This window comes from Ovis canadensis, chromosome 2 (assembly GCF_042477335.2).
Source record: "Ovis canadensis isolate MfBH-ARS-UI-01 breed Bighorn chromosome 2, ARS-UI_OviCan_v2, whole genome shotgun sequence".
In the NCBI taxonomy this organism is placed as follows: domain Eukaryota; kingdom Metazoa; phylum Chordata; class Mammalia; order Artiodactyla; family Bovidae; genus Ovis; species Ovis canadensis.
This window is the reverse complement of record NC_091246.1, coordinates 42,840,739-42,897,181: the sequence shown is the minus strand read 5'-3', so window position 1 is coordinate 42,897,181 and position 56,443 is coordinate 42,840,739. Positions and strand designations below refer to the sequence as shown.

The 56,443-nt window shown below is 49.5% G+C and overlaps 1 protein-coding gene across 1 annotated transcript; it reads right to left on the bottom strand.

Moving 5' to 3' along the window:
* Positions 1-9,695: 9,695 nt before the first annotated feature.
* Positions 9,696-40,932, bottom strand: LOC138432337 (liprin-alpha-1-like). Its single transcript, XM_069573702.1, is given in 17 exon segments — positions 9,696-9,798; positions 10,885-11,077; positions 13,556-13,622; positions 13,708-13,910; positions 16,152-16,263; positions 17,472-17,534; positions 17,624-17,722; positions 23,589-23,856; positions 24,703-24,851; positions 27,497-27,526; positions 29,580-29,811; positions 31,612-31,835; positions 34,932-35,063; positions 38,003-38,079; positions 38,648-38,654; positions 39,282-39,398; positions 40,789-40,932. Coding segments are annotated over 17 exon segments (2,220 nt in total).
* Positions 40,933-56,443: the final 15,511 nt, after the last annotated feature.

Here is a 56,443-nt window from a genome sequence, read left to right as displayed (position 1 = left end):
CGCCTACATAGTCCACCCCCAACAACAGAGGGAACACCCCCTAGAGCAGCGGTCCCTAACCTCCAGGATCTAATGCCTGATGATCTGAGGTGGAGCTGATGTAATAATAGCCAAAATAAAATGCATAGAATTGCCAATATGATATTGAATAGAAGTAGTAAAACAAGGCATCCTGGTCTTATTCTTGATTTTACAGGAAAAGCTTTTTGTCTCACTACTGGATAAACTCTTTGAAAAAGCCTTTTGATTTTTTTTTGTGTGTGTGTGTGTGATGATTATGTTGTCCTTCTAAAACCCAGGAACAATATGAAGCAAAATGAAGAGGCCAAGACTCAGAGAAACGTGGCTCAGTATTTTAAGAAGTGTGAAGCACCAGTCAGAATGGCTGCGATCCAAAAATCTGCAAGCAATAAATGCTGGAGAGGGTGTGGAGAAAAGGGAACCCTCCTACACTGTTGGTGGGAATGCAAACTAGTACAGCCACTATGGAGAACAGTGTGGAGATTCCTTAAAAAATTGCAAATAGAACTACCTTATGACCCAGCAATCCCACTTCTGGGCATACACACCGAGGAAACCAGAATTGAAAGAGACACATGTACCCCAATGTTCATCGCAGCACTGTTTATAATAGCCAGGACATGGAAACAACCTAGATGTCCATCAGCAGATGAATGGATAAGAAAGCTGTGGTACATATACACAATGGAGTATTACTCAGCCGTTAAAAAGAATTCATTTGAATCAGTTCTGATGAGATGGATGAAACTGGAGCCGATTATACAGAGTGAAATAAGCCAGAAAGAAAAACACCAATACAGTATACTAACACATATATATGGAATTTAGGAAGATGGCAATGATGACCCTGTATGCAAGACAGGGAAAGAGACACAGATGTGTATAATGGACTTTTGGACTCAGAGGGAGAGGGAGAGGGTGGGATGATTTGGGAGAATGACATTCTAACATGTATACTATCATGTGAATTGAATCGCCAGTCTATGTCTGACGCAGGATGCAGCATGCTTGGGGCTGGTGCATGGGGATGACCCAGAAAGATGTTCTGGGGAGGGAGGTGGGAGGGGGGTTCATGTTTGGGAATGCATGTAAGAATTAAAGATTTTAAAATTTAAAAAATAAAAAACTAAAAATTAAAAAAAAAAAAAAAAGAAGTGTGAAGATATATTTGGTCCCTCAGAGGATTTACAGAACAAAGAATTTTGACCACAGCTTAGTTTGCCGCTTCAAGCAGAGTTGTATTGGAGAAGCCTAGAAGTTTTAAAAGCAGATAAGTTTTCTGGACTCTTGGAATATCTTGCCAAAACTTTGAGATCAGCTTCGAGAAGTCCTATAATAAGTAGGGATGACTTGTCAATATTACAACACTTGTCTCCTAGCTTTCCTTTTATTCTGGTGAGAAAACCAATAGCCAGGTCAAGAGTCTAAAGTAATGGAAAAGTATAGTTAGTCACCGGAAACTTCTTTCAGGGGCAATATAAGCTTATGTATCATACAAAGCAACCAATTGTCTACTTCTTTCTTGGGAAAGGTAATAATATGCACAGACTTGTTCACAAAGGAAAAATTGATCAACGTTTTTAAAAGACAGCTGATAGTAATTCCTTGGGGCAGAGTGGAGATGCACAGGAGGGAAAAGCCCAAGAATTTTGCTTTGGTTAAAGAGACGAGTTGAAAATACTTGTTAGTGCAAGGATATAGATCATGAAAAAAATTACAATACACATCATACCTGCTATTTTGGATCAACATAGAAGTGGTAGAAGTATAGAAAAAATAATCTTTTTATAATACCTGGGGTTTTCCATTGGAGACCCACAGGCTTTTGACAGGTTATGTGAAAGTCTAATCTTCTCCCTCCAGTTATGTGGACACAATAGCACTTACTGTTTTTTAGACACAAGATCCAGACTTTAATTTGACAGATTTATAGATACAGCCTCTGACTTCTTGGCCCGGTATGTGCAATATTTGTATTTCTTCTCAAGCATGCTGTGAGTCCCATATGAAGTGTGGTGAAAAAGGAAGGAATGAGAGATGTGGAAGGTATCAAATATCTTCCTTGGTTTGGACAACATCACTGAAGGCAAACTAAGGGGGAGTTACGGATGGAATTGAGCTTCCCTGGTGGTTCAGATGGTAAAGAATTGGCCTGCAGGGCAGGGGACCTGGGTTTGATCTCTGGGTCAGGAAGATCCCCTGGAGGAGGAAATGGCAACCCATTCCAGTGTTCATGACTGGGAAATCCCATGGACAGAGGAGCCTGGTGGGCTATAGTCCATGGGGTCACAAAGAGTTGGACATGAATTAGTGACTAAAACAACAAGCTCTTCATATCCAGACACCATGACAAGTCCACATTGTACATGAAAAGGAAAGGCACAAGAACCTTTCCTGTGATGTGAATGGAAATTAAAACCACAATACTGTGGTGCCCCATTTTTACTTCTTAGACTAGCAAAGAATTTCAGTTCAATGTGGCGAGGGTTAGGGAAACAAGGAAACTTGTTTACTCTTCAGTTCAGTTCACTTGCTTACTCGTGTCCAACTCTTTGCGACCCCATGAACTGCAGCACCCCAGGCTTCTCTGTCCATCACCAACTCCCAGAGTTCACTCAGACTCATGTCCATTGAGTCAGTGATGCCATCCAACCATCTCATCCTCTGTCATCCCTTCTCCTCCTGCCCTCAATCTTTCCCAGCATCAGGGTCTTTTCCAATGAGTCAGCTCTTCGCATCAGGTGGCCGAAGTATTGGAGTTTCAGCTTCAGCATCAGTCCTTCCAATGAACACTCAGGACTGATCTCCTTTAGGATGGACTGGTTGGATCTCCTTGCAGTCCAAGGGACTCTCAAGAGTCTTCACCAAGAGCACAGTTTAAAAGCATCAATTCTTCAGTGCTCAGCTTTCTTTATAGTCCAACTCTCACATCCATACATGACTACTGGAAAAACCATAGCCTTAACTAGATAGACCTTTGTGGACAAAGTAATGTCTCTGCTTTTTAATATGCTGTCTAGTTTGGTCATAACTTTCCTTCCAAAGAGTAAGCATCTTTTAATTTTCATGGCTGCAGTTATCATCTGCACTGATTTTGGAGTCCAAAAAAATAAAATCTTTCACTGTTTCCCCATCTATTTGCCGTGAAGTGATGGGACAGGATGCCATGATATTAGTTTTCCGAATGTTTACTCTTAGCATGAGTTAAAATGGTCCAGCCTTTTTTTCTGAGGGCTCTGTCAATATCTGAGCAAAAGTATAAAATTCTCTAACCCACTAACACAACAATTTCACTTCTAAGGATTTACCCAATAGACAATACACATACATGTATGACTCATACAAGTATGCTACCCACTCCAGTATTCTTGCCTAGGAAATCTCATGGGCAGAGGAGCTTGGTGGGCTACAGTCCATCGGGTCACAAAGAGTTCGACACGACTGAGCAACTAACACACACACATACGAACACACACAACATACACACACACAACCGCTATTCTCTCCCCTGCTCACTTGACAAAAGCATGTATTGTTGTTGCTGTTGTTCAGTTGCTCAGCTGTGGGCAACTCTGTGACCCCATGTCCTGCAGCACACCAGGCTTCTCTGTCCTTCACTATCTCCTGGAGTTTCCTCAGACTCATGCCCATTGGGTTGATGATGTCATCCAACCGTGCATTACCTTCTATTTTATTTTTGTTTTGTAGACTGCTTGTATTCTGACCAGACAATCCTGTTAATATAATAGCTTTCTTATTCTCCCTTCCCATTTTTTACTTCAGAAGTCTTTTTCTTTTCCATACTGTGTCTTACATATGTTGTCTAACACAGAGTTTGTTCAGTGGTCATAGATCTTGATTTTATGGAGACATTTTTCATTTCCTGCGTCTATTTAAGCTTCCCATATGGCTACTATTGGGCTTCCCGGGCTGAGGCAGCTGGGGGCTGTGTCTGCCCTGCAGAGAGGACAGTAAACCGGAGCAGGTGCGCTGCGTCTGCAGGGAAGCGGGTGTGCATTTCCCAGGCTGGGTAACTTGAGAGGTCTGCCTTTACTCTTTTGAGGTATCAGCTGGGGTTGGGTTCCTCTGTAAATCCACCCCGTCCCCCTTGTGCCCAGATCGGCCTCAGCCCAGAATGACAGGGCTTGTCACACTCGTAGGCCAGCACCTGCTTGAGAGAGGGGCGCCCCCACGACCAGAGTGTCATCACTGCTTCCTGCAGTGCTCTGCCTGGTGCTGACTGTCTAATAACAAATAGAGTCTCATCAGTGTAGGACCAAGGCCAGTCTAGGGGAGAAAGCTGTTTTGATCAGAAAGTTGGGAGAATCGCTAAGCTTTCACTCTGGCCATATTTTTGGAACAGTTCTCTCTGACTGAGTGGTGAAGAGTCACGCTGGGGGATCCTTTGGGCATGCTGCTGCCTCCGTGTTCCCTTGTTGATGTTTTCTGGGTGAGACCCCTGAATCTGCAGATGGGTGGTCTCTGCCTCAGGTTTTTGGAGGCCACGGTGCTCTGGGTCAGCTGTTAGTTAACTGTGAGCATCGGATCCAGCCTGGGAGGGAGAGAAAGGAACAGCTCCAGACTGGAAGGTAAAACCTGCTTTGCTCTCCGGCTATGGAAGAACGCGCGCCCTGAGCTGCCTGCAGGGTTGTCAGAGGTGGTGGTGACCCGGTGGGGGTTGGACCCTAAGCTGCCCCTGAAGTTCCAGATAAACAAGTGGGAGAGGAGTTGGTAGTGCGCCGGCAGGCCCCTCACTTTATTGTAGGAGGGAGCCAAGGTGGGGGTGAGTCCCTGAGTAGGAACTAAGCTTTGGACGAGCCGCCTCCTTGCCCGGCATTGGGTCATGCGTCAGTCATCTGTCCTGTGTCAGTCATCTGTCCTGTGTCCTCAGTGTCCACAAAGAGGACCAGGACCACTCTCCATTCTGCCGAGGGAACCTGGTGCCTTCCTCTAAGGGTCGGGCCTGGGCGACTAGAGCAGCATGGGGCCGCTCAGAATTCGGGGTGTAAATCTTTTTAGCTTCCTGGCCACCACAGGGTCTCGAGCAGCTTCTGAACTAGCTGTATTGTCTTGACACAAAGTTAGGCATAGATTTTCTGTAAATGAACAGATGTTCTGAAACATCTGTATGTTCCAGAAAGCTTTATTTACAAAGAACCTCGGTACTGGATGTGGGCCATGGGCCATGGCTTGCTGACCACACAGCGGAAAGCTCGGGGTGGACTGCTCGGACAGCGTGTGGCCTTGAGAGGTCACCAGACCCACTTCCCTGACTGGGGGGTGATGAGGCGGTGGCAGGCCCCACCGCACACCTGGGTGGGCTGGATGTGTGGCCGGTGTTGACACTGATGGTGCCGTGTGCCTGAAGCCTGCCATCTGTGTTCCAGTGTGTGCCCTGATTCCTGGGTCGCGTGCTTTGACAGTGTCCCACCTGAAGAGGGTGATCACTGCCAGCAGTCTTCCTGGAAGTGGGCTTAGGAGTCGTTGGCAGGCTGCTGGCTCTGTGGTTCTGGTTGGGGGCTGGCCTCCTGTTTCTTCAAGCCCAGGCACCTCAGAAGGCCCCCTATGGCTGGGGTTCTTGAGAGACTTCCAGGGAGCCTGGTGTGGAGAGGGTTCAGGAACACCCGACTGGGGGAGCCTGGTGTTGTGATGCCCCCTGGAGTTACTTCCCTCTGGGCCAGCTTCCACATTGAGTGATCTTGTTTGCATCACCCACACTGAGCAGAAGTGCAGGCTGCCTCAGGGTCAGGGCGCGGGGTGGCGGGGCGTCCAATGTGGCAGTGCTGGTGGGTGTCTGATGCTTCCCTTTTGCCCCTGTTCCATCAGCTGTCGGCCGCGAGTATCAGTCAAAGCTCTCCAAGCACTGTTTGCTGGTTGACTCTGTCTGGGGGTTCGGAGGCAAGTTTGGTGTCCAGGGGGACAGAGTGGTCCAGGGGAGTGAAGTGTTGTGAGCAGACAAGAATTGGGGTAGTGGTTTCCCCTTGGGGGTCAGGAAGGGGGCTCCTGGGTGCTGGCCACATGCAAGTGCTTCATTACCAAAAAGGTGTCACGTGTGCCTGTCTCTGGCATGTGTGTGAAGCTCCCACGAGATGGTTTTAAGACATCAGGAGAGGGCAGTACTGGAACCCACCCCTGCTTCAAGCTACCTCAGCATTCTCGCCAACCACATAATCCCACCATGGAATTATCCATGACATGGCTTCTGTCTACATGGGGTATCCTGTGTGGAGCTTGCCACCAAACCCTATAGGATGGATGTCAGGCAGCTTCTGGGGTCTTCTCCGGCAGAGGTCCGTAAAAGAGCCTTGGTCAGAGACCTGCTTCTCAGGAACAACACCAGTCTCAGAAACCCAAACTCACTCTTTATCAAGCAAAGAGTTGGCATACATTTTAAGTAGGGTATCCAGTAAACTGAGAGGTCTGTTCAGATGCTTATATCTTTCCTTTTCTCCTTTGCTTTTTGCTTCTCTTCTTTTCACAGCTATTTGTAAGGCCTCCCCAGACAGCCGTTTTGCTTTTTTGCATTTTTTTTCCATGGCGATGGTCTTGATCCCTGTCTCCTATACAATGTCACAAACCTCATTCCATAGTTCATCAGGCACTCTATCTATCAGATCTAGGCCCTTCAATCTATTTCTCACTTCCACTGTATCATCATAAGGGATTTGATTTAGGTCATACCTGAATGGTCTAGCGGTTTTCCCTACTTTCTTCCATTTACGTCTGAATTTGGTAATAAGGAGTTCATGATCTGAGCCACAGTCAGCTCCAGGTCTTGTTTTTGTTGACTCTATAGAGCTTCTCCATCTTTGAATGCAAAGAATATAATCAATCTGATTCGGTGTTGACCATCTGGTGATGTCCATGCAGAGAGTCTTCTCTTCTGTTGTTGGAAGAGGGTGTTTGCTATGACCAGTGCCTTTTCTTGGCAAAACTCTATTAGTCTTTGCCCTGCTTCATTCCACATTCCAAGGCCAAATTGGCCTGTTACTCCAGGTGTTTCTTGACTTCCTACTTTTGGATTCCAGTCCCCTATAATGAAAAGGACATCTTTTGTGGGTGTTAGTTCTAAAAGGTCTTGTAGGTCTTCGTAGAACCATTCAACTTCAGCTTCTTCAGCATTACTGGTTGGGGCATAGACTTGGATAACTGTGATATTGAATGGTTTGCCTTGGAGATGAACAGAGATCATTCTGTCGTTTTTGAGATTGCATCCAAGTACTGCATTTCGGACTCTTTTGTTGACCATGATGGCTACTCCATTTCTTCTGAGGGATTCCTGCCCGCAGTAGTAGATATAATGGTCATCTGAATTAAATTCACCCATTCCAGTCCATTTTAGTTCGCTGATTCCTAGAATGTCAACGTTCACCCTTGCCATCTCTTGTTTGACCACTTCCAATTTGCCTTGATTCATGGACCTGACATTCCAGGTTCCTATGCAATATTGCTCTTTACAGCATCGGATCTTGCTTCTATCACCAGTCACATCCGCAGCTGGGTATTGTTTTTGCTTTCTCTCTGGAGTTATTTCTCCACTGATCTCCAGTAGCATATTGGGCACCTAATGACCTGGGGAGTTCCTCTTTTGGTATCCTATCAGTTTGCCTTTTCCTACTGTTCATGGGGTTCTCAAGGCAAGGATACTGAAGTGGCTTGCCATTCCCTTCTCCAGTGGACCACATTCTGTCAGGCCTCTCCACCATGACCCGCCTGTCTTGGGTTGCCCCGCAGGCATGGCGTGGTTTCATTGATACCAAGGGAACATTTCATGTAAAGATGGGCTTGATAAAGGACAGAAATGGTATGGACCTAACAGAAGCAGAAGATATTAAGAAGAAGTGGCACGAATACACAGAAGAACTGTAGGAAAAAAGATCTTCACGACCCAGATAATCATGATGATGTGATCACTAATCTAGAGCCAGACATCTTGGAATGTGAGGTCAAGTGGGCCTTAGAAAGCATCACTATGAACAAAGCTAGTGGAGGTGATGGAATTCCAGTGGAGCTGTTTCAAATCCTGAAAGATGATGCTGTGAAAGTGTTGCACTCAATATGCCAGCAAATTTGGAAATCTCAGCAGTGGCCACAGGACTGGAAAAGGTCAGTTTTCATTCCAATTCCAAAGAAAGGCAATGCCAAAGAATGCTCAAACTACCGCACAATTGCACTCATCTCACATGCTAGTAAAGTAATGCTCAAAGTTCTCCAAGCCAGGCTTCAGCAATACGTGAACCGTGAACTCCCTGATGTTCAAGCTGGTTTTAGAAAAGGCAGAGGAACCAGAGATCAAATTGCCAACATCCGCTGGATCATGGGAAAAGGCAAGAGAGTTCCAGAAAAACATCTATTTCTGCTTTATTGACTATGCCAAAGCCTTTGACTGTGTGGATAACAATAAACTGGAAAATTCTGAAAGAGATGGGAATACCAGACCACCTCATCTGCCTCTTGAGAAATCTGTATGCAGGTCAGGAAGCAACAGTTAGAACTGGACATGGAACAACAGACTGGTTCCAAATAGGAAAAGGAGTACGTCAAGGCTGTGTATTGTCACCCTCCTTATTTAACTTCTATGCAGAGTACATCATGAGAAACGTTGGACTGGAAGAAACACAAGCTGGAATCAAGATTGCCAGGAGAACTATCAATCACCTCAGATATGCAGATGACACCACCCTTATGGCAGAAAGTGAAGAGGAGCTAAAAAGCCTCTTGATGAAAGTGAAAGAGGAGAGCGAAAAAGTTGGCTTAAAGCTCAACATTCAGAAAACAAAGATCATGGCATCCAGTCCCATCACTTCATGGGAAATAGAAGGGGAAACAGTAGAAACAGTGTCAGACTTTATTTTTTGGGCTCCAAAATCACTGCAGATGGTGACTGCAGCCATGAAATTAAAAGACGCTTACACCTTGGAAGAAAAGTTATGACCAACCTGGATAGTATATTCAAAAGCAGAGACCTTACTTTGCCGACTAAGGTCCATCTAGTCAAGGCTATGGTTTTTCCAATGGTCATGTATGGATGTGAGAGTTGGACTTTGAATAAGGCTGAGCGCCGAAGAATTGATGCTTTTGAACTGTGGTGTTGGAGAAGACTCTTGAGAGTCCCTTGGACTGCAAGGAGATCCAACCAGTCCATTCTGAAGGAGATCAGCCCTGGGATTTCTTTGGAAGGAATGATACTAAAGCTGAAGCTCCAGTACATTGGCCACCTCATGCCAAGAGTTGACTCATTGGAAAAGACTCTGATGCTGGGAGGAATTGGGGGCAGGAGGAGAAGGGGACGACGGAGGATGAGATGGCTGGATGGCATCACCGACTCGATGGCCGTGAGTCTGAGTGAACTCCGGGAGATGGTGATGGACAGAGAGGCCTGGAGTGCTGCGATTCATGGGGTCGCAAAGAGTCGGACATGACTGAGCGACTGAACTGAACCGATCTGAAGAGGTCTATGCTAGAGTGTCTTAGAGTGGAGAAAACCGTGCCAGAACCTTGAGTCCATGAAAGAGAACAAGTTGACATGGATGAACTCACCACCCAGAGCCACCATAAGAAGTATATTAGTTAGCTTGCGCTGTGTAACAAACAACCTCAGAGCCTAGTGGCTTAAAATGATGTGTATTTATTATTTCAGGTTCTTTTGGTGGGGTCAGAAATTCAGAAATGGCTTAGCTGTGTGATTCTGGCTTGGGAGTCCGATATGAGGTTATCGTCAAGATGTCATGTAGGGCTGCAGGGATCTGAAGGTTGTTCTGGGGCTGGAAGGCCAGCCTGCCAGACGGCACACTCACAGGGCTGTTGGTGGAGCCTCAGCTCCTCACCACATGGACCTCTCCTCAGGCTGCCTGAGCGTCCTCACAACATGGCGACTGGCTTCACCCATGGCAGGAAGTCCAGGAGAGAGTGAGGAAGAGTCTGAAATGCCTCTGACGGCCCTCTTTTCAGTAGTTCCATGCTGTCATTTCTACCTATGCTATTCATTAGAAGCGAGTCACTAAGCTCGGTCCATACTTAAGGGGAGGCAGATTGGGTTCCCTTCTGAGCAGAGGAATACCCCCAAACTTGAGGACATAATTTAAAACCACCACAGCAAAACCCCAGGGACAGCAGTATTCTGGGAGCTTCTTTCAGCTTAGACTTTGAGACCAACTATGGGATGGTACCAACTGTCGCTAGCCCCCCTCCCACCTCCCCAGTCAGAAAGTGGCCTCAGCTGGTTGTGTCTATGGGGCCTAAGACCTCTGGGTGTCGGCCACCGTGTCCTCACTCTGGAGATCACACTCATTCTTCTCTAAGCATCACACACCTGGAACCCAGCATCCTGGGCAACCCAAGGACCACACCCCATCCTCTCCCACAAGTTGACTCCAGCACCAGTTTTTAAATACTTATTTATTTGGCCATGCTGGGTCTGAGCTGCATCGTGCTGGATCTTCTAGTCACAGCATGTGGGATCTTTAGTCGTGGCAAGTGGGATCTAATTCCCTGAGCAGGGGTCAAAGCCAGGCCCTCTGCATTGGGTGCATGGGGTCTTAGCCACTGGAGCATCAGGGAAATCCCAGTAGCAGCATTTTTTGAAGCAATAAGACAAAATGAGCCTTCGATTTTATAAAGTCGCAGCCAATTCTGATCAAGAGTGCCTGGTCACATTTGCTGAGTTTTTGGCAACTCGGTAGCATGTCCAAAAATTGGGCCCAATCACACATACAGGCTCATTGTATGTTTTCCAGGACACAACAGAAACATCAGTTCATGTTCAACAGGCCAAAAGAGAGCAGCCATTGTGTGATTATCTACTGTTGCACAGTGAACCACCCAGAACTTAGTGGCTACAAATAGCCACCCATTATCTCTCACCAGGCTGTGGGGTCGGGGAGCTGACTGGGGCCAGATGTGTGGCCGATCTCCAGTGGGCACACTCCTGCATGTACAGTCAGCTGGTGGGTCAGCTGAGCTTGGCTGCTCAAGGGTAGGCACGGTTCATGATGGACAAGCTGGCTGTTGGCAGGGGTGACGATGGGAGTCTTGTCCTCCAGCAGGCTGGCCTGGGCTTGTTCACAGGGAAGTGGCCAGAGAGCAATGCTCTCAAGGCCCTGTGAAGCTTGTCACTTTGCCTCTTTCTGTTGGCCTAGCCAAGTCACAAGGCCAGCCCAGAAGCTGCAGAAATACGCTGTGCCTCGTAACGGGAAACGTTGCAAAGTAGTGTGGCAAAGGGGGCAGTTACAGGCCAGGGCAGGAGAGTCAGGGCCTCCCACAGTCTACTCCCTGTGTGGTCTTCCTGACTTGATGCTCAAGAAGAGATTCCATAGACCTCAGCACCTTCCCGCTGTTGTTACTGTTGTTCTGTTGCTAAGTCTTGTCTTACTCTTTGCAACCCCATGAACTGCAGCACCCCAGGCTTCCCTGTCCTTCACCATCTCCTGGAGTTTGCTCAAACTCATGTCCACTGAGTCTGTGATGCCAGCTGACCATCTCATCCTCTGTCGCCCACTTCAATGGATAGAACTGAACATCTTCCCACTAAAAACTCTTTAAAAACATCTATAGAAACATCTATTTCAAGCCAAGGGCCAAAATCACACTGAATTGTGATGTGTTCCAAGTGGTCTCATTAAAGTCAGGGACAAGTCAAGGATGCTGTGATCACCTCCATTAATTATCAATGCTCTGAAAGTTCTAGCACGTGTTATCAGACAAGAAAATTCCATAATAATTGTGGTTGCTGAAAGAGGGAAATAAAATAGCCACTGATTAAGGATGATACGATGGCCTACCTGAACCACCCAAGAGTGTCAGCTGAAACAGGGTGATAATAGAACAGCTCTGCCAGGGGGTCAGATACTGTCACTCTCCAGAGTCACTGTTGGCAAGAGAATCACATAACTGCTGGAAAGTGCACTGGAGAAAGGCTGCAATCCCAAAGAGCAAGGTGGTAGGGGAACAGAGATACCCTATGATTAAACTTAAGAGGAATAAAATACCAATCTGCACAAAAACGTAACGTTCTACTGAGGAACGGAGGATGGAAGGAAGGGACTGGGGGAGGGAGGAAGGAATTTGTATAGATGGATGGATGGATGGATAAATGAGTGGATGGGTGGGTGGATGAGTGGGTGGATGGATGCATAGGTAGTTGGATAGATGCATGGACAGATGGGTGGTTGGATAGATGGAAGATGGATGGATAGGTGGATGAATGGATTAGTGAGTAGATAGATGGATGGACAGATGACTGGCTGACTGCATGGACAGGTGGATGGATGGATGGATGGGTGGATGGATGGATGAATTAGTGAGTGGATGGGTGGGTGGATGGATGAATTAGTGAGTGGTCGGATGCATGAACAGATGGCTGGCTGGCTGGGTGGGTGGATGAACAGAGGATGGAATGAATAAAGCAGATGTTTCCACTCCAATTCTAGAAACATATTCTACAAAATTGAGTAGGAGCTGGGCAATGATTGTGTTCTCCAGAACAGTGGCAAGTGTTTGGAAACGGCCTAAGTGCCCATCTGTGAGGGGTGAGGTACAATCTGTGGACACCCCACAAGGAACAGCCCTCCCCATCTTTCCTGCCACCTTCCCCATCCCCAGGAGCTCATCAGGGGTTCTGCCCATGCCCCTCCCCCAACACCATCCTCTCAGCAAGGGCCGGAGGGGGGATGCTGCTTGAGTTCACCACCCGTTAAACTCAATTCATAAAACGCTCCCTTTACCGAGATACTTTAAGAAAACCTCCGGGGAACCCTCAGCACTTCCATTTCTAAAAAGGTGGCTCTAGTGAACCGTCTGGGGCACAGAGAGCAGAGCAGATAATGCTGAGAACAAGTGCATCAGTAAGGGGTGAGCTGACCACCCTCACGCTCACACTTAGAAACAAGGAAGACAAACGGACGAGAAAGCCTTCACGCTTTTTCTGTAAAATAACCATGAGCCTGAGTCAGGCTCCACCTGCTCCTCAGGGCAGGTACATCGGGGAGGTCACGTCTCCTCCCCAGGGTTCCTCTCCAGAGTGGACACACCAAGCTTAGGGACTGAGCTGTGTCCTGAGTCTGCACTCGAGAAATGAGGAGCTGGCCGGCCCTGATCTCCTGGCAACAATCCACATTTCCACCAGATGCGTTTTAATTTTTCCACCAGGGAGGACCCTCTTACAGGACTTTCAAGGTCTTCCCACGTGGAGGAAACTTGGATGAGCACGATACGACTTGGTGTGACCTGGCAGAGGTATGGACTCTTAAAACCCTGAGAGCCCAGGGTCTACAGCTCCCGAAAAGGAAACTGCCGAAGAGGACAGGCCTGACAAGGCAAATAAGGGAAAAGCAATGCAGCCTGGGGGCTAAGCCTTTTCTCTTTCACTTTCTTGACATTTGTATTTACATTTCTTATAATACATTTTCAAAAACTTCCTTTTTTATATAATTTTCAAAAGTCCCTTTTTATGTTTTCAAAAACTCCCATTTCTCTATTAACAATGCCACTGCAGCCCAGCTGTTACAAAAATAACCTGTCTGGAGTATTCACTCACCTATCTCGTAACAACACCACTGCCGCAAATGAAAAGCTGTCACGGCTTTGAATGCTAGAACTTTAAGCTGGAACAGTGGATGTCTGTATAGAGAACCCCGGAAGCGACACAACCCGGGGGCCAACTCTCCCTAGGGAAGGAGGGAGGCGTACCCTTCTGGACGGGGCGGAGCACCCTGTCAGGGACATGCTCTCCTGGATTGCCAGCCGCAGCTTCAGCTGGTGCAGTGGGTTGCTGATGCCAGTCTCACGCTGGATCTCCGTGTCCAACAGGGTGACAGGGTGGACATGATGGCGCTGCTCTTTACGTTGGCTCGGCAAGCAGCCACCTACCAGGCCGACATCCTGACCCAGAGCTGGGGACAGGAGACAGGAGGTCGGAGGTTATGTGTGGCTGTGGAGGGACTGACACACCCAGCCCAGGACTGGGGTGTGGGTAGGGGTGGGGGTGGGGGTGGGGCGCATACACACCTCCAGCCAGACCACAACAGTTGGCCCATCCCACTGTGCCAAGGCACGCCTTGGCTCCCGGCTTCCTCCAGCAACTCATGCCTGCAAGTAACGAAACATTCAAAATTCAAGAATCACTACTACACACGGGTATAAAACAAGTTAACCTTAGTATTTATTCTCTTTATAAATTTGAAAAGTGAAATAGTATGTATCTCACCATTTTCCTTAAATCTTCTAAACCATCTGCTTAATGAGAGTTCAGACATATTGCAAAGAACACCTGAGTTATGAAATGCTGAATGAGTCCCTGCAATTCCTTATAGAATCACTTCCTTCCCGATGAAAGAGTTATGCCCAACCTTAAAGGATTCAGAAGTCTGCACATCCAAGAGAGGAGTGTAGTCAAGGAAAACCATCCACTCTTCCCTTTCTAAACAGTGAGGACAGATACGTAGAAGAGGAAACCACACTGAGATCTGAGCAGAGGACTCTGTCCCTGAGAGAGCTTCAGGAATGCACACCATTTCACAGCAGACACACAAAGAGCAACACAGACTTTCAACACAGAACACTACAACACAGCAAGCAAGGAGAAGGCTGGATGGGGGCTGTTTCTATCCTACACTGCTGCTCAGCTAACTAGGTATGTGCTAAATTAAGGTACTGGTTATTCTTTTTTGACTAGGCCACTCTGTGGCTTGCAGGACCCTCGTTCTCCAACCAGGAATCAAACCCTTGGCCTCCTGCAGTGGAAGTGCAGAGTTCTAGCTACTGGACTGCTAGGGAATTCCCTAAAGATACACAGTGGCTTTTCAATACACTCAAATAGCATCACACTTTACTTAAGACTGTGAAGTCTATGTATGGTTAAAGCTCGAAATGCTTCACATCAAATTTCAAGTAACTGTTCCTTTAAGTCAACCTTAGGTTTCCTACAATAGGAAATATTCTATTTTCTAGGAATAATTATACCAGAAAACACAACATGTATCTTAATAGCTCAAAAAGTGAAAGTGAAAGTGAAAGTGAATTTGCTCAGTCATGTCCAACTTTTTGCGACCCCATGGACTGTAGCCTAGTAGGCTCCTCTGTCCATGGAAGTTACCAGGCAAGAGTACTAGAGCGGGTTACCATTTCTATCTCCAGGGGATCTTGGATCTTCCAGGGATCAAACCCAGATTTCCCACGTTGCAGGCAGATGCTTTGCCATCTGAGCTACAGGGAAGCCCCTTAATAGATCAAGGAGAGTTTTTAAAAAGGCAAACTTTTAAAATTCCTGTATCCCAGGGGAAAGAGGCATCTATCACGTGCCTGGAGTTTGCATCCTAACCACAGCCACCATCCAGAAGCAAATGGAAGACTCACCTGGCTTCTGCTGGGGTTTATTTCCTTCCTCGGCTATAAGACATCGCATCACTCTGCTGTCAACGGCTCACTCTCCGCTGAAACCTCTCTTTACAGAGACAGCTTCAGAGACGAGCCTGGGGGGCTGCCTGCTCTGCTGCGACGACCCTGCTGAGCCCCGCCCTGTGGGGCTACTTAGCTAGGACCGTCTCTGCTCCCTCGAGGATCAAATTTGAGTCCCCAAGTGCAATTCATTAAAACACTTGCTTAGCAGTAAACTGACGTGGCATGCTTCCTCGCCTTCAAATTAGAGTCACAGGAGAAAGACATTTGGAAATACAGTGAATTCTATGGGGAACAGACACGCCCAAGAGAAAGCCACACCATCTGTGGATGACCACGGGCACTTTGAAGCAGGACATGAGCACCACGGTCAAGCTGTCTTTCCTAACAAGATGGCTGTGTGAGCTTCTTCCCATCAAATGCTACACATGTGGCACCACCCAGACGACAGGTGTGGCCTTGTTTTCTGAGACTGACCGTCCGCACAGCCCAGCACCTCCTACGAGGGTTCACTGGGCTCCCCTTCACCAACACCATGCCCTACTCCTGCAGCGCTGCTCAGCTCAGAGCCTGGAGCTGGGGACAAGCCCCACGGGGAGGCTTCAGGACACACACAGCTCAGCAAACCTGCTGACTCAGCTTTCCCTGCAAGCTGGCACATGACAGTGTCCACCAAGGGGAAGAGGAAAGACAGCATTTAGAGCAGGAGGTACATGATGCCTGAGGGGAGTCCCCACATGCCCAGGACACTGCGATGACCAACAGGGACGTGGATGGTCCCGGCGGCCTCGGCCTCCACTCCTCATGAAGCACGTCCAGCACCTGCGGGGTGAGCCCGCAGTGCTCTCCCTGGGAGTTTCCACAGAACGTGAAAATCTGAGATTCACCAATCCTCAAAAATTCTCTGAAAGTTGGTGCATTGGCTGCGTAAATTTAGCAATTAAAAGAATACCTTTGAGACAAATTGGGGCTTAATAGAAAGAAAATAGTTTTGAGAAACAAGCTGATTCTCTCATCTATAATACCATAAATGTTAAACTATATTCAACTGAAATTTTTTCTGGAATGCTAAAATATTTTTTCACGTTTGATAGATAAGGCATTTTCCCTGTAGTCAATGTTGTTTCTGGTTGACTGACAGAACTGTGATTACCCACTGCAGTCAGAAAATCCTCGAACTTTGAATTGTTCTCTAGGAAGCCACCAGAACATCCTAGAATTTGCCACGCGTAGCAACAGAGCAAAGAAACACCCACTTGTGCACGCACGCACACGAACACACACACACAGAGTTAGATGTCCACCTTAACACCAGATCCAGAGAAACCTGCCTACCAGAAAACACACACACACACACACACACACACACACACACGCACACACACACATCCGAAAACACAGGTACCAAATCTACTGAGATTCCTTTAAAATTATCCTCTCATCACTTTCAAGACCAGAGGCACAGGGCTCCTGAAACTGATGACGATGTGCGCAGGCTCCTTACTTGCGGGCGTCCCTTTCCTCGTGGCTGGCCATGCACAGCACCCCGTCTGCAGCTGGTCCAGCCGAAGGGATCGCAGGAGGTGGGGGTCAAGGTTTCACATTTGATGGTGGTCTTGTCATCTCGTACCTCTTCTCATAAAGCTGGCAGCTGAGGGAATGAGGTAAGTGTAAAACTGGGTAACAACAGACTGTGTCGAATATGTGAATCTGGAGCTCTGTGAAGAGCTGAGTAGCTGTGGAGTCGCTGTCCCCATGTCGGCATTTCTGTCATCGAATGTGCCATTGATGCTCTAGTGTGACTGTCCCACTCCCCCCCAAACCCGGGTGGCAGGGACCCCCACGTGGCAGCCCCCAGGCTCACTCTCTCCAGCTCATCCACCCTCTGGAAGTTTCCCCAGACCCTCAGTAGGAGTGGGGGCTGCAGGTGTGTGTGTGTCCTCGTGTCCCATGTGACGTTGCACGACTAACGTGTTTCCACACTTCCTCCCGTGCTCGTGGGACCAGGCAGCATGGTGGGAATGCAGAGGCTGGATTCTGCTACAGTCAGGACTTACTCCTGCTGAGCTTAGGGGTGAGTACAGGCCGGCCTGGTCCCGCGGGGGCACGGAGGCCACTCCCTAGGAGTGAAGGGTCAGCAGGTTTCCGAAGGTCGCGCCAGGGAGAGCCCTCAGCAGCAGAGAACGTGACCTTGGCGCCCGGCTGCCGCCTGAGTGGTCAGAGCACGGCCCGAGTCTCCCTCGCGTCCGTGCACACAGGTGTCTCTCCCACAGCAGCAGTGCTGCTGGCCATGCCCTGTGTGCACGTTCTAGGAGGGAACAGGGCCCAGATCATCAGGGTTCACAAGGCTGCCCTGCCCTGGCCTCTCCATCCGGAGGCCAGTGTTTAACACAGAAGTGCACCGGTATCTGGGGGTCGGCTGCCGCTGAGGGGCCACCCTCCCTTGCAGGTGCTGCTCTTGGGGGTCCTCTGGTGGGTCCCAAGCCGGAGCCCAGCCCTGCTTGTGCCACTCTGAGAGCAGGAGGCTATCTGCTCTGTCCTGTTCATGTCTCAGCTAGAAAGCTGGATTGGGTTTTAAGTCTTTTTACCAGCAACTTTTAGCTATATGTCAGAATGAAGTCAGCCACAGAGTTCTCTCCTTGATCTACTTGGTCCTTCACGTTTCTCTGAATTCTCAAAGCAGCTGAAGCCCAGAATGGGGTGGGGGTAGGATTTCTGGAGGGGAGGGGCTCGGGCACCAGCCGCCGTCCCAGGACTGACTCGTCTGTGTGTTTGTTTCCAGTTTACCCGCACTACTTCTGCAGGTGATTATATAGCGTCCAGGATACGATAAAGACTACATTTTGAACTTAATGCAATCTTTAATCTGTTAATGCTTTTTATATGGACCTAAGATATTTTATTACAGAGTTTTTAATTAGTGAAAAATTCATGAATACCTAGAGAAAATATTTTAAAATTTAATGTTTCTTATATTTATGTAAACTTATGACTTCATTTTGGAGAAGGAAATGGCAACCCACTCCAGTGTTCTTGCCTGGAGAATCCCAGGGACGGGGGAGCCTGGTGGGCTGCCATCTATGGGGTCGCACAGGGTCGGACATGACTGAAGTGACTAGAAGTAGCAGCAGCATGACTTCATTTATACACTTACTTTTTCCTGTATATCCAGGCTATGAATAGCCTTTCAGATCAGTTCATCTTCTGATACCTGATTTTAGTCTTCAAATGATTGTACTGTAATATTTGTCTGTATAAATCCTATGAACAAATATAGGGCTTTTGCAAATGATGCATTTATTGTAATTATTCTTGTGTAATTTTTAAATGTTAAACCATGAGAGAAGGGGTTTTACTGCGATTGTAAAATCATCATGACACGGTGTGCATTATCCTTCCAGAATGTAACCAAGCTCTCCAACAATCACTCTGAAATGAGCGAACTAATTTCAACCAGTTGTTGTAATTTAACGACTGACCTAAACTGTACTTTTTTTCTAGGAGGAAATGCTTTTTGTCTAAAGCATGAAGCGATTTAATAGTACTGGGTGTTAAGTGTGAGTTTCTGATGAAGTTTGGGCTGAAAGGAGGACTAGAAGACGACTATGAAAATCTCTCCTGTAACCTAGTCTCTGGACCCAGATCCCTCCTCTCTGGTGAGACTCTTCGAGGACCAATCGCGAAGCCCTGTACCTGCTGCGGAGCCATTGAGTTGGACAGTGAGCACGCCACATCCCCGACAGACAGACAGACTAGTGCAGCTCTGACAAAGGCCTTATTTTTCTGATGTAAATCATCCTTTTACATCTGTTTGTAAACATGTTTAAAGAATGGACCTAGGCATACATTTTTAGATTTTGATGACATAGCCATTTTGCATAGTATAAGTAGCAAATGTAACTTTTACTTTTTCAGTAGCACATTAAAAAAGCCAGCAAGAGATGCGTTCAAATCTGGTGCCTTATTGTGCAGCTAATATCTTGGTAGACAGAGAGGGCATGTCTCTCTACATGTGCCTTCTGCCTTTAATTTCCTTGTACAATTCATTGTTACCATTCTACGTTTCTATTAATCTTTTGTGAACTTCCCAAATATGTGACAAAGTATGTACAGTCTACTTTTGAACTATTTTTATCACAGTATTATTTACTGCTTTCTTTCAAAACAGTACTGAAGCCAAATTTCCCACTGCCAATAAAGAGTGCCGAGGGTAAGCTGTACTCTCAATGAGAACAGACCAGAGCTGGTCATGGGAGCCCGTGTTATCACACGGTCATTCTGTTAGGAGAAACGGATGGATAGAATGGAAAGGCTAGAAGGTGGAGGTATAGGGGTCCCCAAAGGACGACCGACCTGCCTTGGCTCCGGAGAGGACAGGGCCCCTCTGCTGCTGAGGCGTGGGCAGCAGGCCGAGGGTGGGAACAAAGTGCAGGTGTCGAGGCTCACAGTGGATCCCAGGGCGGGGTGGCCGAGGGCAACCCTGACGCGGACCCGAATGATGTACTACGGAGTGTGCGTGTGCACGCTTGTGTGTGGGAGCTTTTTATATTACTTTAGTCAACAGTCTTTATTATTCATATATCCATCAAAACAAGAATGTAGCAGGGGGAGGCGGGAGGGAGATTCAAGAGGGAGGGGACACGCGTACACCTATGGCTAATCCATGCTGATGTATGGCGGAAATCAAACCAATATTGCACAGCAATAATACTTCAGAAAAAAGGAACATAGCAAGGTGGTCAGGAAAGTATGAAAAAAAGATTTCTCATATTTATAATCACAACTCTGTGTACATCTGGGAGCAGGCTGCCCACCATCATCAGACCTCCCTGCCAGCATCAGACGTTTAACTCCCAGCATCAGGCCCTAGTCAAGCATCAGGACCTCCCCCAGCATCAGACCCTAGTCCAGCATCAGATGTTCCCGCCCCAGCATCAGGGCCCTCCTCCAGCATCAGACCCTCCCCCAGCATCAGGCCCTCCTCCAGCATCAGACCTTCCCCCAGCATTAGGACCTCCTCCAGCATCACATCCTCCCCAGCATCAGGCCTTAGTCCAGCATCAGGCCCTCCCCCAGCACCAAGGCCTCTCCCAGCATCAGGCCCCAGTCTAGCATCAGGCCCTCCTCCAGCATCAGGCCCTAGCCCAGCATCATACATTCCTGCACCAGGATCAGGGCCCTCCTCCAGCATCAGGCCCTCCTCCAGCATCAGGTCTTAGTCCAGCATCAGGCCCTCTTCCAGCATCAGGCTCTCCTCTAGCATCAGGCCCTAGGCCAGCATCAGACATTCCCACCCCAGCATCAGGGCCCTCCTGCAGCATCAGGCCCTCCCCCAGCATCAGGCCCTAGTCCAGCATCAGACCTTCCACCAGCATCAGGCCCTAGTCCAGCATCAGGCCCTTATCCAGCATCAGGCCCTCGTCCAGCATCAGACATTCCTGCCCGAGCATCAGGGCCCTCCCCCAGCATCAGGCCCTCCTCCAGCATCAGACCCTCCCGCAGCAAAGGGCCTTAGTCCAGAACCAGACCTTCCCCAACCATCAGACCCTAGTTCGCCATCAGGCCCTCCTCGGGCATCAGGCCCTCCGCCAGCATCAGGCCCTCCGCCAGCATCAGGCCCTCCCCCAGCATCAGGCCCTCCCCCAGCATCAGGCCCTAGTCCAGCATCAGGCCAACCTCCAGCATCAGACTCTCCCCCAGCAAAGGGCCTTAGTCCAGAACCAGACCTTCCCCAACCATCAGACCCTAGTTCGCCATCAGGTCCTCCTCCAGCATCAGGCCCTCCCCCAACATCAGGCCCTAGTCCAGCATCAGACATTCCCCCATCATCAGACCCTAGTCCAGCATTAGGCCCTCCTCCAGCATCAGGCTCTCCTGCAGCATTAGGCCCTCGTCCAGCATCAGACCCTCGTCCAGCATCAGACATTCCCGCCCCAGCATCACGGCCCTCCCCGAGCATCAGGCCGTCCTCCAGCATCAGACCCTCCCCCAGCAAAGGGCCTTAGTCCAGAACCAGACCTTCCACCCCATCAGACCCTAGTTCACCATCAGGCCCTAGCCCAGCATCAGGCCCTACCCCAGCATCAGGCATGGCAGCCCCTCTTGTCGGAGGCTCCTGAGCACACTTAGGCAGCCTCAGAGCAGCAGGACAATAGCTCTTGCAGGATGTGCATCTTTAGGAATCACCTGCGGATCACCAGCAGCTGGGGTCTATTTCAGGCCAAGGAGAGGCAAAGAATAGGCTCTTGTGCCAGAGGCAGCGCTGGGTGTGGGCACGTTCCCCAGCTCTGCTTCCTCCCCGAGGGGGCTTTGCTCTCCTGCTCTTCTCACATGGTCAGTCGAGGACCCCAGGGCTGTGTCCTCCCAGATTCACGGTCTCCTTGATATCTCAAGCCCAAGTCCGGAGTTGCGTCCCAGTCTGGCGTGGCAGAGGGCTGGGAACACCCAAGCTCAAGGGCTGAAAGGATCCCAGGGGGACAGCTGGGCTCCAGCAGGTGGCAGAGCAGGGGATGAGGGTGGCCGCCCACAGAGGGCCCCGCAGCAGCACTGGAAGGACAGCAGGGATGCCTTAGCTCACTCGGGGACGATGCCCGGCCTCGGCACTCAGATGTCACCCCCAGCAGCTCTGGGGACGCAGGAAGCTGGTGAGTAACACCCCGCCACTCGGGCCGTGTGGGTGGGCATTGCTGACCATGGCCTCGGTTTTCATTCCGGTTCCAACTGTCCCTCCGAGGGCTGACGGGCTCCTCTTCCGAATGGTACAGATATTTTCTTTGTGGGTGAACACATCCCGGCTTGTTTCTGTCGGTACTGTTGTTGCTCATCGTGTGTTTTTCTTTTTTCAACCTGTGCTTGCTGCTCTTCCAGTTTAACTTAGGAGCAGCCCTTATTTTCTGCATTTCCTAGTTGTCAGCATTCCCTGGGGCTCTCCAGGTGGCGCTAGCGGTAAAGATTCTGCCTGCCACTGCAAGAGATAACGAGAGATGTGGGTTCAATCCCTGGGTTGAGAAGACGCCCTGGAGAAGGGCATGGCAACCCACTCCAGTATTTTGCCTGGAGAATCCCATGGACAGAGGAGCTAGTGGCCTGCAGTCCCTCGGGTCACAAAGAGTCAGACACGACTGAAGCAGTTTAGCACACACTCAGGTTTTAGTTCAGTCACTCAGTTGTGTCCGACTCTTTGCCCCTCCGTGGACTGCAGCACTCCAGGCTTTCCTGTAATTCCCCATCTCCTGGAGTTTGCTCAAACTCATGTCCATCGAATCAGTGATGCCATAGAACCATCTCATTCCTGTTGCATCCACCAGAGAGGTGGCTGGGGCTCGGCAAAGTGCATGGTCCCACTACGTGGGTGTCAACCTGCCCTCACCCCTCCCTAACCGCGTGACCATCACTGTCTCCTCCTCTGTAAATCTGGAGGCGGCAGCACCTGCTTGGTAAGGGGCACACACAGCATCTGGTATATAATCAATGCACCATCCATCTCAGTGTTGTATTTATTACTAATAGGAATAGCATGTAATAATCTGCTCCTTTTTCTCTCTTCTCACTTCACTGTGCTCCAGACCACATCTGTTTTACTTACCCTGTAAATCCCACACCCAGCAAAAAGAAGACACTCAACAAATATCTGGCTGAAGAGGCAGGAACATACCCTGTCCTTAAGGAGATGAAGCCGAGCGAGATGGGGGCCTGATGATAACACTGTGTGATGAGGAGACCCCAGGAGGACCTGCGTGGCTGTGGGCTGGGGTGGGGGGCATGGGCAGAACCCTTGATGAGCTCCTGGGGATGGGGAAAGTGGCAGGAAGGAGGGGGTGCTGTTCCTTGTGGGGTGTCCACAGATTGTACTTCACTCCTCACTGATGAGCACTTAGACCATTTCCAAATGCCTGTCACTGTTATAGAGGAAACAATCATTGCCCAGCTCCTACTCAGTCAATTTCGTAGAGTATGTTTCTAGCAGTGGAGTACAAACATCTGCTTTATTCATTCCATGCTCAGTTCATCCACCCATCCAGCCAGCCATCTGTTCATCCATCCATCCACTCACCAGTCCATCCATCCATCACTCTTAATTCACCCATCCATCCACCCAGCCACTCATCAACTGATCTGATCATCTCAGACCCTAAAGAAGACAGACGCCTCCTCCACTCCTATCAGGAGGACACCCAGCGTGAGTGACAGGAGCCTCGTGGGGACAGCGGGGACACACAGAAGGGACATGCATGCAGACCCTCCTCCCTCTGAACGGTGAAGCACCCACCTGGTCCTAAGGCCTCCTTGCTGCTGTGTCCAGGCCGGCCCTTTTCCTTTTTGCCAAGCAAACGACCGATGGAGGACTTGATGCCCTTCTTCTTCGGGGCTTTCGCCAGAGAGTCTTGGCTGCTGTTGCTGTTGCTGGGCTTGCCCCCGGGGCCGTCCTGAGAGCCTGTCGGGCTTCGGGGAGAGAAAAAGACCTTTAACCGGCACCCTCGTGTAAACACACACCCCTCCACAAGACCTACGGATAGAACTGGCCACCCAGCAACACCCGTGCCTCATCCTCGCAGCAGACAATGGAGTCTCCTTCACCAACCACACTCCACACGAGCAATGCAGACTTCTGGCCATAAACAACGGCCCCGGGAAGCTGAGATTCTCTGACTGGAGCTCTTCCCCAAGGAGGGCTTCACTCCAGACGAGCTGGTGCAGAGGGCGCTCCGACTCTCCCTAGGGTTGCTGCTCGAGAGGTGACGACGCTCCCAGGGAAGGGGAGCTCCTCAGTTCTGGGCAGATCCCCCCGCCTCCTGCAGGGTGACCGTCCTAGGACATTGCAGGAAAGCGAAGGTCACTGTGCAGGGCTACTAGTCAGGTGACCACATGTGCCCTCCATCGAGTGCTGCCCGGCTCACAACGGGAGTTCAGCAGGTGGGGGTCTGAATGAGGACAATGTCAGTCACAGGAAGGGACAGACAGTCTCCTGAGAGGAGACCCCTCAGGAAAAGGGAGGGACCCTCAAGAGCAAATCCGAGAGGCACGGAGCCGTAACCCTCAGGAACGCGCCCCGGCCGGGCAGACCTCTAGCAAGAGCAGGAAGAAATCTCCCACAGGAGTCAATATGTAGAGACAGATGCTTTCTAAAATCACTGAGGTCACTGAGCTCTTCTACCCCAGCACCTGAAGTTCACCACTAAACACAGGCACCGAATCCAGTGGGATTCCTTTACAATCATCCTTGCAACTCTTTCAAGACAAGAGGCGCAGGGCTCCTGAAACTGACCACGAGGCGAGCAGGCCCCTTACTTGCGGGCGTCCCTGATGTCCTCGTCGCTGGCTGTGCGCAGTGACCCCATGAGCCGGTCCAGCCGAAGAGACCGCAGCAAGGCGGAGGTCGAGGTTTCACCTTTGATGGTGGTCTTCTCATCTTCTACCTCTTCCTGTACAGCTGGCAGCTGAGGGAGTGAGGTAAGTGTAAAATTGGCTAACAATAGACTGTGTCGAAAAAGGCAATCACACGGGCTTTACATTATAACCAGAAACTTATTTGAAAATATGTTAGCTATGCTATCCGCCAAGTACCAAAAAAAAAGAAAAATGCCTTGTTCTAGCTTAATGCCATCTTAAAGGACTGTTTGTTCAAGAGAAGCGGGGCCGTGGAGATGCAAAAGCACCCCACTGAGTGCAGAGACCCCAGCCGGGAGCCTCCCTGCAGCCGGGCTCCGCACTCCCTGGAATCCAGCGACCAGATGGCCCTGCCAGGCAGGACAGCAGAGCCACGCCAGCACCGTGAACCCTGCATGGCATGAACTGCCCTGATGAAAGGACTGTGCTCATCGCCAGATGCTGCTCAGAAGCACCACCAGCAAGAGTAAGAAACCTCTCAGCAAAGCCGTCCAGACCTTTCTATTTGAAGGAGAAAAGGAAACAGCTTGTACCACCACCCAAGATCATTTGTAGTGATGATGCAGGTTACTGACCCCATGACAACAAGTGAAACACACGAAAGGTACCTAAGCCCTCCGTACGAACACCATGTGTCTGGCTTGTATTTCTCAGTAACATACAGGCTGGGGGCTACACACTGAAGTGCTTATACCCAGTTTGAGTGTCATTTGCTCACTGTGGTTTGTATAAAGCTCTCCTAGGTCTTCACTAAGAAATAATCTTGTATCAACCTAGAGGGGTGGGATGGGGAGGGAGATGGGAGGGAGGTTCGAAGGGGAAGGGATGTATGTGTACCTATGGATGGTTCATGTTGAGGTTTGACAGAAAAGAACAAAATTCTGTAAAGCAATTATCCTTCCATTAAAAAATAAACTAATTTTAAAAAAATGATCTCGCCTGGATCCCCAGCTTTTCCGCTAGTCCTGGGTCTGAAGATAGGAAAGACACTGGTGGCAACAGTGTGGGGAACAGATGAACCCCTTCGGGGTCCAGACAGGTCTCACTTATACATTTGGGCGTGTGGTTAAGCAGGGGAGGTTTGAGGAAACATGCATGGCAAGTATTTTTATAAACAATGAGTGTGTTGTTTTAACCTACTAACCAGTCCTTTTTTAATGGGATTCTGTAAGGAATATTGAGCCAGTGCAGCCCCACAGGAGCTTGGTGACAACAAGGTGACTTAGTGCAAAATACAGCTGAACTCGCTTAACAGCAGCTGGATAAACGGGGCACCCTCCCCTGATCTCTATACCAAGAAACCTCAGACAACAGAAGGCTACAAAGGCTAGAAATTACCAGCATGGAACTGAACAGGGGGCAATCTCAAATTCAAGTTAAAATAAGCATTTATAAAAATCAGAAAACAACAAAGAACAGAGCAGGGAAGTGACACACCTGGGTTGACTATGGACTCAGTGGAGACAAACACCTGCCTCAGAGTCAGGGACCACGGCCAGCCCCTTCCCCCGGGCCTCCTCCTAAGGAAGGCCCCTGGCTCCCCAGCCTGGCTGCCCTCCCCCACGATGGGAGCCGCCCCGCTGGTGCCCACGTGCCTAGGATGGGCAGTGCCGTGTCCTCACTTAACAGGAGGGCAAAGCGGGCCACAGAGCGGGCGAGTGGCACAGCCAGGTCACCAACCCCAGGGTGATGGCGCTGCTCTGCTCTGCCCAGCAGAAGGGCTCCCGGGCACTGAGCTGCCTGAACTGGAGCACAGCTGCCCGAGTCCTGCAGGAAGGCCCCAGGAGTGCTCGATCAGCAGGCTGGGAGTGGGAGAGGGACAAGGAAGGCCAGCACTCGGGGAACTGGACTCCAACAACAGGGGCTCAACCAAGTGACCGAAGGGCAGAGGCAGCGAGCTCCCTCTTGATGCTCCCTCCATCAGGGATACCGGGATGGACACAAGAGCCTCTGGAGCAAAGTGGGCTGGACGGCACCACAGTAAGTGTCCAGGCTCTGATCAGACCAGTCTGAACCACACTGCTAGGTGTGGGAGCCTGGGCACGGTGCTCGGCCTCTCTAAGCCTCAGTGTTCCTGTCTGATGAATGGGGATAACAGTAGCCTGGACCTCACCTGGGCGTCTGCGGGATTAGATGACAGACTCGGGAAGCACTCGACACGGTGCCTGGCGCACAGAGTCTCCTGCACACTGCTACCCACCGTCATTAAATTGGCTTCCCCCAAATCTAACTTCTATGGCTCTGATTCAGTCATTTGTTTCAAAAAAAAAAAAAAAAACACTAAGCAGAAATTCCATGGTGGTCCAGACGTTAGGACTTGGCACTTTCACTGCCAGGACCTCGGTCTGATCCTTGGTTGGGGAACTAAGATCCCATAAGCTGTGCAGCACAGCCAAAAAAATAAGTAAAGAAAAATTTTAAAATAATAAATACTATGTCTATTATAAATAAGCATGAGATGATTAGAAGGCAAACAAGTGGGAGATAGGCAAACTGTTATAATTGTCCCAACAAATGACCTATTTCCAACAGAACCATCAGCATAGTCTAAGTGGTGGGTGAGTTTCATTACTTCCATTAAAATGTCAATTATTCACCAGTACATAACCATACAGTGTTCATTCATGTAAAATGATAAAGACTCTCTAATACTTCACAGAGAAACAAAGGCATGCTAAATTACTAAATAGTTTACCTTTCAACAATGCTTCCTTAAATCACTAGGCTGATAGATGCATGCAAAGAAATGAAGAGAAACCAGATTTATTGAGACTTTGAAGCTAAAAATTCAAGAATCAGTATAGACAAATACAGTATAGCAAAAATGATGGCAAACATATAAGTGAGATGAAGATTTAGAGAACATGTAACTGGAAACAGAACATTTTTTTTTGACCACAGAAATTAAATAAGCTATTCAAGATGTACTAGAGAAACACTATAAATTATTACTCAGGAAGATACAATTCTATTACAACATCATGATTTATTAAAGCGCAGCATTCTGTACAAAAAAGGCCCTTAAGAGTTGTCTAGTCTCAGCCAAACTTCTCTGTAAGTTAGTTTCTCTTCATAAAACACATGTTATACTATAAAATAGTAACTTAACTGATGAGGAAGTTACCATAATACTTATTTGAACACTGAACAAATCGAACCACCTATTGGACATTAACATAAAATGCTTACTTAGAATTTGATTTAAAACTTCTCAAAATAAATTGATGAAAGCAGGTTCCCTGTGAAAATATGTAAGAATGAAAGCTAGCATAATAGCAGGGGCAGTCTTTACATTTTATTAACCAGAGAAGATGCTTTTTAAAGAGTCTAGTAGAGACATTAACTGTGCAAAAGCTGATGAGATTTGTAGTCTTCAATACAAGCACCAACACAGAAAGGATATTGTGTCAAAAGTCCATTCATTCTACACTTAAGATCATTTCTCTATGTAAGGATAATCTCATTGATGAATTACACACGATATGTGGTTTAGGATCCATCTACATTGTGCTTGTATCTGCATAGTGATATGCTAATTCAAAGTTACTGCTGTGGGGGAAAAACACCATGTGATGAGACATGAAGACAAAGCACAGACCCGACTAAGGGCACACCTGCTGTGGACCACAGCACTGCTATGACCAGAGCAGGTGGGAGGACGGGGAAGTGGAGATGGATGGGTCAACTGCAGCCTTGGGGCGAAGCAGGGCAGTGGTGGGGAGCTGGGGTCTGGACTGACAACCACTAAGCAGACAACAGGATGAGCCAGGAAATCAAAACCAATGATGAAAGCAGACACACCGTCAGAGAACTCCAACCGCAGGACAGAGTATACAGAACTGCTCTTTCCCAAACACGCAGAAAGAAAGCAATCGTGAAACCACAGAGAAATCGTCCAAGGTTTTTAAATATCAACTAATTAGCCAATGATGCAAATTATAAAAACAGTGTCTCAAAAGACCACAAAATGGACTAGTTACCACTTCACATGCCGCTAAATGGTTCACAGTTAATTTAATTCTATGCCGATTAACAATGCAGCTAACATGAAACGGTGGTAACCAAAAGAAAGTGATAAGACAAGTGCAGTTACAAAGATCAGAGTGTTGTAAACATGAGTTCATGGGGTAAACGGCAATGCACTCACAAAACCTAAGCTAAACATGGGAAAAAGCTGGAACATGTGCTTTAGAGCCGCACACTCTGTCACCAAAAGCCCTAGGTCGTCATCTCGTTTTCAGACTCGGAAGACTGAGGAAGCCCGACTTCTTCACTGGGGCCCTGGGGCACCGGGCTTTTAACCTGGTTTCACACGCAGAGCTGGCCTGAGCGTGCGACCAGGCACATCAGCGAGCAGACCAGTTTAGATTCCTAAGCCAGGGGTCCAGATATCAAGACTAATTTGTCGCTGTGCGATTATGGAATGATTTCTCTCAGTCCTTTCCGACTCTTTGCGACCCCATGGACAGTGGCCTACCAGGCTCCGAGGTCCATGGGATTTTCCAGGCAAGAATACCGGAGTGGGCTGCCATTTCCTTCTCCAGGGTATCTTCCCAACCCAGGGATCGAACCCACGTCTCCTGCATTGCAGAGAGACGCTTTACCGTCTAAGGCACTAGGGAAGCCTGATTCAAGACTAGGCAGTTTTAAAAATCTTAGACCTCTGAGTGTAGCAAATGTACCTAATATTCTTCTGGGTAAAAAGAGAAAAAACAAACAAACAAAAGAAATCCTATGTGCTCGGGGAGGGACTCAGCAAGAAGGAGGCAGACACATACCACAGTCATGAAGCCCAGCTTGCTTACTTCCCGCGCAGGGCTGTGCCGCCTCCTTCGGGGCTTGGAGCGCCCTCTGCTGGGCGGGCAGGAGCCGGCATGCGAGGAGGCGGGATTCAGCTTGAGGGAGTTCGAGGATTGAGAAGGACGAAGGTTGCTGAAGCTCCCCCTGCCCACCCTGCTCTCAATCCCCTCGGCCCGCTGATCCGTGTTCTCCTTCTTTTCTTGGATAAACCTAAAATAGAATAAAATCATCACCTGCCTTTGTCAGCAGAGGAACGTGTCTGGACAACAAATTTGGGCTTGCATTCTGTGTTACGATTAGCAAATTCCAGGAACAGTTGCTCAATTAACATCTCAGCAAAAAGGTTCAGCTTTCCCTCTTTTGAATATTCTCAAACTTAGAATAACTTATCATGGAGTCTTACAAAGTGGCCCCTGATCCTTCACGTTTGATTTGACTTATTTACTCTAACATTCTGATGGGGCCTGGGGGGTGACTCTCCCTGTGAGGAGATGCCTGAAGTTGACAAGCTTTACCTGCCCTGCTCTCAGGGCAGAGATGCACGTCAGTGCCTCAAATCTTTTCCACTGGGAATCGGGAACTCCGTATAACCGAAACAGCCATTCACGAGCAAGCTGGAGTTCCTAAACACAAGTCTCCAGAGAAGAGGAGTGCTGAGTTGAACTTTTCATTTTTTTTTAAGCTTGTACATGTACAAACGCATCACTTGATGAAGTTCTCCACCAGCTCTGTGTGAATTTCTGGATTCATGTCAATGAGCTGCATTAACCTAGAAGTCACAGTTACTGCTCTTCTCCCCTACTGTGTCATGGATGATTCCATATACAGATTACATACATGATTATGCAAATAAAATGATTTTCAAATTAAAAGACAAGATCCTTAGAGGTAGTAAACTCTCCAGTTTCACTTCTACTTATACATCTTGAAAGTTTTTCACTGTTGACAAGTTGATGGACAGAATTTACCATTTACATCAAGTCAACTTGTTGCATAAGGAAAAATCACTTTTACCTGACAACGTGCTGTAAAAATAAAAATATTAATATATAACTGTTCTAAATTTCCTACGGGGATGAGAAAAGACAATCTTTCTGAGCTTGTTTGTGCTCAAACACGGCCCACAAAGCAGTCTGTCTCCGCATCAAAAGTGCAGGCGGCATCATCTGTGTTTGTTGGTGGTGCCATTCACCCTGCCTTTTCCCCGAGCCCCCCGCACTCGACCAGCAGGAACGGGCACCTCGGCCAGGGGTGACGGGATGAGAACAATCTGAGCGGCAGCTCTGCCAGGTTCTGTGCAGGGTCACCGGCCTGCAGCCACACTGAACGTGGACTCGGGACAGGAGGCACAGCTGTGCGGGTATGGCACCAGGTAGGCCTCAGGGCCCCCAGCACCCCGGCCGCACCCAGACCCAGGGCCCCCTGCTCACCAAGAGGTGGGCCTTTGGGTTCTATCCTGTTTTGTAAACTGTTCTAACTGCCAAGACTGGGTCTAAAGAAAACATTTTAAATGTACTGATGAGACGAGAAAAACTCAAACACATGTCCTTGGATCACTGTCTTACAACAAGCCAATCTTCACAATGTATTAAGTTAAAAAGGAAAATGCAGATCTGAGTGGGAATTTGCCAACCCCAGAACCCTAGCTTTTCTGTTCCAGGAAGCTTTTCACCAGGACCTGGAAGGCTCCGAGGGACACACGAAGGCGAACCCTCAGTGCTGGAGGGTGCACGGGCCACAGGGGACACTGCCTCGGCACCTCACCCACCTTGGGGCCCAGAGCTGAGGGGGGAACACCCCACAACGGCCCCCCACGGAGTGCTGACACCACACTGTGGACAGAATGTCCTGGCTGACTGAGCTCTATAATCAAGGGCAATCTGAGAACTGAAACTTCTCGAAGCAGACCTGAAGTCAGTTTTCTCACTATGGAACACTCAGACGTCTCTAAGCAGAAGACAGCTCCTCAGAGAAACCGAGTTTCCGGGAGTTGGGCTCTGGCACACCCACCGGATCTGTTCGTTGATTTTGTCCAGCTGCTCCTGAATCCTCATGGCCAGAGTCTTGGCATCGGCCTGCCCACTGGGCGACAGTAGAGCGGGCGCGCTGAAGAGGGTGACCCCGTCGCCCTCGCCGTCAGACACGCCCTCGTCCCTCTCCAACACCTGGGCCACGTTGGCCAGCACGCTGGCTTGCTGCCCGCGCTCCCGGTCCTGATCTTTCAGGGGCTGCACCTGGGCACGAGAGGACCACGTCTCGTCAGCAACATTCCGGACAGCTCAAGTCTGTCAGGAACTGAACACAGTTTTACATGGAAGCCCTGACTTTGGACAAGTGGGCCCTGCTTATGAGACACTGCCATCTCTTAAGCGAGCAGTACTGAAGAAACGGGCAGGAGGAGAATCCAGGTCCTAGATGGCCTGGTGACATTCAGGTCTCAGCGTGGATGGAAGGCAATCCTATGAGGTTATTCACAAGGGTGGGCGATGGAGTCAGACACAAAAACCGAAAATTACAAAAATACATCCTTGCTTCCATCAGCCAGGCTGAAGGAAAATTAGAAAAAAAACCCTTCAGCTCCACAGCCGCTGGGTCCACCCCACCGGTCATCACTGGTACTAGTTCGCTGAGGAGTGCCGTCCTCGCGGGTTCCCAGCCCTCCGTTTCCCAGGCTGGTCTGAACACGCACAGACAGGAGTGAGCAGGGGCAGCCAGGGGATGGGAGGGCCAGCCTCCCGTGGCTCTCCTCTCAGGGCACAGGCCCTCGGGCTGTTCTGGGGATGGCCCCTCACACCGCAAGGGCGCCTCTGTCATCTGAGCCGCACAGGAGAGTGCCTGCTGGGCCCCGTGCTGCCCTCCCGCTCTTACACCTCACACCCTTCTCTCCATAAATCTCCCCCCTGCCCTACTCTCACCCAGGTCCTGCCTTGTTTGCCCAGACATGACCTCAAAGCAATAGCGGGGCAGCCTCGAGGTGCTGGCTTGCCAGCTCCCTGTCCCCCGTGGCCAGTACCCTCACTTTCTGTCTTCATCACGACCCCACCCCAGGGCTGGGCCACCCCTTTTCCTGGCTCCAGGACCACCTGCCATCATGCCTGCTCCACTCCAGTGAACTAGCTGCCTATGGGTTCACCCCCATCAGCCCAATCAGCACATCCTCTCCATTCTCTCGCCTTAAAATCACACATTTTTGAACAGTTTAATTCTGAGAAACTGTACTCTAAGTGTTCCATAGCAAAGATAAACACTCAGAACAATACTAACCCTTATAAACCATAATGAAGAAGTTACATCTCAGGTGTAGAAAAGCTTCTGGAGGAAACATGGCAAGCCATTGACAACAATGAAGTCTGTAGAGAGAAGCTGGACTTGGGGTCGGGGTTCGGGTGGTGGGGGACAGGACTCACTCTATCGCCCTTGCTCCTCTCATTGCTTTAAACTGTCTCCCCCTCACATTCATTCCTGGGCATTCCTCACATTCATTCCTCTAGACCCCACTTCACTTCCTCACGGGATTAAACAAGTCAAACGGGCCGAGTTTCCGAGTCACTCGACTCAACCTGGCAGCTCTGTGCTGTCGGCCACGGCAGTCACTCGCCTTGTGCAGCCACTGACGGTGTGACGCAGGCCGGTGCAGAGCTCGGTGTGGAAATCGCACAGATTTCAAGACTCGCAGTGAAAAAAGCATGTAAAGCAGCCCGTTCATTTTTAGGAAATTTTAGATTGTGTATGTGGCTCGTATTATCTTTCTGATGGAGAGCACTGCCCACATGAAAGGCTCATGCTTTGTCTCAGCTTTCGGGTGAACCCAGAAAGGACTACTCAGAATTCTGAACCACACACAACAGCCACACACTCTAAATCCACCTACAACAAATCACACTCAATGTTCAAAACCAGAAATGCTATACACGTTACAGCAGCGGACTAGCCATAAGGAAAATGTAACTCCACTTCCGCTAAGCATCTGCAGTAACTGTAACAAGGAACCCAGCTCAGTTCAGCTCTTAACGCATTTCTAAAGGATTTAGAGATTTAAGGACCTTGTCCTTTTGCATTTCTTCTAAATGCTTTTTTTGCATTTTCAACTTCCCATAGCAGAGAATTCTGAAAAAGAGACACACAGTGCTTTAGAGTCAGTTCTTAACAGACGTTGTGTGGACTGCGGGATGGCTACTCTCCTGAGTGAAAGCATAAGGAACCTCGGGATGAGGGGCGCACCTCGCGCCCAGAGTGAAGTGTCGGCACGAAGCGGGATGACAACTGTTAACACTAACTTGTACACAGAAAAACTCCTCCTTTCCCAACTGATCTTCTAGATCCAAGGAGGCCAGGTCCCTGGGGTAAGTGAAACTGCTTTATACTTGCTTTCAGCTTTTGCAGTTCAGTGCTCACTCAAGAAACTGGCTCAGGTTTCACATGCAAAATTCAACCCTGAAACAAAACTATCCCCACCTCAGGGCCAGCCCACAGGTCAGGGTGAAGTGAGGTCTCTAGTGAGGTGTGGGTGTCATCTTGGGTTTTGTGGGGGAAAAATGTGCCACAGAACTTGTAGTGACCATGGGTCTCTCTCGGACAAGCGTCGCCCAAGCGCTGACCTCGGCGAAGGCTCTGGGCCTCGTCTTTAGGGCACTGGTGCAGCTGGGACAGGTTTTCACCGAACCTGAACAAGACTTGCCCACTGAGCTGCTCTGATAGAGGTTCTCAGACATTTTCCAAAGCAAATCAAATGAGAGATGGCTGGAGTTGGAATATGAGAACGCTTGCTTTTACTTGCTTCAATCTTTTCTACCACGTTATATAAAAGATCCTGAACTAAACTGATGATTTGGCTGCATCGGGCCTTAGCTCCATCATGCGAGATTCCTTTGATGTGGTTGCCGCATGGCAGGTGGGATCTTAGCTCACCAACCAGGGATTGAACCTGCGTCCCTGACCTTGCAAGGCAGGCTCCCAGCCACTGGACTGCCAGCAAAGCCCCAGAAATAAACTTCTAAGGAAGAAACGAAGGGGTGAGGGTGGACCTAGAAGAATGTTCTAGCACAGCGGCTGGTGACATCGGGGCCACTGGTGGATCCGCCTCACTGATGCTTTCTGTAAGGGTTGCGGGCACTCATCTATGTCTGTTCCTTTACACACTGCCTGTGGAGGCTGTCACGCTTAGTGACTAGCATGAAATGCTGCTACTCTAACCAGTAAAGACACTCTGTCTGGCGCCCGCTCTGGGAGTTTTCCAACTCCTGTCCTGGAGGTTTCCCCCACACACAGACCGGGCCGAGCCAGGCCAGGCCACATGCGCCTCTTGTAAAGGGGCCACGAAGCTGGCTCACCTTATCCTCCAGAGCAGCCGTTCTCTCCTGCAGGTGAAGCTGAAGCCTCTCATCTGAAACAGACAGACGCTTATCCACGGTGTCTGATGAGTGTTCATTGTGTTCTCCATTCATTTCTTCTCTTTGCCTTGCCTAAAACAGGAAAAACGAAAACCCGTAAACTTCAACAGCAAGTATAGTCGTTCTTTTAAAAGCACCGGGGAGCCGCAACCTGAGTGGCCTGTGCCCTGGTTCCCGAGGCGGTCCCCTCCCACGGCCAGCTCTGGTGGGCTCTTGAGCATCCCCAGAGCAGATGGGCAGGTGCAGAGGGAGGCAGGGACTTCACTGGTCAAAGGTCACTTCCAACACTTCTCTTTGGCAGAGCACCTGGGGGACCTTAGTGTCACCAGCCATTTCCTGTCGAAGGGGCTAGAGGAGCAAGCAGATTTACACTCAGAAACAAGTACACTTGAAAGGGGATTGGCTTACACACACGGCAGTGGAGGAATTTCCCAGTATGTAAACAGAAGCTTGATTCTGGATTAAGGGTGTAACATGAATTCAATTTATAAAGCAAAAAGTGAGAAAATTCATTTTGGAAGAAAAGCCACTAAAGACAGACTTTCCCACATTTTTCTTTACATGAAACATCACTTGAATTCTTTGTAACGATTGCTCTTGTTCAGTCACTCAGTCGTATCTGACTCTTTGTGACCCCATGGCCTGCAGCACGCCAGGCTTCCCTGTCCTTCACTGTTTCCCAGAAGTTGCTCAAACTCACGTCCATCGAGTCAGTGATGACATCCAACCATCTCGTCCTCGGTTGCACCTTCTTCCCCTGTCTTCATTCTTTCCCAGCATCAGGGTCAGTGAGTCAGTACTTCGCATCAGGTGGCCAAAGTATTGAAGCTTCAGCCTCAGTATCAGTCCCTCCAATGAATAGTCAGGACTGATTTCCTTTAGGATTGATTGGTTTGATCTCCTTGCAGTCCAGTGGACTCTCAAGAGTCTTCTCCAACACCTCAGTTCAAAAGCATCGATTCTTTGGTGCTCAGCCTTCTTTACGGTCCAACTCTCACATCCATACATGACTACTGGGAAAACCATAGCTTTAACTAAGTGTTCCTTTGATGGCAAAGTAATATCTCTGCTTTTTAATATGCTTTCTAGGTTGGTCATAGCTTTTCTTCCAATGATAATTCATATTCAGTTCAGCTCAGTTGCTCAGTCGTGTTTGACTGTACGACCCCATGGACTGCAGCATGCCAGGCTTCGCTGCCCATCACCAACTCCCAGAACTGCCATCCAACTGTCTTATCCTCTGTCATCCATTCTCTTCCTGCCTTCAATCCTTCCAGACATCAGGGTCTTTTCCAATATGAAAGTTCATATGAAAACACTGGAAATCACTACCTCAAGCAATTTTTAAATGTAATAACAAAGTTGGAAAGTCTGTGTTTTATAAAACGAGCATCAATTTCATGGTTGAAAAAGATGTTTTAGGACCTACTGTATAAAAAATAAATGGAAAGAAGACAAAAGAATGATATATTTGAGATTGGCCCTGTGTGAGAAATTGCTTAGGCTAACTGATTGGTCATGGGTATTTATTATACTACTCCGTCCACTTTGTGCATGTTTGAAATATTCCATCATAAAAAATTAAAAAACAGGTTGCTGCTGCTGCTGCTAAGTTGTTTCAGTCGTGTCTGACTCTGTGCGACCCCACAGATGGCAGCCCACCAGGCTCCGCAGTCCCTGGGATACTCCAGGCAAGAGCACTGGAGTGGGTTGCCATTTTCTTCTCCAGTGCATGAAAGTGAAAAGTGAAAGTGAAGTCGCTCAGTCGTGTCCGACTCTTCGCGACCCCATGGACTGCAGCCCACCAGGCTCCTCCGTCCATGGAATTTTCCAGGCAAGAGTACTGGAGTGGGTTGAGAGGTTACTTTCTGTTAAATATTTTCTGTTAAAACAGAGTCATCTCCAGCAACACAATTCAAAAGCATCAATTCTTCAGTGTTCAGCCTTCTTTATGGTCCTACTCTCACATCCATACGTGACTATTGGAAAACAATAGCTTCGACTATACGGACCTTTGTTGGCAAAGCGATGTCTCTACTTTGCAATATGCTGTCTAGGTTTGTCGTAGCTTTCCAAGGAGCAAGCATTTTTTAATCTCATGGCTGCAGTCACCATCTGCAGTGATTTTTGAGCCCAAGGAAATAAAACCTGTCACAGCTTCCCCAATAAGGCATCCGCATTCAAATATTTTTAAAGCAAAACAGCAGTTTACTTTGAATTGGCTTAGTCATAAACAGCATCCCAATCTCAAGAGCCTCTGAGCAGCAGTTCTGAAAGTAAGGACGTGCACCCCGATTGGGAGACACTGAGCTCTCTAAGCAGGGAGGAGCCTCACCGAGGCCTCATGATGGGAGTCAGAACCACAGCCCCCGGGAGCCCGCATGTGAGGCTCCGCAGTCCAGGCCCAAGAACACAGCTATGGTGGGGACAGTACTGACCCCTGAGGCTGGACCTGGGATCCCCACTCCATTTCCTGGATGGTCTGTAGCACTGTGTGGCCAGTCCTTCCGGGAAACCTCTCTCAGGGCTCTCTGAGGCGAGCCTCCACCATCGCCCTTTTCTAGCGCGCCTTCTGTCGCAGCCCACCGACGGTTCTCCTCCTGCCTAGGAGCAGCCATCCTACACACACACACCACGTCTGGACCAGCAGTTTGGCATGTGGGACTTCAGCGCCACGTCCGAGGCAAGCAGCTGCACACCTGGGCACCATGCCTTCCGTTTCACGGGCCTCGGGCTGGCACCTCAGGTTTGTTTGAGGGGCACTCGTAAGGTCCAACTGTATCCTGAGCAGCTCCCCGGCCTGGCTGGTCAGAGCAACAAATGTCCTCCTTGAACGTGGGGACCCACTGGCCCCTGCCCACCACCGACAGGCGACCACATCTGGCCCTGCTCCCGAGGTTGGGTGCCTGGATCAGCAGACAGTGCCACACACGCACACTCCACGGCAGAGACTGGAGCGGCAGAGAAAGGCAGCGCCGGCCCGCCCAGCCGCGTCTCCGGCCCACAGGCACCCAAGGCAGCTCCTTGCTCTTCTCCTCCAGTGGGGCCTCTATCTGGCGCTCCCTCTCCTCGATGCTGCTGTGTCTCTCTCCCGCATGTCGGCCAAGAACAGCCTCAGCTCCGCTCACAACGACCCTGTCCTGACGGCACGCGGGCTGTGACCGCAGGGGCGGCAAGCAGGCCGTGCTCTGTGCGGACCACGGGCCCCGGGATCGCGGGGGCCACACCCGCGCGCCTGCGCAAGCAGCCAGCGCGGCTTCGTGTGTGACACGTGGGTGACGGAGAGCGCTGGTGACCGGCTCCTGAGAGGAGAGGTGCCCCCCACCGCCCCAGGCCTCACAGCTGCAGCCGATGCACCCCCTCCTCAGACTGCCTGTGGCGAGCCAGCGCGGGCAGCAGGCAGTGGCAAGCACGGGACACACAGGGGCACACGGTCTACCTTCCTAAGCTGGGAGGCAAGTTCAAACAGTTTAGCCTCCTTAGTGGCAGAGCTTCCAGAAGACAACAGTTCAGACTACAAGGCCGACCTGGGACAGACAGCAAAGATGCCAGGGGAGAGAAGAAACCAACCCTTGAGAGGAAGATCCCAGGCAGAAGGGCGCCCCCTGGCGGCTGTTAGTGACCCTGCTCTGGGAGGGTTTGTGAGCACCCTACACCACCCGCCTCCAGAGACAGGCCGGCCCCTCAGCGGCTCACTGAGCTCCAGGCAACGCTCCAACAGACAGCCGGGTCAGCACAGGCCCGTGCCGCCTCTCCATGCCCAGCCAGTGCCCACCAGCAGTGCGGCGCAACACCTTTCCCACCAGAAGGACGGGGTGGCTGGCTGGCTGTGGGGATCATGCTCCGGCAGCACCACGTTTCCAGGACGCCGCCTCCCACCCGTGGGCTCCGGGGACTGCAAGCTGGGAGTGGGGCCCCGGGTCTGCACAGTGCCCTGCTGTGACTTAGTCAACAATAAAGACTTAAAACTGTGTTCATAACAGAGCTATTTTGGCCATCTCTTAAATGAGAATGGGATTTTTCTTGTTCTTTATCCTGCTAGGCTTTGAGTTGCTCACTGAACTCTGAGCAGCAGTGACTCGGAGCTGAAGCACCTGGGGACACACAGAGCACAGGACAAAACTGGAGGGAAACTAACGCGGGGTGACACGGGAGCGGGGACTGTCTGACACTCAGGGAGCGCTCCCATCTCAGATGGGCAGCAGGACCTGTGTCTGCGATCCTTCCTGGACTGAGCAGCAGAGGAACAGGCCCTCCCCAAGCCCGCCCCTCGGGGACCAACAGCAGCACCTTGGAGAGCGCAGCCACCTGCTGAGCCAGCTCAGCCTCCACTTCCAGCAGCATCTGCTGCAGCTTCTGCTCTGCCAGCTCCAGGCACTCCTGCAACTGTCGGTCTTTATCCTCCTTCTCCAAAGGGAGACCAGAACATCAAGACGGGCCAAGTGGTGTAGCCTCTGCCATTTTAGTGAGCTGAGGCAAAACCTAAATGCATGTGTCTACAGGATTAGTTCTGTTTCAGAAGCTGCGTCACGGTAATTTTTCTCTCAGTGTTCCTGGGCTTGGTCTCAGTGGGCAGAACACCTCCTGCCAGAGTATTTGCTTTTCCTAAATGTCTTCAAAGAACTCTTTTTTAAAAAAAGTTCTTATAGATTAAAGAAGATCAGGTTTCTGTAGAAGCTTATTCATTCTTATCAACAAGTTAAGGGTCAGTACTGACCCTTCTTAAAACATCACCAGAATCATCATTTGAAGGGAACCCTACCAACCGCAGACGGCCATGGCCTTGTAAGCCAAAATATGGCTTTCATCTCCTCTGAAATACAGACCTGCTCAGAGTGTGCCTGGGGAAATGCCAGTCAACTAATATTTGTAAATGCATGATTATTCTTTGAACAGATCTTCTTACTCTGAAAAGTTTCAGTGTAGAACAATTAGACAGATTCTTTTTGAAAAAGAAAAAGAATGAAATCATCTATACGCTCGGGTTCCTGAGAGGTTAGCATTTATTTCTAAGCTGCTTTCTTATATTTCTGTGTGCGCATTACTCTATGTACATACATAAACAATAAGAGATGCTTTAAAACCCTCAGAAAACAACAGCACATGGTACATAGTCTTTTCTGATCCGCCTTTTACAGCCATTCTTATGTATGTCGTAATGCTCTAAATTAGCATTCCACATCAGACATTTCAATGGCTTTCTAGGATTTTATTTTTGTAGTGGGGCCAATGATATACTTTGTCACACACCAGACTGACTCACTTTGTTTTGGAAAAGCCAGATTTGGTTTTCCTGGTTAAGTCCTGATTATCTGAGACCACACAGGAACAGGAGCAAGCAAAGCTCACCAAACCACAGGACGTACAAAGCCTAATCAGACTGGAGCTCTAACCCTGCCTTTTGTCACAGTGACCCCAGTTCCCAACAGGCAGCCAGCTGCTGTGAAGTTCCCTGCTGCTCTCTGCTCTTTCAGTAAAAATGCCAACAAGCCAATGGATTCAAGGCAAGTAAAACAAGAGTCAGAAGAGGAATTCCACAAAATGGTTAAAGCAAATCCCAAATAACTCAAACCTGTAAGTTGCAGTCACCCTCAATTTTTAAAAGAATGTATTTCCTTTCAGTACAGCTGATGTATCATGATGTCCATCCACATTTATGAACGCAGTACTTTAGGGTCCTAAGAACTTTCCATTGAGACTTGATTTCCAACATGGGAATCACATGAAAAGGTCTGTACCTTCCTTCCTCAGTATTCACTACTAGAAAAGTCAGACACAGTTCAGTAAAAGCCACTACCTGTCGATGCATAGAATCCTTATTTGCGATTTCATTTTCAAGTTTATCATCGAGGTTGTACACAGAGATGGCTTCGTGCTGTGCAGCGAGGTAGCGTTTCTCAAGTGTAGTGATTCTGTTCTCCATGTCCTCCTTCAGGGCCATAGCCTACACCAGGCAATGCAGAGGAGAAAAGGTAAGTCATTATCATAGAACACTCCGATACACTTAGGAGTAAATTAGTGGGACTAAATCCTAACTTTCAAATCAAACATAAAATTAGCGTCCTCAAAATTAAAGTCCTCGACATGGCAGTTTTCTGAGATGTGAGCAAAACCACGCCTACCTCAAATATCACATTTGTCACGATGGCACCCATCTGTCTTAACATCGGTTTGGCCACTCGATTTACCAAGCTTCTTTTCTACATCATAAACCCAAACAGCAAACAAAAAGTACACTAAACTACTCTGTCATTGCAAGAATTCCAGAAGGGAAGGTATCTGGCATGAAATGAGGACCTCTGTCTCCTACACCATACAGGCGGGCTTGACCCAGAACAGGCAGGGACCTTCAACAGATCCAACAGAGAGCTCTGGCCTCATCTCCTTGGGGAAAAGTTGGAAAAATCTCATGCAATTTCCTCAAAATTAAATAAGAATATGAATGAGTGGAAACAGAAGTCAAAGTGTAACACAACTGGGAGCAGCCTTCTCAAGCCGAGTTCTTCTAAAGCAGTTACAGCACATGTAGGAAACCCTCAAACCAGGAGCAGAGCTTGCTGCTGGTGCGACTCCTGTCCTCCGGCTAAAATCCATTTCAGGTCCCTCTGTGCTCACTAAGTAACCGATGTTGTCCTAACATTAAAAGTGAAAGGTCTTAAAAACGCTTTTTCCAGAATTCTCTACATATTAACCTCTGCCACCTAATTTTCTCCTGTGGCCAAGAGTAGTGTGAACAGGCTATACAAACATGTGCAAATATTTCTGTTTTGTGTTCTCACACAGAATTACTCACACCGAGCTACTAAACAAGTTCACCTGCTGTACCACATGTTGGAGGGGTGCTCTCTGAGACGGCCTCACGGGGGAGGGGTGGGGCAGGATGGGCGCTGTCTGTGTGTGCACAGAGGAGAGGCGAGGCTCTCAAGAGGAGGCCTGAGCCCCCAGCTCTCTTCTGTTTTCACAGTGACTGTTAGGGAGTTTCTCATAAATCACGACATCCGCAGACACGACCGCCAGAAACATCCTGATTCTGCATGATCACACAGCACGAGCCTGAGGGGAACTGAGCACCCCTGTCTGACACCCCCCACACCCCAAGGCTGCAGAGTCAGGGTGTCTCGAACTGTAAGGACAGGGCCAGCGCTGCCAACCAGCCTTAGGCCTGCCCTCAGCAGGCCATTCTCCCTCCTACTTTTAGCCTAGAACCCCCAGGCCAGTTGAGAGAGTCAGAGATAACAGCATAGGACAAACTGGGGACCCCGTCCACCCTGGGCATTGTTGTGGGGGCAGAAGCAGTTACTGAGGGTCTGATGCTGCCAGATGCTAGAGAAACCAATCACCTTGCGCCAGCACTCATCAAAGAGACCTAGAAGAGAAGAGACAGCCACTGAGTGGTGGGGAGGGCCCTCTTGCCGCACCTCCCATCCTAGGGACAGGGTGCAGGGTGGGGAGACACAGAACAAAGAGCCCCAGGCCTGTGACTGCAAGCGGGACATTCTGAATCTGGAGAACCCACAGGGAGGAGCAGAGAAGGGAGAATATGAAGTAAAATGAAACCCATGTAAAATCTCTGTGCAGCGCTACTGAACCACCCTCTTCTCCTGCCTCCTCCCACCAGACTCGGCCAGGGGGAAGAGGGGACCATCAGCTGAGCTGGGGGCCCGATATGATCACGGTTTTGTAGGACCAGGTGAGGTGGGAGGGGTTTCCTTGGGAACAAGATCAGAGACAAGCCAGGAGGAACAGGAGGATTGGGGAGATGGAGGAGGGAGCCAGCCCCTCCTCCTTCCCTTCTAGAACCTCACCTTTCAAGAAGCACCACACAACCCATCCGATTAGGACAATGGCGTTTCCAAGTCCAGTTACAACTCCAATCCCCTGCCCTGAAGGGCCTGAGGAGGGAGAGGGGGTGACGGGGAGTGTCTGGCTTGTAGCTGCTGGCTCTCCAGGAACTGGGGCTTCTCCATGGGCCAGGGCAACTGATTCTTGGTCCACACATTTGATGTCGCTCCAGGGGGTACAGTCCTTGACCATGACCTTCCCATCAGGGCACCTGGGTACAGACACAGGGGTGATGTAGGGAACCCATCAGGGCCAGCTGCCTGGATGAGGAGAAAGAGGGGGCAGCCTCCCATCCTGGGTCCCCTGACAAGACAGTGGAGGGGGGTCAGGCTCTTGCTGTCTGCAGGGGAGGGTCCCCTCACTCCCCCTCACTGGGCGGGAGAAGGATCCAGGATTGTGTACTGCGGCCCCCAGGCTCCTACTGAGTGTGCAGAGCTGTCCTTCAGGAGCTGGGCTTCCTCTGCCAGGCCCGCCTGGCCTCCCTGGGCTGCACGGGCAGCTCTGTGAGGTGGGGGCCTCATCCAGGTCAAGGGCCAGAACGGTGTGAGCACAAGTCTGACTCATCCTCCAGTCAAACTTGAACATGAGGCCCTCTCATCCACCCGTTGACTCTTCCTACCAATCTCAGCCAACACTGGAGCATCAGAGGATAGTGAATTACTGTTGGCCCCTGAGTCCCCAGATAGGAAACATTCAGGTGCTACTGGGGAACAAGGGGCTGGGTGTGAGGCCTGTCGAGTTGGCTCCGGTTTTATGGGAACCTTGAAGTAGCACACATGTGGCCTCAACATGACTTCTGTCTGCTGTGAGCACTTTGGTCTTTCTAGGCCCCTCCCAAGGAGACATGGGAAGGGGCCACAGGGTAAGCCATGCTGGACAGACGGTGGTGGTAGGGAGCGCTGCTGCAGGCTCAGGAGACCCCACAGGCACAAGGGAGCTCTGAGAGGTGGGAGGGGCTTCACGGAAGCAGGAGAGAGAAATGGGTACAAGGAAACTGGGGTCTCCTGTGGTTTGGAAGCCCCCCAGGCTCCTGTGTCTCACCGGGTGCTGGAGTTTTGACAGAATTCAAGTGCATCTTCATGGAAAGTGCCAGGTTTGCACTGACACTCAGTGTCCTTGGTGGGTGTGCAGCGATTTTTTTCTTCTTCTCCTAGAGACCAAATAAGGTTCTGAGGATGTGTTTCCCTCATATGTCTCTAAACCCTTCTGCACCACACAGATCTCCATCCACTCAGTTCAAGAAGTGGCTGCTCCAGTGGTTAAGAATCCGCCTGACAAGGCAGGGGATGCAGGGTGCATCCCTGGTCTGGGAAGGTCCCACATGTTGCGGGGCAGCTAAGCCTGTGGCCACAGCTACTGATCCTGTGCGCTAGGGCCTGTGCACCACGATGAGAAGCAGCAAGAGTAGCCCCCCTCCACAACGAGAGAAAGCCCTTGTTCCGCAGCAAAGACCCAGAACAGCCAAAAATAAATGAATTAATCTTTTCTAAAGTAATTTTGGGGTCATTTTCTGTGGCAACACACATAGACCATCCATAGAACAGCCAATGTTCACGTGTCACCAACAGAGGCATACAAAAGGGACTGTGCATCATTACGGATTGCACCAGGGTTGGGAAGAAAAACGTTTTAGATCACAAATGAGGAGCAAGAAGTGGGGTGGGGTGAGGTGTAAGCTGAGGCGCTGTGGATGGAGAGGAACCCCTGGGTGATGTCCCAGTGGGTGATGCCCTGCTGGAGAGGCAAAGGGACCTCAGGTCATGAAGGCTGAGAGAGTCTGAGACCCCAGAGCAGAGGGCATGGCGCCCACAGGAGCCTGGCCCAGGATCAGACACATCACACAGCTCAAACCCAGCCCTGCTCCACTCCCCCAGGCCTTCTGCACTCTTACCATCCAGCCCCCTCCATCAAGGGACACGTTATTCCCCTCTTTCCAGCTGATATTCTGAAAGACTCCCCTACCAGTTGGCATGTGTTATGCAAATAACGTCTGTTTTCATTTATTTTACTGACCTAGGACAGGTTGAAGACCTAGCTGGGCTGGAAATCAGGTTTCTGACCCCTCGTCCCATTTAAATCCCATCTCATCACCCAGCACCCTGACTGCAGGCACAGGGGACCACAGGTTCTGTACCTGATTTGCAAGTCGTGCAAGGTAAGCAAGAAGGGAGGGTGTCTGAATGACTGGTGTCGTCTGTCCCATCGGTGCGTGGGGCACAACCTCCACTGGCTTCTTCCATATAGAATCCTGGGAAGGAAGGGAAAAGCAGGTGAGTAAACCCCACAGGATTCCCTGAGGCTGGCAGTGTGGCTGGGGAGGCCTCTTTTGGCCATCTGTGGAATCCACAAGGGGAACTCTCCTCAACCGGGCTTTCATCTTTTGATTCTTCATCTACCACATACCTTAGACAGACCCTAGACCAGTACTGCCAACAGAAATATATTACAAGCCACACATCCAAGTCACATTCATAGCTGGCACAGGAAACAGTAAAAAGAAAGGTCAGGGGCTTCCCTGGTGGCTCAGAGGGGAAGAATCTGCCTGCCTATGCAGAATACATGGGTTCGATCCCTGTCTCGGAAGATCCCACATGCTGCGGAGCAGCTGAGCCCAGGTGTCACAACTGCTGAGCCTGTGCTCTGCAGCTCGGGAGCCACAGCTACTGAGCACACCTGCTGCGACTCCTGAAGCCCATGCGCCCGAGAGCCTCTGTTCTGCAACAAGAGAAGCCACCCCAGTGTGATGCTCACCTACCGCAACTGGAGAGGAGGCCCCACTCTCCACAACTAGAGAGAGCCCATGCAGCAGCAAAGCCCCAGCTCAGCCAAAAATAAACGCATAGACAGGAAGACAAGGGTTGGAGACCAGTCTTAGAATCTACCTGGTAGACATAAGTTCTGTTGGAGGCTCCCTTCCAGTGGGGCTGATGACTGCTGGTGAATTTCATCCTTCCTTACAGACATGGCTGAAGCAGGTTTGACCTATGGGGACAAAGCAGGGACAGGCATGAGTGGCTTCCACACTCTCACCCCTTCTAGGATCCACCCCACATTTCCTTGACGGCTCCCTGCAAAATGAGACAGAACTGGGACCTTTCTTCCCAGCTCTAAACTCGCATTCTTTTCATGTTTGTCCTTAGGCCTTTTGTGCTAGCAAGTAACTTTCACTTCAGTTTTTGCCCCTGTATTCTTTCTTCTTAAAATATGTTTATTCCAGAAAGTATGTGCTCAGATGTGCCCAACTTTTTGCGACCCCATGGACTGTAGCCCATCAGGCTCCTCTGTCCATGCGATTCTCTCAGGAAGAATTTTGGAGTGAGCTGCCATTTCCTCCTCTAGGGGATCTTCCTGACCCAGGGGTCAAACTTCAGTCTCTTGCATCTCCTGTGTTGGCAGGCTGGTTCTTTACCACTAGCACCACCTGGGAAGCCCAGAAAGTATAGGCAAAAAAAAATTTTTTATAATAATACAGAAACCACAGAGATCCCCTTGATTCGAGAAGATATCCAGGATTTTGTGTCTTGACTTCTTCTATTTGACCACATGTGTGAATACTCTCAGGCTCTCTCTTTCTTCTCACATGTGCATGCACACACACACATACACACACATTTTCACAAATGAGGGTTCTGCCATGCATACAGTTTTTCATAGTAAGCTGAGACAAAACCTAAATGCACGTGTCTACAGGATTAGTTCTGTTTCAGAAGCTGCGTCACGGTAATTTTTCTCTCAGTGTTCCTGGGCTTGGTCTCAGTGGGCAGAACACCTCCTGCCAGAGTATTTGCTTGTCCTAAACGTCTTCAAAGAAGTCTTTTTAAAAAAAAGTTATTATAGATTAAAGAAGATCAGGTTTCTGTAGAAGCTTATTCATTCTTATTGACAAGCTAACGGTCAGTACTGACCCTGCTTAAAACATCACCAGAATCATCATTTGAAGGGAACCCTACCGACCGCAGACGGCCATGGCCTTGTAAGCCAAAATATGGCTTTCATCTCCTCTGAAATACAGACCTGATCAGAGTGTGCCTGGGGAAATGCCAGTCAACTAATATTTGTAAATGCATGATTATTCTTTGAACAGATCTTCTTACTCGGAAAAGTTTCAGTGTAGAACAATTAGACAGATTCTTTTTGAAAAAGAAAAAGAATGAAATCATCTATACGCTCGGGTTCCTGAGAGGTTAGCATTTATTTCTAAGCTGCTTTCTTATATTTTCTGTGTGCGCATTACTCTATGTACATACATAAACAATAAGAGATGCTTTAAAACCCTCAGAGAACAATAGCACATGGTACGTAGTCTTTTCTGATCCGCCTTTTACAGCCATTCTTTTGTATATCGTAATGCTCTAAATTAGCATTCCACATCAGACATTTCAATGGCTTTCTGGGATTTTATTTTTGTAGTGGGGCCAATGATACACTTTGTCACACACCAGACTGACTCACTTTGTTTTGGAGAAGCCAGATTTGGTTTTCCTGGTTAAGTCCTGATGATCTGAGACCACACAGGAACAGGAGCAATTAAAGCTCACCAAACCACAGAACCTACAAAACCTAACCAGACTGGAGCTCTAACCCTGCCTTTTGTCACAGTGACCCCAGTTCCCAACAGGCAGCCAGCTGCTGTGAAGTTCCCTGCTGCTCTCTGCTCTTTCAGTAAAAATGCTAACAAGCCAATGGATTCAAGGCAAGTAAAACAAGAGTCAGAAGAGGAATTCCACAACATGGTTAAAGCAAATCCCAAATAACTCAAACCTGTAAGTTGCAGTCACCCTCGCTTTTTAAAAGAATGTATTTCCTTTCAGTACAGCTGATGTATCATGATGTACATCCACATTTATGAACGCAGTATTTTAGGGTCCTAAGAACTTTCCATTGGGACTTGATTTCCAACATGGGAGTCACATGGAAAGGTCTGTACCTTCCTTCCTCAGTATTCACTACTAGAAAAGTTAGACACAGTTCAGTAAAAGCCACTACCTGTCGATGCACAGAATCCTTCTTTGCGATTTCATTTTCAAGTTTATCATTGAGGTTGTGCACAGAGATGGCTTCGTGCTGTGCAGCAAGGTAGCGTTTCTCAAGTGGAGTGATTCTCTTCTCCATGTCCTCCTTCTGGGCCATAGCCTACACCAGGCATTGCAGAGGAGAAAAGGTAAGTCATTATCATAGAATACTCCGATACACTTAAGAGTAAAATAGCGGGACTAAATCCTAAGTTTCAAATTAAACATAAAATGAGCATCCTCAAAATTAAAGTCCTAGACATGGCAGTTTTCTGAGATGTGAGCAAAACCACGCCTACCTCACACATCACATTTGCCACGATGGCACCCATCTGTCTTAACATCGGTTTGGCCACTCGATTTACCAAGCTTCTTTTCTACATAATAAACCCAAACAGCAAACAAAAAGTACACTAAACTACTCTGTCATTGCAAGAATTCCAGAAGGGAAGGTATCTGGCATGAAATGAGGACCTCTGTCTCCTACACCATACAGGCGGGCTTGACCCAGAACAGGGATGAACCTTCAACAGATCCAACAGGGAGCTCTGGGCTCATCTCCTTGGGTAAAACTTGGAAAAATCTCATGCAATTTCCTCAAAATTAAATATGAATGAGTGGAAACAGAAGTCAAAGTGTAACACAACTGGGAGCAGCCATCTCAAGCCGAGTTCTTCTAAAGCAGTCACGCCACATGTAGGAAACCCTCAAACCAGGAGCAGAGCTTGCTGCTGGTGCAACTCCTGTCTGCTGGCTCAAAATCCATTTCAGGTGCCTCCGTGCTCACTAAGTAACCAGTGTTGTCCTAACATGAAAAGTGAAAGGTCTTAAAAACGCTTTTTCCAGAATTCTCTACATATTAACCTCTGCCACCCAATCTCCTCCTGTTGCCAAAGAGTAGTGTGAACAGGCTATACAAACATGTGCAAATATTTCTGTTTTGTGTTCTCACACAGAATTACTCACACTGAGCTACTAAACAAGGACGCCTGGGGTACCACATGTTGGAGGGGTGCTCTCTGAGACGGCCTCACGGGGGAGGGGTGGGGCAGGGTGGGCGCTGTCTGTGTGCCCACAGAGGAGAGGCGAGGCTCACAGGAGGAGGCCTGAGCCCCCATCTCTCTTCTGGTTTCACAGTGATCCTTAGGGAGTTTCTCATAAATCATGACACCCGCAGACACGACCGCCAGAAACATCCTGATTCTGCATGGTCACACAGCACGAGCCTGAGGACCTGAGGGTGAGCAAACGCCACTTGACTTGTCTGACCACTGGTTTCACTGTCACACATCCCTTCAAGGAGTGGAACCTCAGAAAACTAGAGAAGATGGCCAGGCAAGCTGCCTCAGCAGAGCCCACGCAGCATGCTCCCATCTCTCTGAGAGAACGGCCTCCACAGACGTTCAGACTCGCCTGAGTGAATCAGAAGGAAATTTCAGCATCATCAGGAACACATTCAACAGGCAGGTAGGGGGATGAACTGGGAGACTGGGGTTGACATATATACACTACTGATACTATGCATCAAGTCCACAGTGAGTGAGGACCTACTGTACAGCACAGGGTACTCAGTGCTCTGTGGTGAAGTTACTGGGTAGGAAATCTAAAAAACGGGGATATATGTGTGTATATATATATGATTGCTTCACTTTGCTGAACGGCAGAAATTGACACAGCAGTGTAAAGCAACTATACTCCAATAAATGAATGAGTGGATGAATGAATTTTTTAAAAAGGAACACACTGGGCCCCCTAGAACTTGTGGATATGAGGAGTCCACAGCCAGGGAGCAGCACAGCGCCAGGACTGCCTTCATGTTGGTCCACTGCCAACGGACCACCTGGACCAGGCCTCGTCTACCCCAGAGACCTCGACACAGAGGCGGGGAAGGCAGCCAGTCGGGGTCTCGCCAGTGCTCTGCTCTTGCTCACGCAGCCGTGCCAAGGCTGAGATCACGGGGAGAGCAAGGGACCCACATTCCGCCTCAGGACAACAGACATGTCCACTGGCCTGGCATGCTGCGATTCATGGGGTCGCAAAGAGTCGGACACGACTGCGTGACTGAACTGAACTGAACTGAACTAACTGAAATTACACGATGACTGATCTAACTTACCTCTTTATGTGTGGCACCTAATTCTTCTAGCAAACTACCCCTTTCAAGTGCTCCTTGAGTGTTGATGTGTGTCTATACGATAGTGCACTTCTTAGTGTATGCTGCTGCTGCTGCTAAGTCGCTTCAGTCATGTCCGACTCTGTCCCACCCCATAGATGGCAGCCCACCAGGCTCCCCTGTCCCTGGGATTTTCCAGGCAAGAACACTGCAGTGGGTTGCCATTTCCTTCTCCAATGCATGAAAGTGAAATGTGAAAGTGAAGTCGCTCAGCAGTGTGCGACTCGTCGGGACTCCACGGACTGTAGCCTACCAGGCTCCTCCACCCGTGGGATTTTCCAGGCAGGAGTACTGGAGTCGGTTGCCATTGTATACTCACCCTAATACACGGCTACTATAACAGAATACATTTAATGTATCTCATTGATCATAACATCAAGAAAATCTGCTTATTAACAGCTTTAAATTCTAAGTTTGAGAGGAAAAAATTTATCCTAAAATAATTCTACTACCTAGTTTTTAATTGCAAATTGATATACAGAACGTAATAAATCTTGAGACATTTATACCAACGAATACTTTTTAACTGGGGGCTTCCCAGGTGGATCAATGGTAAAGAATCCACCTGCCAATGCAAGAGGGCACGTTTGATCCTTGGGTCGGGAAGATCCCCTGCAGTAGAAGATGGCCACCCACTCCAGTATTCTTGCCTGGGAAGTTCCAGGAAGAGAGGAGCATGGTGGGCTACAATCCACAGGGTCGTAAAGACTCGGACATGACTGAGCATGGACGCAGGCAATACTTTTTAACCATAAAAAACTCTTGACTTCTTACAGAAAAAATGTATTTGCAAGAATTCAAGAAGCTCAAAAGTCAACTAGTTACATAAATACATGCATCATCCACCTAACAAGGCAGCAAGTGTACAAATCCGGGATGGCCGGGTGGCTGGTACCTTCTTGTCCAGGGCCTTGTGGTGCTCAAAGAGTGACTTCAATGCCTTGAGAACCTCGAGCTCTCTGGTCATGCCGGCTGGGGACTGCGCCTGCCACTTGCCCGCCGTCATCTGCAGGGATGGTATGTACTGGGAAACCAGGCACTCCAGGTGCTCCAGCAGCAGCTGCAGGGCAGGGCCAAAGGAGCACCTTCAACCTCAGGCTTGAATTCAGGGCCGATAACCCCTCTCAGCCTCATGCTATTGCCGGAAACATGCTAAGGCAAGTCGGAATCCCGCTAGTGCAGGCTAAAGTTAGAGTGGACTTCCCCAGTGGCCCAGTAGTTAAGACTCCACACTTCTGCAGGGGTCATGGCTTTCAATCCCTGGTCGGGGAACTAAGACCCCACACAAACTGTAGCATGAACCAAATTGTAAGTTCAGAGAACTCCCCCTCAAATGTTCTAAAATTCTATTAGCTCTCCTCATAAATTTGAAGCAAAGTGTGAGAACCCCAAACTGATCCACTCTGGTCTGCTCAGTGGGAAGATGTGAAAAATGACTTGAAAACCAGACAGAGTTTAAAGACAGCCACACGGAGCCCAGCGGTGACCCCCGCGGGGCAAAGGTCAACCCGTGAGAATCCCCTACTGACCCTGGTATGGTCCCTTTCTGCTGTGAGCAAAGCGATTTCTTCCTCTCTCGCGAGAAGCTGCTTCCAGCACATTTTGAATTCTTCCGTAGATGTTGCCAACTCCTAGAAAACAGTGAAATGAGTAAGTGACTAAAGGCAAACACAGATTCAAAAGAGAGCGAGACTCTGAAGATGACCCTGTCAAGTCTCCACAGGCTCCACACAAAGGGTCTCCCTGCCCCTCCAGAGAACAGGGGTCCACTGACCCCAAGACCACACAGACCACCACAACTCAGACCGGCCTTCAGCCTCCACCTCGACCTGGCAGGCATGCGACAGGGGAGAACCCGGAGTCCAAGCCTGCCTTCTCAGGACCCAGGGAAGTCTGAGAAACTTCCCTAAACATAAACCTAACAACAGAGTGGATAAAGAGATTCTTAAACGACACACAGACAAGTGACCTAGAACCGCTGGGGAGGGTCAGGAAGAGAGGTAAGATCTACAAGGCCATCAGGCTTTGCAGTGTTCCTCTGGGAAAAAGGCTGATGGCACACCAAGGCCATCTGTTAGCCTGACTCCACAGAAGTCACCCAGTCATTCCATACACTGGTAAAATGTTAAATTCATGTTATATGTCTTTTCTCACAATTTTCATGCACGCGGTGCCGTCCACGTGGTGAACTTGCTCAAACTGAACCACATGGAGTCTTTCATTCTTCTAGTTTTCTTTGGGCTAATAAAAAACTCCTGGGCTACATATCCCCTACTACATACTGACTATTCAGCACCTAGAACACTGCCCAACACTTGCAAGAGGCATGTAGTAGACATGTGAAGCTATGAGGGTGTATGTTATACACATAAGCAGTAGGTAGCCGTCATTAAGATGCTGGACACACTGTTCTGTGCTTTGTAAGATGGGAGATGTTAAGGGGCTTAGCCTTTCTGCTTCAAGAACTGACTCTATAGCTCAATCCACGTGCCCCAGTGACTCCTCCAGCCAGTGTTTCCCTCCTTGTGGGGCCCCCGCCCATCTTCCCCAGGGCACCTGCACAACCACTTACAAGGTCAACCTGCTGGGGTCGATCCTGCCCAGAAGACCAAAAGGCCCTGGCCGGCAGGGCCCACAACCAGGCTAACAAAATGAAACACAACCCCAACGCTTCGCTGGGTGAAGGCCAATCCGAGGGGCCCAGTCCCCAGCTGCTCTCACCTCAGGCCACTCTGCTTCCAGGACTTGGGCCGAGGCCAAGTTCTTCCTTGTCTTGGCCTTTGCCTTGGGGATGCAGCACCGGAAAAGTGCCCATAGGCGGGCCCTTCTGCGACCCATCCTCGCAGATGGGGCAGCCCCCCACTCAGGGGCAACTGCTGTTTCACGGTTAGATACCTCAGCACCCGAGCTATCACCACCAATCTCACACTACGACCACCACTATTCACACTACGACCACCGCTCTCACACACACCGCTCTCACACACTACTCTCACACACGACGCTCTCACACACCACTCTCAGACACACTGCTCTCACACTAGGACCATCAGCACTGCTGTCTCTAGAAGAAATGGCACGAAGGCTCTGCCTCCAGCACGTCTCCCAGGAGCCTGGAACCTGGAACCCTCTCAGTCACAAGGGGCTCCGTGGTAACAGGGGGGCTGGGCTCAGGCCCACCATCAAGGGTGCAGACAGGGGGGAGGGGCTGCCAAAAAGACGACAGATGAGTGTGGGCTGCAGGAGAAGGAAGGCTGTGCCCACAGCTCAGGCCCAGCATCAAACACGACCCTGCAAGGGGACTGGTTCACAGTCGAATCAAATAGTAGAAACTGCTTCAGAAACCACTACACTAGGAAGGAGCACGTCTTCTAAGTGGGCTTCTGCCTCCTCTACCCCCCAAACAAGCCTCCAGTGAGGCTACTCAAAGGGCACCACTGAACTCAAGGGTGTCCCCAGAACCCACCCGGGTGACAAGGACTCACCGCGCTAGCTGCCCCTCACTCTCACCCAGAGCTCGGTCCTCCCTGACTGACTCCCTCACTCAAGCTCAGCAAGGGCTTGACCAACCTTGCTCCAGGCACTTAAAATGAATTCACAGTGGGTATAGGGGTTCCGTCCATCTGCTGCAAACTCGCCCTCTTCACTTTGACCCTGGATGCCAGACAACTCTTGCCCGTGGGGGCTACATGGTGGAGGTTCAGAGGTGTCCCTGCCTTCAGCCGTGACAGCCAGCGCCTCCCAGACCCCGCCAGGTGCTGCCCCTCCCTCCAAGCCCGAGTCTTCCACCCCCTCTCCTGGCCCCACTCCCAGCCTCGCGGCTCTGCACTCGCCAGGGCACAGGCCATACTGCTCCTGGCTCAGCCGGAGCCTCTGCTGTCACTTGAGGACCTCAGTCACCAGGGTGCTTGAGGCCCTATATCCACCCATCTCAGCAGTTACAGACTCTGGGGGAGACAGAGTACCGTTTGGGGTCCCACCCCCAGTTCACCCTGAACACATTCTCTTTCTTTCGCTTGATCTGCTGGAGTTCTCGGAGATGTCTTTTGAAAACCTCAACTGTTGCTTTCAAAAAGACTGTAAAATCACTGTGCTCAACTTTAAGAATAAAATCTTCATTTTCCACGTTAAAGTGAAACTGGAGAGAAGAGTATAAGAAGTCATTTTCTCAAACTGGAAAAGAAAACCCGCACGTGACCATGTCACAGAATACAGTTCATGCAACCCCTCCCTCCTCAGCCTTCTCCTCCACCACCAGCAGCCTGGCATCACAAGGCCTGCCCTGGGCCGGCAGGGGCAAGGGAAGAGGGCAGACTGACTCCTCTGTCCCCAGGCCAAATGGGCCGCTTGCCCCACCTTCTTCCCAAGTTCAAGTGGCATTGAAACAGCCCAGGCAAGCTGGGGATTCTGATCAGAAACACAACCGTGGGGAATCAGCAAGGACCCCTGGTTCTTGTTTACCCTGGTATCAAAGAGGATCAATAGAATTCCTGTGAATTTTACATGTGGCTTCAGATGAGAGAAGACACCCAGGGCTTCCCCACTTCCAGTTATAGATGCAAGCAGCTTGTGGGTCAGCCTACCAAGAGCTAGAGAAGCTAAATACATTTCAACAGAGGTCCTTAGGCAACCACAATCCAAGATTTCAAACAAAAGTCCAGTGAGGGAGCCGGAGACTGAGAGGGCCGCTCCTTCCCTCAGGCCATCAGAACAAAGCTGACTCTGGGAAGAAAAGGCAGGGAAAAAGTCAAGCAGAGGGGACTGGCTAATAACTCTGGACAGTTCCTCGGGCTGGGAAGACAAAAATTCAACTGCAGGCCTGACAAGTCAGTTCGGATGTTAGAGAGTAAGCTCCCCAAGAAGATGGAGGCACAGAAAACATACCCAACACTCTGCCCAAACCGGCTGAGCGCTGAGTATCAATCAGCTTGTTGTGCTCGGGAGACAGATGGTGGGTTTCAGGACCGGCCAAGAAGAGAGGGGGCCATGGGAGGCACCCCAGGCTTCCAGATGGAGACGCTGGAGGGCTCCTCCCTGGGGTCGGGGGGAAGCTGGGTGAAGGCTGCTGAGACTCAGCTTACAAGGACACTCCAGCCTCAAGTCACTCAGACCCTGAGTGAGCAGACAGCTCTGTCCCCACTAGAGGTACCCAGGCGAACAAGGACAGAAAACTGATGTGGCAATATCACTGTCAAAGGGTGTCTAAAGTAAGAAGCATTACTAGTGATAAAAAGGAGCATCTCATACTAATACACGTTCAGTCTACCAAGAAGACGAGGATTCTAAATTTGAATGTACCTAATAACATAACCTGGAGAAGGCAATGGCAAGCCAGTCCAGTACTCTTGCCTAGAAAATCCCATAGACGGAGGAGCCTGGTAGGCTGCAGTCCATGGGGTCGCTAAGGGTTGGACACGACTGAGCGACTTCACTTTCACTTTGCACTTTCATGCACTGGAGAAGGAATGGTAACCCACTCCAGTGTTCTCACCTGGAGAATCCCAGGGACAGGGGAGCCTGGTGGGCTGCCGTCTACGGGGTCGCACAGAGTCGGACATGACTGAAGCGACTTAGCAGCAGCAATAACATAACCTCAAAATACAATACATAAAAACTGACAGAAATAGAAAAGCAGCCACAGCCAAGTTCATAATTGCAGTGGGAGACGTTAAAGACACTACTCTCGGGGAACTGGGCTCCCTGGTACCTAGTCACTTGCAGCCACGAAGTACTGAAATGCGGCTGGCTCTACAATGAGATGTGCTACAAGCCTGAAACACACACTGGATTTTAAAGACTTAGCATGAGGAAACGAATGTAACATATTTCAATAGGTTTCATCAGGTTGATTACACACTGAAATGATAATATTTTGGGAATGTTAAAATAAAATATGTTTCAGGTAATTTCACCTACTTCTCCTTAACTCAACGTGGCTACTGAAATCTGAATTACGATTGACAAACCTGATCTAACTGATACGCACGTAACTGCATTCCCACTGATAAATATTATTTTCAAGAGCCCAAGGAACATATAACAAAATGAATATATATTGGCTCCTTAGGAAAGCTCAAATTATTTCAGAGGACTGAAATAATGCAGGGGATACTTATGGATTGCAATGGGCTGATGGCTTATGTGCCCTCAAACTTCACCCTGCACGTGGTGATGATGCTAGGAGGCAGGGACTCTGGAAGGGGTCAGGTCAGGAGGGAATGGGCTCCCATGCTGCCAGGACAGGGAGAAGAAGCAGGCAGTCTGGGAACCAGGAAACAGGCCTCACCAGACGTGGCCCCTGCTGGTGATCTTGCGACTTCCCAGGCTCCGGTATATAAGAAGCAACTTTCTGTTGTGTATCAGCTGGTCTCTGGTATTCATAACAGTAGCCCCAAAAGACCGAGACGGGGTTCCTCGTGGAATCA